The 67,701-nt window shown below is 39.6% G+C and overlaps 1 long non-coding RNA gene across 1 annotated transcript; it reads right to left on the bottom strand.

The window, feature by feature from the left end:
- Window positions 1-7,022: 7,022 nt before the first annotated feature.
- On the bottom strand, window positions 7,023-35,161 carry LOC118557159. The gene is made up of 3 exons (XR_004927660.1): window positions 35,029-35,161; window positions 21,724-21,821; window positions 7,023-7,275 (listed from the first exon to the last, which is right to left on the bottom strand). It is a non-coding gene; the product is annotated as an uncharacterized LOC118557159 (long non-coding RNA).
- Between the last annotated feature and the right edge of the window lie 32,540 nt (window positions 35,162-67,701).

Raw genomic sequence — 67,701 nt, 5'->3', positions numbered from 1 at the left:
GTAGTCAAAGTCACTATAGAAATGAAATGAGATTCTAAATGACTGAAACTCCTCTGCTGCCTCTACAAGGATCAGGGGCCACTGGGCTCATTACCAGAAAGCACCTGTGCTCCACCCACCTGCAGCAGACTGCTAGCAGTTTGTAAAAATGTAAAAAGAGGACAAGAGAAAATCTGAAGCCGATTTTAAGAGCTAGGTTATAATCTGATGGAACTATAAACATCTGGTTGGTAACTATCACATATCGTTGATTACTTATTTATTGCATAGCTTCAATCTGAAGTGTTTCATTTAAATGTTGTGAAATTAGAGCAGGAAGCTGTGATATCTGCCAAATGTTCCTCAGGAAATGTTTTTTTTTTTAGTGCAGCAGTAGAAAAACCTAAAAATAAGCCTAATTGTGCTGATGGAAGCAGAATTATCAGCAACTCAAGGCCAATTTCTTAAATTCTCCCAAAAGTCCAAGCAATTCGGAATTATGTGTTTGTTTGGCACTGATCATTAAAGATCGAGACTCGTTTTTTGTGGACCAAGTTTTCTCTCATTAAAATAAAACCAGAGTTTACCTAAGTGTGGGTGTTTCTCCTGATCAATCTCCTAAATGCAGTAATTGATTAAATGTTGTGCCTAATTATCCCAGGGAAATTGTGCTGCTGCTCATTAAAAAATAGAAACCAAGGAATCAGAGTTTGCTCTCGATGTTATAGCAACGTTGTTAGGTATTCTGAATGTATCACAGGATATTTGCAATTTTCTTTAGGTTTGACTCACATTTTTAAAGAAAGATGGAACATGTGAGTAGCTGCATGTCGTCTCACGTGGGTAGCATTGTTGCTTTGCAGCAAAAGGATCCTCACTTTAATCCTGGTCTATAGTCTTTCAGCATGGAGTTTGTCGGTTCTACCTGTGCAAAGTGGTGTCTCTCCTGGTCCCAGCCTCCTCCTCACAGTTAAAAACATGAGCCTACCTAAGCTCATCAAGAACAGGATGAAGGAGGGTCTGAATAAGAGTTCTCCAATACAATGCAGTAATCAGTCTCTGAGCACTGGTCTTTGTTCCAAGCTACTAGAATGTGGTTCTCTCTGCTTCCTGGATCCTCTTCACCTCACTTCCTTGTTCCCTGCTGCTTCTTCTCCAACTCCTTCCTAGAATAATGCTCACCTGGGCACTTATCCTTCATGAAACTACTCACCTGCACTCAGCTAATTACCCCAACATACAGAGAGGACCGGAAAGATAAACTAAGTAGCCTCACAGCTCCGATCCCAATCTTACAACTGGAGCCTTTCCAGTCCCTGTTAGCTCCTCCTGTGGTAGAAGTCAAATCATTTATGTTCAACATGAAACTGCTTTTTTAGTCTCTGTTTCTGCCCCAGACTTGATGGATGTGGCTTCTCTTAAATGTCCCAGTTAACCGACAATACACATTCATAGTGAGATAAACATTTTGATCTTAATGGACTGAATGCCAAAATGCATTCTTATGATTTTAAATGTTTCAGTCATTAATAATATGTGGAAAAGTTTGGCCTCAGCGAGTTATTTAACCTCTCCCTCTAAGGCTTCAGTTTCTTACTGTGCACAAGAAAAAAAAAACGTCTGTCATCCGCCTGCATAACTATTTATGTAGTATTTGCTCTGATCACTATAATCATGCACTGCTTTGACAGGATAATTAGTGTCTACAAAGGATGTTATTACTATAGCCTGTCAATAAGCACCACTTCACCAAACACCGGGCTGCTTGTGGATTCAATAGATGTCTTCAGTACCATAATCCACCACCAAACACTAAATCCCAAAACCTTTTTAATAGATTATGAGTTTCCTCAGACAGATCAACGAATGTCAGAACCAGACGTTTGACATGATCAGTCACAGTTCTGGATAAAGGGCTGGGGTGGCAACCCTGCACCTTTTACCCTAATCAGCCAGCTCTTTGTCTTCACCCACAAACTGAAGGCAGCTGCTTCTGCTGTTTGCACAGATGTGCACAGAGCACAGACACCTTAAGTGTTTTACTAAACCAAGAAATATATTGATCACCAGAATGTTCTGCAGATAAAAAGATGCTCAGGATGGTGCACAACCCCTGTACATGTATTTAATGCACTGAACACATTTTAATGTCCTGCATAAAGCGGAGCTCAGCACTGGTGGCAGTTTCCCCTCGGGGGATTTCCTTCAAAGCCTCGGATGCAGTGCTCTGAGGGGCTCAAATCAAAGAAAAGTTGATATGTGTCCACAAAAAGCGAGACAGAGAAGAAGCTGGCGGGGTGTCAATAACTGGAGGCTTTGACATAAGCTTAAAGACATATTGTGACGTCAAAAAAATATATCTTTGGAAGGATAGGTTATGACTGCATGAGGGAAACAAGAATAGGTTTTCTCATCACAAATTACTACTGCTACAGTCATTTTGATCCTTTTTATAGTTTAGTTTTTCTACCACATCAAATGAGTTAATACTTACTTGTAGTGAACATTTCTTAAATGCACTAGCTTTGGTAAGTGTTTCCAGATGCTGATATCTCTGTCAAAATCAGAAAGCTTTTGTTGTTACACAAGAGCTCCTGGAGTGTTTGGACAGTCTTTGCATGTATGAAAAATCAAAAAAGGTAATAAAGGAGAAAACAAATACTGCTAGCTTGATTTTGTGACTCATGTAGAATGTAATTGAGGCAAGAGAGGAAAACCCTTTCTCTTTAAAACTTAAGCGCTGACACATCACACCTTTTTCTGCATTTGGTAATTGCCTCTATAAACGCTAATGAGGCTTAAAATAATCAACAGGAAACAAACGGTCACTAGCAGCTGACTAAGTATTGGGATTCATCCGGGGTGTACTTGCAATTATTCCTGCAATTAACTCTATGTTCTCTTTTTTATTTTTATAGAAAGTGTTTTCTTTCCTCAACAGCGATAAACCTACATATGATGAAAACAGAAAAGTATTTGCAATTCCTACTTTCTGTCTAGTTTAGACACAGAGGCACTGAGGAAGAGACAGGAGGCTGGAAGTGGCAGGGATAAAGACATAGAGGTTGTCTTTGAGAGTGATGAGGATGGATGGGATCAGGAATGAGTTAAAGGAGCTATTTACTGTAGAATCAACCTAAATCATTCTACGTTTTCACCCGGGATGGAGTGGAGAGAAAGAAGTAATTTTCCACTTGTGAAAGTTAATCTGTTGGGCTCTCTTTTGCAGTAAGACAGCAACTCTTAATGCTACAGTGCCACACAGGGCACGTTTAAAAAAAAAAGAAAAAATAATTTGCATTGAAATTGATTGTGTGTTCTATCCAAAGCTGATTATGTGGTTAAAATGTAAAAGGTTGCAACAGACTGCTGACCTTTCATGGGTTTTCATTCAGCGGATAAGCAGATATGGATATTGGTTGGACGGCCGTCGAGAAAGATGATTGATTTGAACAAAATGGGACTGGGTTAGATTTTATACAGTTTATTTGTCTTATGAAGTGCCTTGAGCTTCCATTTGTTATCAATTGCTGCTATGTACATAACTGAACTAGGTTATGTTGTGGGGATCAGGTTGTGGATTTGGTGCTCTGTAAAAACTTGATGTAAAATAATTCTCTACACAGAAGCCAAATCTTAACTGAATCCTTTCAGGGTTGTGGACCAACATGTCGCAGGTGACTGAGAACAGGAGATGGAAAAGAAGCATTGTGTGAGAATAAGCAGCTGAGAGAGATGAGACAGGCGTTGTAGTAGCTTACCTTAGCGGTATCTAGTCAAAAGTGTGATCAGAGAGATGAAGTGTCAGAATACAAGCCTGGCGAGGTCCCCGTCATTTCACATGTCAGGCTCAGTAGGGGAACGTTGCACAGCTTGATCTGTTGCTGGAAACATCACATCAGCTCCACCCAGTCACAAATCCAACTGGGTTCAACTCTGAAGGTGACACTTAAAATGTCAACGGAGGAGAATTTATCTCTTTATATGGCTAATACAAATGTTTTTATCCAGTAAACAGATTCTTAAAACAGATTCTGTGCCCATAATTAATCTGGAAACATAGATATAGCAAATCTTTTGGGAAAGCATGCAAGGAGATGATTAGGTATGACGCCGCTGTGAGATACCATCTTCAATATTAGCTGTTTAAACAACAGTTCAAATAAAAAGGAAAACAATCTTAGAAAACTCATGTCTACTAATCATGATGTTAATGGAAGTTTGTGCTGGAATGACACAAAGAATAGATGCGTTACAAAACCAACAATCGCTCTCACAGGTAAATTAGAATATCGTCAAATAAATACATTTATTCTGGTACTTCAGTTTAAATGTAAAGCTCATTCCAGAGGTTGATCACAAACATGGTTTCATGGATGGTCTTTGGGACTTAGGTCGAGTCAGATTGCTGTCCATTGAAGTAAAGTGATGCTGTGGTCACTAAAGGAGGTGTTGAAACTTTGGTAATGTGGGCAGCTGCCTGACCTTTTCCTGCAAGCCGAATTCTCACAGTATTTGTACATTGACACGACAATCTATTTTGTAACACTACTGCTTCAACCGTTAGTGACCAAACCAAAAACGGATTAGGCCAATCACATTGCAGTATTGTGGTTTAAGGCGGGACCTACAGCTGTTAAGAAAACAAGAGCAGCTGAGCCCACAGTGGACCCAACATAAACCTGGCAGTGCAGGAGGATCCAGAGCTGCTGTTGTCACACCTGTTCTGTAAGAATCCACAATTTCATCTTTGAAAGAAGAACAGCAAGAAGTGCCAGGACCAGGGTTACCTGCTGTGGTTTCTCACTCATACACTGATTGGTTAAAACCAACCTTCGGTAGGCGGGCACTAAGAGTTGCTTCTTCCAATCAGCTCGGAGAGTTCTGCTGCATGTCCCTCCTTTCCCCAGAACAGTTTTGATGGGAGAAGTCCCAGATCGATAATGTGCAGAAGGGAGAGAGGCACACATTATCGATCTGGCTGGCCAGGTTAGCAGCTGCCAAGACCTGCTGGAAATGAAATCAGTGTCTCATTAAAACTTGTCAGCAGAGGAGAGCCAGAAGTGAGCTGACGATTCCCGATAGACGAACGCTCAGACTTTGATAAAACACTATGGACCAACATTAGTGGCTTTTTATTTTATCGCTGACTGTGGAAACATCCCACTGGACCTCCAGCTACCTCCATTCTGTGCCTCTCTTTCTCCAGACTCTGGGACCTTGATTGATTTCTAAATGAAGAGTAAAATTCACTTTTACCTGAAAAGAAGACTGTAGCATCCTTTTTTGTTGCTCAGTGAGATGCTGCTGATATTCTCTTAGTTAAGGAGGGCTTAAAACAAGTAATTTGGGAGTTGTAGTCAACAACCTGGGTATGTCTGCATGTAGCTGCTCTTGAAGCACTGACTCCATCTGCAGTCCATGACTTATTCATTTCTCCAAAACTCTTGAATTGGCCTTGTCTCACCACTGTTGCTTGTGCACCTATTTCTATTAAATTCCATCCTTCTACTGAACTTACAATTAATGCGGTTAGATTGCTTAGATGATTGTGTTAGCCCTAACATCACCATAACCTATTTTTTCTGTAATAGAAATCCTTCTTTGACTGGTGAGCTAAAAGCCATATTAATCAAAATTAACTGAAATAATTCTTAGAATTTAACACTATTTCTGTAATAAATATGTTTTTTTAGATTTAACTAGTGGAATAAATGTATTTTTAATGATAATAATGCTCTTTTATTTTCTAATACAAAAGATTTAGCAAAGAAAGGTTATCTGAGACTAGAGATGGGGAAAAATAAAGCTTGAAACCATATGAAAATTAGCATTGCTTATATAAGTGTTATATTTTTTTCTTCCTTAAAAGCTACGTTGTAAGATTTCTTCCCATCTGGCACAGAGCTGGAAGGTTTCCAGAGATTTTTATTTTTTGATAGAAGCTCAGATAGAAGTGATTCCTCCAATGACTGGCTGTACAGAATATTTAACAGTACCTTTGTGTTACAGAAATAAAGATTTTCTCCCTTTTCCATCATGAATAAAACTCTATAGAGACAATCTGAACCCGTTGTGTCCCTACAGAAAAAGTTTCACTTTTCCCCTTAGTTCAGACTGGATGTATTTCTTATGTTGATGTGTAACAGATGTTCACAAGTTATATTTAAGTCCAACCCAAGTCTTGCGTCTTTTAGGAGCAGCAGAAACTCAATTCTCAAGTCTCTCTGAAACAAATATCATTTTCTTTCCTTTCAAGTCTCAAGTTTTTTAGATGCAAGTTTAAGTCAAGTCTCAAATCATTTCGGACCACTTTCTAGTAAGGCTTCAGTCTGTAACTATTAAAAAAAGATAAAAATGGATGGAATATTATAGAAAAGAATGCAACTTTATTGTTGTTGCACATCACAAGTACAAGCAACTAAATGCAGTTTATGTCCATCCAGAAGTGCTTCAGTAGTGCACAATAATAATGTTATAATTGTGCTATAATTGTAAATAAAAATGAGTATAAGCGTAGTATTCTATGGCTGTAAGTATAAATATATACAGGCTATGAACAGGTTATGAATTTGAAAGATTATAAACAGACTATAGAGAATAATAAGTACATGAAGAGTATTTACAAACAGGGGTAGCTTACCAACACAGAGCAGATTATATATCCAGTATTTACGGTAGTAGTGAGCTAACAGGTAGAAGTACAGGCAGGTAGTTGTGAGTGGTGATTGAACTCATGTGTTATTCTTCTGTATGAGAATACAGTTCGTCATTGTTTGTTCAGATGTCAGGGGCAGAGTTCAGGAGTGTGATAGCTGTAGGGACCTGGTTGTCTTGGTCCGAAGGCTCCTGTAGCGCCTCCCAGAGGGCAGGAGAGTGAATGGTCTGTGTTCAGGGTGACTCCTGATTTTCACAGCCATTTCCAGACAACTCTTCCTGTAGATGTCCACTATGGCAGGAAGTGCTGTTCCGGTGATGCGTTTGCCGGTTTTCACCATCCTCCACAACGGCTTCTGGTCCGATGCAGTCTGTGATGCAGTTGGTCAGGATGCTTTTGATGGTGCAGTGGTAGAAGTTCACCAGGATATCTGAGGACAGGCGTTTTTTTCCCCAAAGTCCTCTGGTGAGCCTTCTTGACCAGCTTGGAGCAGCCGGTCGTTGAGGTGAGGTCCTCAGAGATGTGGACTCCCAGGAACTTGAAGCTGTTCTCACGCTCCACCGTCACTGCTTTGATGTAGATGGGTGGGTGTGGGTCAGAGGCCACTTGTTCTGTGTATAACGCTGCATTGCTTTAGGCTAGAGAGAGACATTATTTCACTCTTAGGACTCTCTTAAAACATAATATTTAACAAGTACATTTCATCCATTTAACATTTAATTTAACAACAAAAACTGTTGGTTTAAAAAAAAATTACTCAACATACAAAAATATGCAGCAATATATTTACTGCATTGAAATAGAAATTAATATAATAAATACAACTTTAAATGAATAAAAGTGATTGACGCCGGTGATGTTTAAGTTTTGAATGAATAAAATAAAATGCTTTTTATGTTTTATGTGTAATGATTCAGTACTCGTTAATCATTGCGTATCACATATTGCACTATGTATGCTTTGGAAGGATTTCCTCTCCTCCGTCAGAAGATTTTAGGGATTATTAGAAAAACATTTTCCAAACTTATCAAACTTGTGATTGGACATGATTTAGATTGCCGTGTTTAGGCTAGAAAAGCAGAAATGTCTCACACATATGTGGAACTCCAGTCACACAGTTCAGTTTAGTGGTAGTTTTCTACCACTCAGTTTAAGTGGTAGAACATGGCGATTCCTCCATAAATTGTCCTAACAATGCAGTCCCACCTCCATGGCTCCCCCGGTATTCGCAGTCTTTCCAAATAGCACCAGAGTACGCAAATATGTGTCTGCTCCTGATGTGCTCGGCTCTCTGTAGCCGTCACTGATCTTCAGTGATGTGTATTTATTGGGCACGATTTCTGCAGCTGAGCGTCTCATGAAGCATGAATAGACAGAGCTGGAAAAAACTATTTTTGTATTCTTCCCACCCCGACTCTCTGTTCTCATGGAGGATGTAACAAGTTTAAGTCAAGTCTCAAGTTTTGTGACTTCAGTGCAATTTAAGCCAAAACTGAAATTCAAGTCATATGCAATTGAAAACTAAACATCACATTCTGGAGAGAAGAGAACCACAGCTCCACATACCAAGCTCTCATCCATTGGTTGCTCTGGATTTATTGAGCAGATTGTAAGCTGGTAGTAAACCAGGTGAGGGCACATTTGCCAAGTCATGCAAGAACACCTGCTGCAGTATCAGCTTCATTACTGAGATCAGGGTGGTATCAAATGGAATCAGGAACAGCAGCAGTCTACAGTGTGTGTGTGTGTGTGTGTGTGTGTGTGTGTTACCTGAATTAAATGCTAGAGACCAGCACAAGCACTCTGCTGCTGCCATAAAAGTGAACAGTGATGATTTGTTGTAAAAATGTGTTTTGCAAAAGAAGAGACCTGCTTGCAAAAAAAAGGGTAACGGAGGAAGAAATGTGAACGTTTCCACTATAATGTGAATTACAAGAAAACTACATTCTCCAAATAACACAGACTAATTTTGACCTCAGGCAATTTTTTTTTAAGATCCTTACAGTATTCAATTTATTAATTTATTTTATCTTTATTTTATCTAGAAGGGGCATTGTGGGAAAATGCCTTTTTACATCTTAAAGTGACACACAGGAAGCTATAGACACTGATAGTAAACTGAAAATTGATTGGCGAGTTAACAATATACCAATGCCACAGTCATGTAAAGGCCAGTTGGCCGGAGAAGGGAAATTAAGGAAAATTTTGTCTATATCCTGTGATGAATCTTGGTGCTGAAGTGTCTATAATCTGAAGAGCTGACAGGAGTTTTCATATTTCAAATAAAAGCTTTTTTTTAAAAGGAAAAACTTTGTTCCAATATTTTTATTTTTATACTTAAAATGATTATAGGACTTGGAAATACTAAGACGTTTATCACTAGTTTAATACCAAATGCAGAACCAGCGGGACACGGAACAGATCTGACTGAATTATGTAACCTGCAGATGTTCCAGAGAACACCAGAGAAGCCGTGTTTGCATGAAAACAAAATAATCGTGTCATCAACACAAACATAGAAGAATGCACCAGGAGCATCCTGACCCACATGAAATAAATCCATAAAATTACCTGGAAAAAAATTCCCAGGACAAAGTCTTAATGAGGCCTGGTGCCTGGTGCATTTCTCGGACCAGAATCATGGGTTCTGTGGCTAAATTAGGCCGTTTTCATCAAGTTTGATGAAGGGCTTAAACTAACACTTGGTGTGTGTGTGTGTGTGTGTGTGTGTGTGTGTGTGCGTGTATTTTTGGGCCCTTGAAAATCACCAAACAGGTTACCCAATAGAGAAAAGAGTTTTGTTGCATAGCTCTTTTTGGTCACTCGAACCAAATAGTGCCAAGAAACCCAACATTTGTTTCTAAGAGTAGAAAATATTAAATAATATTTGGTGAAGTTAAAGTAGCATGGTAAAGACACACAATAGATGAGGAGCTAGGTGGAGTGAGTAGTTAATGCTGTGATAAAGGAGACAGAGCTGTGCTTTGGGCTCAGTCTTAAGGTCTGGAGTTACCTGAACATTTCAATAAACTGTCATCCACCCAAATCCCAGATGTGATTATTGCAATATTAACAAACCCGCTCACAGGAAGCAGGACCAAAGGCACATTTTAATAATGCATCTAGTGACTGTTTAACCATTTTATTATGCAAGAGGACCTCCAGCGATTTAACGTGCACTGAAAACATAATCAGCCTGTTCCTGTTTTTGATTCAGAACACTCCTGGATGTCAGCTTTTCCAGGTCAATGCCTCATTTTCTGAGATATGATGAGGTCTTGCTGCAACTGATTCAAAGTCACACACTGATAAACACAAAGGACCTTCACTTCTTTTTGGTTTCGAAATGACCTTCTCTCCTGGAAAAATCACTTGCCACCTCACCCGCATGCACCCAGGCACACAAACAATACCTGCAGGCTTCCTGAGGACCACATGCTGATCACACAAACAAGCTCTGGTTGTTCCAGTGGGCCTTTGGAATGTGTACGACCATTAAGTTAAAAACATGCTGTGGCCATAAGAGGCAGCATGCCTCACTACGGATGTGGTTCATTCATCAGAGAGATCCTGTGAAAATGGTTCTAAAATGTGTAGGTTGAGGTGTTTTTATTTATCTGCATGTCTGAAGGTGTGAAGGAGGCGATGTATCTTTGAGGTATGATTAATTTATGCAGTCTCTGTCAGGGGAGTAAACATAGCCTATTTTTCAGCCTGAGAACTAAGCTGAAGGTTTAATGTGTCGGGTAAAGCTCAGCAGCGCTCAGAGGCCTTCAGGGTTGTGCAGAAGAAAAAAAAGCACAAACGTGTGCGGACAAACATGAACACTATAACAAATTACATATTTGCATAAGGTATTTTGTGTTTGCTCTTCGTCTATGCTTATTTTGCTTTTATTCGATGAAGACTGCGGTGCTCCTTTGACATATTTGTGTGTTGCAGATTTGGGGAGTGTTGGCCTAGTGGTTAGAGCAGTGTGCTTGTGCTCTGAGAAGGATGCAAGTACATGGTTTGATCCCCACTGCCTGCACTCTGGGTCCCTGAGCAAGACCCTTAACCCCCAATTGCTCCCTGGGCGCCGCACATGGCAGCCCACTGCTCCCCAAGGGTCATGGGTTAAATGCAGAAGTGAATTTCTCCATTGTGAGATCAATAAAGTTCAATTATTATTGTTATTTATCAGAGTGCTTTACATCCTTTTTAAGACTCAAAGGACCAATAAGTAATAATGACACCTAGCGCTGCATATCAGAACAACACACACACACACACACACACACACACACACACCCAACTGCATTTTTACTTCCACAGGACAGATATGATGTTGTACTCTGTTCTATTTCTGGTTCGCTTCTCGTACCCCACACTGACTATGGTGCGGGTTATGGTCCTGATCCAGCTCTGGTTTGTCGCAAACCCCGACTCACACTACTCCTAGGGAAACTGCGGCCAGCAGCGAAAATGGCACAGGTGAAAACAGAAGTCCATGTGGTGCTTTCTGTTGCAATTCCTCATAAATGATTAAAATCAGCCATGGTTTATTTTTTTAGGACAAAACCTGTCCTAAAACTTTAACCGTGTGCTTTAATTTAATATTTCATCCTACAAAAGCCTCCCTGTTTCCTCCTGTTTCTGTGTTGATGTTTTGTTTACATTAAAAAAGCTAGCTTATGTAGGTGTGGTGATTTTATCATGAAATTCACTGTAACTTTATCCTTTCTAGCGCCTGACATTTCCTGTTGGGCTCATGAAATTCAGGAGCTTAATTCGGGGACTTCAGAGGTGTCCAGTCAAACTTCCTTCTTGCTGAATGTTTTGCAGCTCACCCACAGTCTCACGTGGCTGATGTGAGCGGACACATTCATCTTTACATTTTTTGGGTTCCTTGCAGTGCTACAACCATATCTTCATCATATTCAGTGTGAGACCTCCTTTATGCATCTAGGATGCAGCAGTCAAGTAGGTGGCTGGAGTAGCTCTGTGTGAGAGTGCGTGCTTTCTGGATTTATTTATTCCTTTACTTTTACAGGCTGCTGGTCTTTTGCCACGGTAAAATACCAAATGCTGTGCTCTGTTTTGGGAACTCTGGGAACTCTCATATGATTGGTTGAGGAACCAGGAAGTAAACACGGGCTACACTGAACCGAAGTAGTTCTGGACCGTACCTCTAGGCATGAAAGGAGAAAAACTTGACAAATACGTTGTTGATGGAGAGGACTGCTTGTTTGTAGGCAATGTTACTTCATTCCTGGGTGACAAGTAAGAATTCCTTTGAATAATTTTGGAGTAAATTTCTTACTTATTGCTCCTTTAAAAAATAGATTTAATAACATTTTATTTTCTTCCCAACACACTCAAATAGAAATTGATGCTACCGAGTTTTTTATTTCACAACATAACGTCTAATTTAACTTTTTTTTCTTTGACCTATTTCAGTTTGAACCCTCCAGCAGAAGTGATTGGATCATCTGCTCAGCTGTTGGCTCGGCCAAGAAGTCTCCTTATTTAAATACTGACTTCCTCAAAGAAAAGGCATGGCTGTGTCTCGTTGTCAAGTCATGGGAGGCTTTATAGAAATAAATGAAAACTTTAAACAAGAACTAATGTTCTGTAGACCATCTGCTGATTTGACATTCCTAATTTTTTAAAAGGTGAAAAACAGGTAAACTGTGTCTTTAAGGATAAACCTTCTGCGGCATGTAGCAAAGATTGTAATAGTCATTTATATTGACTGTGGAAACTTATTTTTCCATACAAATCACTTTTATCCCAACTTGACTCTGATAACACAGGGAAACAAAAATGATCAAGACTTGAGTTCTAGACCTCGAGTCTGAGTTGAGTCTAGACTCTATAGAGTAAAAGTTTAAGTGCCAAGTCGTTGATGTTTGAAAGCTAAGTGTGAATCGAGTCTAAATCAAATTTACCATCTCTGTTTACCTGTAAACAAGTTTCTAAAATATATTTTGCAAATAAAGCTTAAAATACATAAACATGACCAAAATGAAACATATTTTAGCAGTGCTAATTTCATACGGTGACTCATCTCAATCCCCCATTGTACTTGCTGCTAAAAAAAGAACATTTCACAATTTAGGATGCAATTTTTTTTAACAATTGATGGTGGTAAGAGCCATTAGTCTCACTCCATTCAAACAGCTGTTGAATAATCTGTAGTGTTTCAGCGCGTGCATTAGAGCATTTTTATGACACATTTCCCAAAGTGAAACTTTTCTAAAGCGTGGATTCACTGGTGACCGTTCAAAGCCACTGACTGCCTGCAACACTTCCCTCATAAGGTCACAGACGTGAGGCTTTTCTCCAGCGTTGATGCGTTGATGACATTTCAAGAGCCCTGAAAGCTTGAAGCTCCACTCAAACTGGTCACAGTTGTGAAGCTCTCCACTGGGGTGGAAATGGTGATAACATTTCAAATCCCCAGAAATAAATCTCGACACTCTGGATTTATGGCCACAGGTGTAAAGCCTTTGTAGATACGCTGATGACATTTCAAATTCCCAAAATACTTGGGACATTTCTCAGAATGGGTACAAGGTTTGTTCAGCGTGGACGAGTTTGATTCTCAAAATGCTCCCAAACTCCTCACAGCAGTGCGGTGATAACAGTAAAAATAGCAGCATAAAAAGGAAGAACAATGAGAAATGTAAGCGTTGCTACATGATTACAATAAAGAATCTTGATTCTTGAAAAGCGTCAATATTACACAAGAAGCAGGTTGAAGTTCAAATAGGAGGATTGAGAAAGGTGTTTGGTTTCCTGTCAGCAGAGCTGGTCGATGACTCAGATCCAATATCTGTTACAAAACATTATTCACTGTTAAGATTTCAGTCCAATCCATCCACACTGGGATTAACTTTCAACAGCCTTCTGTTAAAAAAAACCATGTAATTATGAGTGAGTGTTACACCAATGTAGCAATCAGTGGCACCATTTTAATGATAAAAGATGACAGAGAAAAGGGGCCTAGTCACGTTCTGACAAAAAAACACATATATTCTTCTTTAAATAAAACAGCATGCATCAAGCGTTTCTCCTGATAGTCTTAACTTGACTATCAGGATAGTCTGATAAGAACTTTTCACCGGACGTGATCAGCGAACATAAGCATTGCTGTGCCATCTGAGGGCAGAACCACGGAGCTATCAGAAAGCAAGATGGCATCTATACTACTGTTTGAGCCAGCAGACCGTCCTGCAATACTGTGAAGGATAATGAATATCCAGGATATGACTGCCTTTGTTTTGCCTCACAGCAAGGCTGCTGTCAGGTAGTAGTGAGAGTCAAGAACGAAGGCCGTCAGAATCAGGGCAGACGAAGGCTGCAGTGGGACCCAGGGATGTAATTACTTCCATCTATGTAATCTCTGCTCTGTTTCTCAATAAAGTGCTGGAACTTGACCACTTCACCGTTTCCTTATTCAATAAGTCTGGGAAGTCAGTTATTGTTTCATTTTCCTAACACACCGCTCATCTTGATCCAAGACCAACTTGATCTACAGGGTTCTGGTTCCTTATCCTCTTTCTTTTCACTCCTCCGCTGGGCATGGCCGACTCACTTGGCTCCGTTGCTTCTCCTTGTTCACCCAATTGCCCTGCATGCACAATATCGTACCTGTGAAGTAATTTCTGTACGTTGATTTTAACTAATAGATGTAGTAAAGTTAAAAGTTAAACTATGTAAGGTATAGTTTGTGAAATTTTGCATCCATTACTTATTTTTGATCTTAATGGGAAAAATCATAAAATGTTAACGGAGCTACGAGTAAGCCAAGGCAAGGGAAATCTATTTGTTTAGGACATTTCAGTACAAAGACAACACAAAGTGCTTTACATGATTAAAATATAGGAAAATAAAAACAGAATAATAGCAAGTTGGAATAAAATGTAGAAACAAAATAAAACATGGGAAAATGGAAACTCAGAGGCAAATATTAAAAACAGTTGGACTACAAACATGAACTAATTATGTTTCAGTTTAAATAGAACAGTAAAAGGTTATCCTAAACAAATGTGTTTTTAATCTTGATTTAAAAGAACTCAGGCTTTCAGCACTTTTACAGTTTTCTGGACGTTTGTTCCAGATAAGTGGAGCATAGGAACTAAATGCTGCTTCTCCCTGTTTAGTCCTGGTTCTAGGTATGCAGAGAAGGCTGGAGCCAGAAGACCTGAGTGGTCTGGAGGGTTGATACACTGATAACAAGTCTGTGATGTATTTAGTTGTGTTGTGCCATTATGCACTGTTTTAAGTTATTTAATGTTTAATAAATAACTCTCTGTCTGTTAGGTACTGTCTGGCAAATATCAGCCCAAACAGCTGATATTAGGACTATAGTTGAAAGGAATGATTTGAGCAATGGCAATCTTTTAACAGCAAACTCTGCACACATATAGAATAAATGAGTGACAACTTATCTTCAATAATTTATTAACAGAAATAAAGAAATCCAGAGAACATCACTACAGAATGCTGTTTGACTGAATTAACACTATATTTAAATCCCCAAATCCTCTCTATTTGTTCATTTTACTGAGATTCACAGTATTTAGTTTAGCTGTTATATTGTTGCATTTCGTAAATTTAAATAATTTCTGACAAAATGAATATTTGATTGTTTGGAGGTGCTTAAAGTTTTTTTTTTTTTACCTGCAATTGGCCAACTGTAAAACAAATACTTTTCCTGACACTAATAAAGAAATGTAACAAAAATAAGATATCCATTTGGTCTCTAAATGGAATCCAGTTGTAGAATTTAGATGCATTCATCCTTTTCAAGAGTGGAAGCTGCAGAAATAAAGAAGGGACATGACAGTACCGCCAGCTATGTGGTCTTGTTATGTTAAGTATACACAGAAGCACCTTTACTAAAAAATGGAGCAGAAACAACCTACAGGGCATGATCATTTAATTGGAAATCCTGTATATGCAACCAGAGTGAGCTACTGCCATGGACATTAGTACAGCCATAGTTTGTGAATAGTTCCATTTAATAACTAGGTGGTCAATGCAATAGGTAGTTTTGTGGACAGAACCATATATTGCCCATCTTTTTATAGTGAAATGTGCACATTACATTTTCAGCAGTGCAAAATAAAAGGGATGTTAGTGTGCTATATTAATCTGGAGAAATTAAATTTGCTCTGTTTATTTTCTTTGGAGATCCACCTACCCTCTGAACTGGAGGATTTTGCCGTTGCAAAATGGCAGCTGTCTAATTTAGGCAATGTTTGATAAATGATTTGTTTTTAACACTACAATGTCATTGGTAAGACAGATACATTTTTAGTTTGTGCACAAAGTAGAATTCTGTAGTTATTGATGATTCTTAAAGATAAATTGGAATCAGCAAGTTGGATCTTTCACCTGAGAGTTTGCAGCAATGCTGTCGAGTTCCAGTTATTCAAATTCAATTTAAATACAAATGGTTGGTCCAAAAGGGAAGTTTTATAACGTGAATGAGACAATAAGTTTGGTTTGTGGTTGACCTGCATGAGACAGATGGACTCTTGTCTTGGTGCTAAGTTGTAGAACGATTTCCATTTATTCCCTTTGGCCGGACTTCCTCTGCTTAAAAAGCTGCCAGCAAACAGGATCTCTGCGTCCTCATGGTCTGGTCAGCACTGGCAGATTTTATTTTCGCTTTAAAATTTTCCAAACAGTAAAAAGGCGATAAGTACAGCTCAAAATAGAGTAAAAACAGGAAAGTTTCAACTGCACATTATGTGTAAAATAACAGAAGAAATTGGTTTTCTGAACTTTCATCTCTGTAAAAACCTAATAGAGTTGAGAATGCAATCCAGTTGAGATTTTTTAAAGATTTTAAAAAATTACTAATGGTTTAGAAACTCTTGGCAGAGTCTTTTTTCTTATGAAATTCTACAGTTTTGTATGATTTAGACACAGTGTTGTGTTTTAGTAACAATATGTAGGAAAAAATGATAACAGACCAGACAGGAGGCAGACGTTCAAGAAAATCAATTGGAGCTCCTGCTGGGTAGATGACAAAAGAGAGAAGCCTCACCAGCATAGAACGTTTTTTTCCTAGTGATAAACTCAAGAAGTACATTACATTCCTATTTTTCAAGACAGACACCCAACATGTTCCTGGATTCTGCGTTTGTATCCCCTTCTAACACACAGGACATGATAAGCAATGCATCAGGATTACTTCCTGTACTTCCCCAGTCACAGAAAATTGACCACCATTTTAAAACTGTGCCATAGGTAAACCTTCTGGTAGGAAATATGGGTAAAGACCTAAAATAAACTTTAGCCTTTGTATATTTGCTTTTATTTTTTAGTTCCAGATGGAACACCTTGTGAGTGTATTAATGCTCTAATGAATGAGTTTCAGTCTATGGATCATTAAAGATGGCTTACCTGATGCTTCTGTGTTTAACTGTGTCTCGTTTCTGGAAGAGTCTGTTGTTGTTGCTCTCCTCTTCTTTCCCACAGGAACGCCCAGAGCTTCTTTGCTCTCCTTTGAACCCCCAGCCTGTCACATTAGGTACCTGCTTATATTAAGAAAGGGTCTGCTGGAGGTTTATTCCTTTTGATGAGATAGTGTTTGTTTATTTTTTACCGTGACAACATGTTTGCTCTGGATGAGGAACTTCAGCAAAGGTAATGACTACTATAGATATTTTTTCTTGACATAGATTATTTTATTCTAGTGGAGAGTATGATCTCTTCTGCCATTCTCTCCAGGGGTAGCAGCTCAAAAAAGCTCAGAAGCTACTAAAGAAGGCTAGCTCTGGTCTGAGGATAATCGTGCAAATAAGGATTCTTCATAAGATGAAGAACATGACAGACAACTCTGATAATTTTTTTCATAAGGCTATCGTACAACAGCACTGTCTCCACTCAGAAGCTTCATTAGCACTCTGTAAAACAGACCACTACTGGAGATTCTTCCTCCCTACAGCTATCAGCATCTACAACTCTTTGAAGAAACCTACATAATGAGTTACAACAACAATTGGTTTCTCTTTGGCATTATTACAAAAATTTTGCATTATTACAAAATTTTTAACAGAATTTTGACCAACTGCTATTACATCAGTAACAGTGTTTGTATGAAAAGTTGACAATGTAACATTTGGACTGAACAGGACTGAATGATTTTGGATCAGACAATTTGATTGTATTGTACTGTAAAGTTCAGTGATTTAAACTGAATTTTGACTGAACTGGATAATCTGTAACATGCTTTGAATTCTACGCCTCGCAAACTAATCTGAACTCTAATTGAAACTGAATCGTCGTGGTTTGTACGTGTTGACTTGTGTCAGCGATAGCAAAAGCATGTAAGCAATTTTAGGTTCCACATCTATCCTTTGAATAAAATGAATGCAAATCTGAAGGGAAAATGCAGAGAGAGAATCACGAGAGTGTAATGAACTCGTTTGTCTGCACAGAAAAGATGGGTCAAGCACATGAGATCCAGTCCAGAGATGATTAGACTGGGAATAACGGAGACCTGTTTTGTGCACTGGAGAGAAACTGTCAGGCACACATTAAAGAAAAAACTGAAAGGGAACTCTAAAGTCCTAATAACTCACACACCTTCAATGAAATGTATAGCACAACCTTAATGCACTCTCTGATACATGCATGCAGACACATGAAACACTGGGTTCCTATTTTCTCTGAATCGATGATGAGGATGTGTACAGTCGTACCACACCTGCTGCAGAGAGAAATATCTTGGATTGTCTTTTTGCCTTCGACTCACAGGAGCTCCAAAAAATAATACAGCAGAGAAAATAGGCAACAAACCTGATCTGAAAATAATGAGGAGGGCATTTATCAGAAATGATTTTGCTTTTGTAATACGTATCTGTTACTACAACCAAATGAAAAGGGCGTGATGAATGAAAATTGCTTTTGCAGATGAATGTAATCTTCTTTTTTAATAAATTACTGACCCACTGGGCCAAAGCAACATGCTCACAGGGTGATGATGCATGTACTTACTACACGCAGTGATTAGAAGCTGCTCGATAAAAAGCCAATGTGTTTCGGAAAATAAATAAACAGGCAGGTAATAAGTCATTTCCGGGACACAGCAAAGACAATGCGTAATGAAAACTCAACCAAGTAAAAACAGCTTCACTGGATTCCATTCACAAATATGAAGCCATCTTAGAGTAACCAGGCATTTTTTATGTGTTTTTTTCTATCTTTTCTATCTTTTAACAAGTGAAGGAGTTCAAGTATCTTGGGGTCTTGTTCATGAATGAGGGGAAAATGGAGCGGGAGATCCACAGCATGTTTTAACTTCGTAGGTTTTACCCGACAAAGATCATATTTAATGGAAAAAATATTAAGAAATACTGTGAAGATCAAAAATCCATTTGGCCACATCATGTTTAGAAGAGCCAGAAAAGGGTAGAGTGCCTTCTCCAGGTCGGAGAGGATGTTCTGCTCCAAGTGGAAGAGTTTAAGTACCTTGAGTCTTGTTTGTGAATGAGGGGAAGATGGAGCGGGAGATCGACAGGCGGATTGATGCGGCGTCTGCTGTGAAGCGGGCGCTGTACCGGTCCGTTGTGGTGAAGAGAGAGCTGAGCCAAAAGGCGAAGCTCTCGATTTACCGGTCGATCTACGTTCCTACCCTCATCTATGGTCATGAACTTTGGGTCGTGACTGAAAGAACAAGATGTACGTCCTGAAAGGAATTTCACCACAGTAGCCGGTAGTGACAATAAAGAATCTTGAACGGTTGTCAGTATCAAAGTTTTGAAAATTATGTGGTAATAAACCCACTTAGACTGTATCTCGTATTGTGCCTTTGGTTTTAAAATATTTGAATGGGTTGCTAGAGAAAGTCACCAGAATTGTATCCAGGAATGAAGAGCATGGCTGCCCTTCCCCTACTTGTTACTGCTCACTGCTAGTAGGCTGGCTGAAAGAAAGCTCCTACCCTTTTCTCCATCTTACAGAAATACACATTAAGCTGTTTGGCGATGTTTCTGTTAATTAAACCAAAGGAGCCCAGTATCAACTCATCATCCTAACATGCTGAAATGTCAAAAGGAACTTATATGCATACATTTATTCCAATGAGTTATGGGTCTTTCCCCAGAGCGACATGCCCAGGATGCATCATGATCAGATTCTGAACCACAAATGATTAATTTCACTGCAGAGGAACACCAGCTCTACTCTGCCATTTCTCTTCCCCTATTTCTAAGTTCAAGTTCAGAAATCACAAGAAGTAACTCATATTCAGCTGCTTGTATCTGGCACCTTGTTTTTGTTTGGTCCTGGTCCGTATCAAGAAGTAAATGAAGACTCATCTTTCTTCACTACAAGAAAATGTCACTACAGTAGATGAAGCAACCATCCATCTATCCAGCTCTTTCTTCATCCCACCTTCGCTTGTGAACAAGACAAGAAGGTAGTTCAACTCCTTATCTTCAGGCAACAGCTGGACCTTTTTAATGATTGAGAACCGCAACCTAAAACTGAGTGGAGTTGACTCTAAACACCTCTTGTGTTTATCAAACCAACGGGACCACAACATCTGCCAAGGTTTCCAAACCAGACACACCCATCCTATGATAATAACTTGACATCCTGTCTACGAACACCACAAACAGGACTGCAGATGGGGGCAGTACTGGTAAGGTACAAACTTATTTGGGACCAAGTTAAATATACCAACAACATGGACCCAGCTATGCAAGGTGGACAGTCTTAGAAGCATCCCCTCATCCCGTACTACTACCACAGAATAGACCACCGTACACTATTGTAAGCCTTCTCCAGCTCCACAAATCTAATGTGGACTGGACAACCAAACTCCCATGACCTCCTCATCATCTTAGTTTGAGTTTATAACTGGTTCATATCTCCATGGCTAGGAAAAAAGCCAAGACCAACAGACAGACTTGTATAGTCATTCACACATACACAAGATGGTCAACAAATGAAATGTAGGCACATTAGAGATAAAATATTAATGAATATATGACTACAGCCAGGATTAACTCTAATTGTATGGACCAAATTAACCAAAAAATAAACATAAAAACTGAAATATAACAACACTAGAGTATACATGTATAAAGGGGAGTGGTGGCCTAGTGGCTAGAGCATTTGAGTTTCTAAGTTCAGCTCCCACAGCCTGCCACTCTGGGTCCCTGAGCAAGACCTTTACCCCCTGAGCATGACCCCCAGACTGCTCCCCAGGCACCGCACAGTGGCAGCCCACTGCTCCCCAAGGGGATGGGTTAAGATGCAGAAGTGAATCTTTCCATTGTGAGATCACCAAAGTTCAGTTATATATGAGAAAATGTTACTCCACGGTGTATGTAAAACACAAATAATTATTACACGTATTTGTATTGAGCAGACTAACAAAAAACACAGCATATGAGTATGTGTTTGTGTTCAGTTGACCAGAGGTTTTCATTAGGAGGGCAGCTATTGACAGGTCAAAAGTCTGGGGGAAGAAAGTGTTGCAGAGCACGGTGGTTTCCCACTGGGTGCTGCGTAACCCAGAGCCCAGCAGACTCAACCGTTAAAGGTGAAGGTTTTGCCTACCTTGGATTGGTAGCAGCTCAATCAGTGTGTCCCTTCATCCCTCAGAGTGCAACTTTTTCTGTTTCCTGAGAAGATAAAGCTGCTTCATGGCTGTAATATCATAATGATGTAAATTTCATCGCAGTCAGAGCACAAGTGGTCGACAGGTTCCTGAACACTTTTTTTTTTGGCTCTGACAACAGGATAAATACAACAATTCTGGTCATAAGAACACAAAATGATGATACAAAGAAACAGTGGAATCTGATAATCATTGAGCTGATATGAGAAACTGAAGAAAATTAAATGAAAGGTAGATAAGGGAAGATAAAGATCCAATAAAACCCCAATGGCCAGGAACACTAGGTCAGAGATAAATGAGGCAGTGGAAGGCTAAAAGCCTAGTGAAGCGCAGAGTTCAGTGAAAGTGTTGGCTGAACTGATAATACTTGGGAACCAGCACAGGAGTAAGACGGTTTTGTGAGGAGAACACAACCCGCATGAAGATTATGTGAGGAAGTGCATTCCCATTTCCATACCTGCTGAATCCTCTGAGCAGATGTAGAGTGACACACCTGCAGAGTGATGCAGCTGTTCTCATGGAGACCGGAGACAGCATCCGGCTGAGCGCATCCACCTAGACATGGGAGTCCAGATAAGATGTGGGTAAATACGGCTTCAGAAAGTAAAAACTCAGCCTAGTTCTCCTTCATGCTCACTTAACCAGGTGATAAGTACGACTAAATACATAAGATTTAAACCATTCCAGAGCTGTACGGCTAATGTCCTCTTAATAGTCGAGGTGGGATAGCTTAATTTAGAGAACCTGTAGGCTCTGAATGAATAAACACCTCCTGTAGAGACGACAGAGTCACAGGTTTAAATCTTAAAATACAGCAGAGCAGACTAAGGGGGTCATGAGCAGAAGATGAGATCTGTGCAGCCAGGCCAGACAGACCAACTTTTGCCTCTCTTCTATACAGCTGAAGTTAGTCTGGATCTGCTCCCATAGAGGACTTTTTATGCGGTGGGGTTAACAGGCGCAAAGTAAACCAATCAGAGAGACAGTGGACGTGGCATAAAAAAGGCACAATCAGACTTCCGCTGTCAACATTCAACAATATAACTCAACATGGCGAGCCGCGTGTGAGAGACTACGGTGAATGATTCTTGTCATTTTTTTGCCACAAAAACTTAAGGATACATGGTGGTATTTCTGACTTGGTGCCGTCTTGTTTGTTTTGGCTGAGTGATTCTCAGGCGCTGCACATCTCTCAACATATAAAGTCTGCCCACGCCTGTGATTGGTCGGTATAAGGAAAGAGGCTCTATGGGAGCAGTTCCTGACTCAGTTCACTGTTTAGCAAAGCGAAAGAAAAACTGAGTCTGGCTGGCCTGGCTAAGATCTGGGCCCTGATGGAAGTGACTTTCTCAACAAAAAAGTGCCGGAGATTTTCACATGCACCAGATGAGGGTTCAATACAGTCTGTGTGTGGTATTCAGAAGAAAATTAAATGTTCCAAATAAAACAGTAGGATTGTGACTGTTGGAGACAATTTGATTAGACGGGTGTTTTCTTTGGGCATCTATCACAGTTCTTTGGTAGTTGAACCAGCGATCCTTTAATATTTGAAACAACACCTGTAATTTGTCTGTTTTCCATCTGCGCTCAGGTTTCTGACAGTCTCTCCTCGCAGTCCGAGGACCAGGGCTTAGAATTGTTCTAGGATGCCTGAACTTTAGTGGGGTCACAGAATCCAAAGTGGCTGTGCTGGTGGAGTGAATCCATTTGCTGAGATCCTCAGTTTTATTGCTCACAGTCTCTGTGATGGTACAGTTCTGGTGAAAAGCGAATGATGACCAGCAGTGGAAAAACACGGCCGTGTTAAAACCATGTCAGAGTCTAGCTGCAGCGTGGGGCATAGCTTTGGCAAAAAAAGCTGGATTGCTGAGTAACTTTTTTGGTAAACCGTATGCAAGTCAAATGAAATATTTAAAGCATCCCAAGCAATAACATTGGAATAAAGACACATGTGAAAGCTGAATCTGGGAGGATTGATTTATTACTTAATGTATCATATTTACATTTATGTATTACCTATTACAAGTAAAAATCTGTTTTTGATCATATAAAAACAAAAACACAAATATATAAAAAAATATATAAAAAAAGGAGATCCAAGATTATCTGGACAAGACGACGCATTTATCCAAAAAACATTTAAAAATGAGTTAGGAAACCACCTGGACCATCCATGCTTAAAAAATTCCCAATATTAGCTTAAAAACTTTAGTCATATATTTTTAAATAAGATACAAAAGTAAATGTGAAAACACGAGTTCTAACTAAGTGTGTCAAGCCACAGCAATAATCATTCCTTCACATAGAAAGAGCAGAGTTAGCAGAGAAAGCAGACTAGAGGGAGCGGCACTAACTGAGTTTCTTCGTTATTGGCTTTACAGCTGTGACGAATCCTCCATGTAATAACATCCCAACGTTCCTCAGTATCCAATTAAAACATCCAGACTTCAGAGGATGAGGACTGGTGCTCAAAGGTCAACTGTCACTAACAGAGACCACAGACGAGAACCACAAGTCAAACAATATCTAAGCTGCTAATTTGAAGTACAGAGCCCTGCTCCACAGCTTTTACACCTTTACGAGACGTTTACACGTAACTAGGAGGAAACAGTAGAGAACCTAATCCTTCAAGCCTGGAGGGAACTGGCTTCTGCAAAAAAACATTTCAAAAAGATTCTGTTAAAGCTACCACTGGAATGTAATGAAAACTACAATTTTAGCAAAGAGTAAGTTGGCGACGGAGAAAGCCCAACAGAGGACATCAGTCTGCCTGGCAAGGATCCTTTGGTCAAACCTCTCAAAAGCAGCAGCAAGAGTAAGAAGAGCAGAAAGCTGCTCAGCATCACTGCCTCTGCGTCACGCAGCAACAAGACAAAGACGTTTATTTCTGATCTGTCAGTTTCAAATTATGATTGAAACTGACAGATGTTTCCGTCTATCTACTCAAACTTTGTGCCTTGTGAAAGCATTCATATGGCGTTAACCTTTTGACACGTTTTGCCATGTTACAACAGTGTGTTTATGTGTATTATTAGGATGTTATGTCATCTATGGGAGTGGTGGAGCCAGGCACCAAAGGTTGCTGGTTCCACAGATAGATTGAGAGCACAGATTGTTCCCCAGGCGAAACTCAGTGTGGCAGCACACTGCTCCCTAAGGGATGAGTTAAATGCAGAGAGTAATTTCCCATCTGTGGGACTATAAAGGCAAAATATTTTTTTATTGAAATTAACATAAAGTGGTGCACGATTGTGAAGCAGATGGATTGATTCAAAGTTTTCTGTTTTTTAATAGAAAGCCAAGAAAAAATTGGCATGTATTTCTTCTCCTCACCTTAAGTCAGACCAACTTTTATCTGCATGGTAGGGATACTGAATATTATTGTAACAAGTACTACAAAAAGTATTACAACCCTTTCCAAAGCAGATATAAAAAATATAAAATAAACAGCGAAGAAAAAGAAAAGAAAATAGCTTTACAAAAGCACAAGAAGGATAAAACCATTCATCTGTTTATCATGCAGGGTCGTGAGGGTCTGAGGTTTATCTCCAGGGGTCAAAGGGCAGGAGGCGGGGTTTACCTTGGACAGAGACAGAGAAAACAGAGACAAACATTACAAATAACCATGGAAAACAAGGTTTAGGTCTGGACTTTGAATTGGCCTTATCAACACATGAACATGCTTTGATCTAAACCATTCTGTTGTAGCTAAAGATGGATCTTTTATGTAAAGATTTATATCAATCTGTTTCTAAGTTGTTTTTTTTTATTTTTAACACAAATGTAACTCAGTTTCCTTTCTTAGATAGGCTTCAGATTTATCGTGTTCCCCCCTTGGCAACAGCAGCGAAACAAAAATAGTGTCGTCATCTTAGGGATGCACGGACAAATAAGACAAAGCCTAAAAGCAAAGTGTGTTAAATATTGGATGGCTGATGAACTGAGATAATGTTAGAAATGTTGCACCAGATTCTAGGACGTTTCATGCTTGCAGCTGACCTGCTGTTTGATGCAATGTCTTTTAAGCTGGTTTAAAATATTAAGGAGCATCATTCACTGTTGCAGCATCCACATTTCTCCATTAAAAACAACAAAGAAAGCCACAAACCCTGAAGTGTTTGACGTAGTAGGACAAATAATAGGTTGTTTTCAGCAAATCTATTGGTATATCTGCGACCATAACTCAGTGTTGAAGCCTCATTTCTCCTGGTCACGCTAAAATCAAATAGAGAAGTTAACTTTATAACAATACAGATCTGTACCTCTCGGGGAGAGAAGGATAGATAAAAATGGACTGAACCTTTAGAAGTTAACGGAGCTGTTTCCCACTGCTATCTGCTTACTGGGGTTTACCAAGATAACAGCGAAATAATCTGAACCAGGGGAAGAGAAGCATCACAAAGTAACACAGAGAAAGATTGTGTTTTTCTCTAAAGCATAAATTCTGCTAAAACAAATTGCTGCTGTCTGTGATTTTTAGATCTAGAGAATTGGAGGCTTGAGTAAAAAACCCTAAAAGTAACTTAATTCTTTTCTTAAAATTTGAAAAATTATATATATTTACAATGTCGCTTGGAGAATAGTCTACAGAGAAGCCGTGTTTATGAAGGCTGAAAAATATTAAAACTAAATTAATCTTTTATTGCAGTTGTATATTCATGCAATGAAAAAGTTACATTTCTGTTGTTAGAAAAATATGTTTTTAAAAGATCTGTTTTTTTTTTGTGAAATCTGTGAGCTAATATGATCGTCATCCCTGCTCTTAATAAGCTGCACGTCCCTTTTTTGCTGTTAATTGATCAGTCAGTAATTGGTCCTCTCCTATGGCTTTTCACAAGGTTGGACAATGAAGACAAATCATTCCTCTCCACACAGTCTCTTTAGACCTTTGGAAAGACCCAGAGAAAAACCTGTTTTCAGTCCACCAGATTTTTCAATCAAAATGTTCTGGTATTTAAACTTCTGCTGTTAAAAGTTTGTGATACCATTAACTCTAAAGCCGCATAGCAACTGTTACGACAGAATTCAGTCATGAAGAACCTTTGGCTTTAATGGGTTTGCTTGAGGCACTGAGGCCTAATTTAAGATGGTTCCACAGATGAAACCAATTCAAAAAAGAGTGTTTGCTAATACAACTTTACACAGTTTTACTATAAGTGTTATTTTAGAGCTGTTTTTAATGAGTCTGTCAAACTAAATGCTTCGTTTGCATTGTAAGCGATCCTGCTCTCAGACTCTAGCTTACAGCTCTCGCTGTTTGGGGGAGCGCCACGCACCCCCCGCCCTGTGCATGGACGGCTAAAAAAGAGGGATGTAAAAGACCAGGCCCCACAAAAAGTGCATGCATCTCTGTCGCTAGACGCCTTTGGAGAGGACAGAAATGGCAAGTAAACACCAGGGATAACAAGGTTCTCAGAGCTTCCAGAAGACGGATAACTCCTCTGTACTTAACAGTGGCCATGATGGATGATAATCCTTTTTGACCCGGAGCACATGCCTTTTAACAAACTTAGCCTCGGTAACCTCAAGATGCCTTTCTCTGCTGCAGTTCTCTAAAAGTTAGCCTTGGAGCTTCAGTTTCTTTATGTTTTTCTCCCCTGCTATCATCTTCACTGCTTACTTGTAACAGTTTAGTTGTCTGTAAGTAAGAGAAAAAGACCTTGGTGTCATATTTGCTGTTCAAGAAAAATTAAATATTGATTTTTGAGTTAAAGTTTACGTTTGACAATCTTTTCAAATGTTTGCATTAGGTTTGTTAATAAGGAGAGTTTGGGCACTGTTCCCATCAAAATTGCAGGAATAAAATATGTCTGAGTTTTGATTATCAAAATTTTAATATTTCAGTGTCAAGGAATGCTTCACAATGTTATCTTATTCCAATTGCAAACTCATTACACTGTCGTCAGCTGTATGCAACGGAATGTCGTTTTGTATACACTCTGTGCATACAAAACGACAATGAAGTTTGTCTAAGTCTAAGACAAAGGAGTGTGGCTATACCTTCTACCAATTTTAGCTTCCACATGACTTCATGCTGCTCTCTCATTGGTTACTTCAAGATTCTCCTTGGGGCAGCCGTAGCCAATCAGTGCTTTCATTCATCATCCAATCCAATTAATTCATGATACCTGTCAATCAAACTTACTTTGTGAAAATAATAATTTCACAAAGTTTTTGCAGAAAGAAAAACAGTGTAAAAAAACAAACTTTGACTGGACTGATGAGACTTAAAAATCCAGCAGCAAGCAAGTCACCATGGACAGATTTATGTACAGTAAATTGGACCTCTTGTGCCTCCCCCACAAAATGTATCACCAGCTGCCATTAGTTTTAACATAGCTTTACGAAGAAGGCCAATAAGGGACGCATAAGTAGATCATCCAATTGTGAAGCTTTGTTTATATGATGGAATAACCAACAAATGGCAGTGACAGACTCTAACAGTACCGTGCCACTAAATGGGATGAATGGAGGGCAGCTTAAATAAAGGGTAAGGTAGGAGTAAAATACTTTAGCATGCAACTCTGAGATGGAGTGAAGGGAGAGGAGAAAACGTTCTACACGAAGACTGAATGAGGCTGGACAAAAGAGGAGGGAGAGACTCGTGAGATTAATGTATTGGTACAGCATCTGGCCGGGTTGGTGGACAGGGACATTTAAGCATTGCTGCTAAAAATAAGCTTGTCAGCTGCTTAGACAGAGAGCTAAAAGCGGCTCAAATAAATCTTTGTTTTAGCTTTTTGCGATGTTTTATTTTGCTAATCTCTTAGCCGAGAATCTAAATGAGCCAAGGTGACATATACAATTATGTGGAAAAGACTGCAGATCACTGACTGGTCAGAGAGAATCATCATTTCCAGCTACAGCCTACATCTGCAGGGTGGCAAGTCATTAATCAGAAGGAAAGTTAGCACATTTGTATAGTAGCTGAATGGGCCAACAACAGCACGACCAAAATAATGATCTATTGTGCACCATTATCATAGATCATTGCTGGGACATAAGAAATGTAAAAACATCTAGATTGAGTTTAAGCAGTGTTCTTCTAGTCTAGTTGTGAAAAAGCATGTTTGAAATGCACATGAGGCTGAAGGAGTTTTCTAAGCCTGATATATGAGCAAGAGAGGTCATTGGAAAAAGGGGTAAAATAATCTTTTCATTGATTGCACATAATAAATGACTCTGTACTTTTGTTCCCAGCTTTGCAAATTTACTGCTAGTTTCCCACTCTGAGACATCATTAGCATCAGGAGAAAAAAAGACTAGTGACAAATCAGCCATTTAGAGGAAAGGCTCTAGCTGCTTTTTTGCAAAGTTATTGATTCACATGTGCAGTTTGTGTTTCAACTATAGAGGTCTACAAACCCATCGTATCACCTAGCTTTCCACGTAAAGCTCCATGAATCGTCTCATTGCTGAAACGTTCCATACAAATAAGCTCTCCATTGACTATTTCAAGATGCACGCAGTCATAAAGAATATCAAGAGGAGGGTGGACGCTGTGTTTTTTGTTTTCTTTTATTGCTTTTCCTTAAATGTCACAACAGAAAATTAGAGGATTAAGCTCTGCTCATCAGATTAATGGGGCTGCAGTAATATATCCAGCCCATGAGGCGAGACAAAGCACAATATTGGGTTCATGGAAAAAGATGAGATGAGATAACATTCTGAGGGAATCTGAAAACGCCTGAAATTAGTTTTCACACAAAGAATTGGCAGCTACTGTATGTTTGTAACACAAAGAATCCATATTCAGTGTCAAATAATGCTATCAAGGTTTTTCTAGTTCATATATTGAGTTCATTTTGTAGTTTTCTAATTCTAAGGAGGTTCTACCACCCAATAAACTTTGGAATCAACATTTGCATGTTTTCACAAAATGAGCAAAGCGTTCATATATTTAACTGTTTAAAGAGTTTGTTCAGTGTAGAGGTAACCTGAGATTTTAAGCTAAACTGATAGCTTAGACATAGGGAAAAACTGAAAAAACCCTGCAATTTATCACCCTATAGGAAGCTCCAAAGGAATAATTAATACTAGCGCATTGTCATATTCTTAGTTCCTTAAATGTTGCTTGATAAATGGACAAACGTTTTGATGGAGTAGAAAAACTGAAAAAAACTGACACCAAACGTTCGTCTTGGCACCATTAAGAGCAGGCACAGCGACACGAGGGCTGGAAGTTTTCACGTTGGCAAATGAAGCTGAACAGTTTGAAAGTTGGATTGAAATGTCATGGATCTGGGCGGTTTGTTCTCTGTGTGGTTTCCTGATTTTTCCAGAAGCTGCAGATCTCCTGAGGGTGGAGATGAGCAGCACTACAGCACCCCTGCTGCCAGTCTATCTCAGTGGTTGGAGCTGCTGTAGATCATTCTTCTTATTCTGTTTATGGCTCTTGCTTATGCCTAGATGTCCTTTAATGTTCCTCCTCAGAATCCTAGCTTACTGGATAACCCTAAGACCTACGTTACTTTCTATAACCACCTTGATTCTTCTGACCATGATCCACCAAGCCCCTTAGACCATCAGTGCTTCCAAACTGACCAGTCAACCCTCCAATTTTCCCCTCTGCGTGCTACGCAGCCGTTTTTCCCCAGGCTCTGCCTACTGGTCCCTAGAGATCCCACCCAGTAGGACCACTTTTCTTCCCATGATTCCAATATTGTTCTGGTTAGCTGCTCAGCCCACATTTTCTCCTTTCTTGATTTCCAGTTATTGCTGCCTGTTTCTTGCAAACTCTCCAGACGAGCCGCCAAGGCTTATTTCAACAAACCATTCTAACTTGGATCTTCACCTCCTGTGATTAAGTTTGGATTTGGGTGAGCAACCTGCCAACAAATATGACAAGAAAAAAAGCCCAAAGAACTGAGCTTCACAGCACGTTTTGACTTCGTAAGTTTTACCCGACAAAGATCCAATTTGATGGAAAATATGCTAATAAATACTGTGAAGATCAAAAATCCATTTGGCCACATCATGTTTAGAAGAGCCAGAAAAGGGTAGAGTGCCTTCTTCGGGTCGAGGAGGATGTCCTGTTCCAAGTGGAGGAGTTTAAGTATCTCAAGGTCTTGTTCGTGAATGAGGAAAAGACGGATTGGGAGATCGATAGATGGATCGGTTTTGTGTCTGCAGAGAAGCAGGCGCTGTACCGGTCCGTTGTGGCTGCCCCCACGACCCGACCCGAAGAAGATGGACGGATGTTTAGAAGGAAAGCGAACAGAGCTGGTTTGGAGAGACAAATTAATAACATCAGCTATGCAGCGCCAATGAGATCATAACCTCTGAGAAACCAAGAGGTTGAGAGAGAGTAATCAGATTAGACTTGTAAAGAATAATAATAAACCAGTTCTATGAAAAATGTGGACCTTTTTAACAAGCTACATAATATGCAGGGTCAATGGGGTCAAATGAAAAGGAGAATGTGTTTTTTCCATAACTCTTCTTCCACAGGTCCGTATCCCCGTGTCCATTCTATAAATTAATATTGTTTAGATGATCTATAGCTAAAAGGTGATTATGAGACTAATCCTGATTCCATATAAAACCATAAGGGACACAGAAATGTCCAAGGAGGACAAAAAATGAATGAGGAGGAGTGACTTGCAGTGCGCCTCAGCAAACAGCGCACTAGAAATCTACAGTTTTATTGGCAGAGCTGCCGGGGTGACAGCTCACCCCTGAGGTACCTCTGGAAAATATTGACTCCACGCTTCATGACAAGTTTCTTCAAGATCCTTACTCAGAATATGTTTAGAGTGCTCTTTTATTTCTCAGTGACCTGTGCTGCTGACCACATCCCACACGATGATGCTTGCCCGAGGCGAGCAACAGAAGGTGTGCTAGCCGTTTTCCCGTGACCGTTTCACCCTCTACTACAAAACCCAAAACGACTTTCACAAATTCAGTAAATGAGTCACATCTATTAGGAGGTTGGTGTGGGAAAACAATATTGAGAACTGAAAAGTATGATCAAAAACCAACAGCATAGCAACTTCTATTTTTCAACAAGACACATTGTAGTTTATATAAGTTCATGTTTAAATAATAGACTTCATTTTAACTTGACTTGTTCCTTATTAGGCTGCTGCCTTTTTCTCATCAAGCTTTTGAACTTGCTGGGTGGTAAAGAATGTCCTGCTGTTGCAGCTGCCTGCAGCGCTTTCTAACATTATGTGAACTGGAAGCTTCAGTGTGAGGAATGGATACCTCGTACGGAGCCCAGGCAGTGATAATCACCGTAGAATATACTGCCCGTTGTTCACCTGTCCACAAACACTCAAAGACACAAAACAGGCCTCTCCATCAGAAGCAGCCTTTATCCCACTTTCTAGTGTGGGCTTACAAACCCAACAGAAATGAATCTGTGTCAGAATAAAGCAGAACTAAAACCTTGGAGTTTCCAACACTTAAATCAGTTAATATCTCTCACTCAGTAGACATAAGATAATCTGAAAGCAGAAATAAAGCTGAGTTTGTGATGAAAGGACATATGCAGGCCACATACACATTTTGTCAAATTCCAACCACAAATATAAATGTATTTTATCAGGTTTTTTTTTTTTTTTTACACACAAATTAGGCCAAAACTAATTGCTGAATAGGTGTAAAGGAAAATGTAATGCATAGTTTTTAAATTTGCATTACATTTAAACATATTTTAATAAATATACTGCACATTTGTATTTGGCCAACCCTAGTTAAAAGTTTGGGCGATCACACCGTTTGTACGTTTTTTTTTTAGTCATATTTTTATCAGTTTGGTGAATTTTAACTCCAAACTGTCTTTCTTATTATTCTTTACAAAACAGATCAAGGTCAGTCCAGCTGGATGACAAAGATTGTTATGCTGTTTTACACGGAGCCTTTAGCAGGCTATGCTAAAGCCAGTTAGCGCTAGCCTAGCCCTCTAAGGATAATACAAAATGTGAAAGTAAAGGAGTATCTTTGTGAATATTCTCTGTTTCATAAATAAATTAACCAATGATTTATAAACAAATAAACAATTTTTTAAGAAATTTGTCTGGCAGTTCACATACCTCTGAAATGATGAGTTTTCCCCCTTAAGACGAAAAATTTGGAGATCCTGGACCCAGCCAAAGCTGCTTTGTCCTTGAACATTTCTGAACTATTTGCTGGTATGAGAACTAACTCTAATGACATGATAGAAACTGGCCAGTCATGTAAATCCTCTGTCCATTTATCATGCTTTTATGGATCAATCCCATGGATACTGGAGATTATATCATGATAGCAAACCTGTGGAATGTGGTCTAGCTTGTCAAAGTACAGTCTATCGCTTATCTCTTTAGTACAGTTCATTTTTAACCACTTTGCGTCTATCTCTCACAGCATAGCACCCAAATCAGCAATTTAAACAAAAGCCAGGTTGCCCTGGAAAATGACGGCCAATTAGTTTAGGTAAACTAACAGATTCATCACCTGGAAAATTGTAAGTTTGCAGCTGTGGCAGACACTTTTTTTCAGACAGTGGATGGAACAGAGCTCTGTGAGATGATAAAGTTGGACATTGTTTTATAACCTAACACAGTTTTAAACTTTTCCACAACTTCCTCCCTGACCTGTCTGCTATGATCATTGGTCTTCATCACTCCTTGGTTGACTCCTTGGTGCTGTTATGGACTTAATCCGGCATACTAAAGGCACAAGTCCTGGGCCTGATAATCACTTGCTCCTGTCTTTTTTCCATGTATTTAAGCTTTCTATAATTCAACTGATAGTTCTGGAAGCAGCGGGTAGTAGTTCCAGTTCCCAAACACTACCACCCCCAATGATTTTAACGATTTAAGACCCGTGGCCCTGATCTCTCTTCAGTTATGAAATGTTTTGAGAAACTGTTAAAAGAAGTGCTTTCAAAGAAAACCGAAAATCTTGTGAATCTCTTTCAGTTTGCCTACAGGGCAAAACGAGAGGTGGAAGACGCCACAGCTACCCTGTTTAATCTTCTCTTGAGGGCAGCAACACACATGCTAGGATTTTCTGCTATTATAAGCCTTCTGCGGAGAGATTAAAACGATCATGGTCCTCGTTTAAATGATTATATATCTTGGTATCATCTGTCTTTTCATTTTACAGCTGAATGTGTCTAAGACTAAGGACATAATTATGGATTTTAGACACCACCCCACGGCTCCTAAGACATCATCTATCATGGGGCAGGAGGTCTAGATTGTTGAAACTTACAACTATCTGAGCACTGTGATCGACCACAAGCTGAAGTCTGACGCAAACACAGAAATACTTTGCAACTAACGTCTTTTGTATCTGTAAAAAATGACGAAACATAGACAGGACTCTGATGTGTTTATTTTAGAAGTCTTATATTAATCCAAGCTGACTTTTTCTTTGATTTGCAGGTATGGAAACCTCAGTAAACAAAAAAATGTGAATGTCTGCAGCAAAATCCTGGTTTCTCAGCAAAACAGGCTGAATGACCTATACAACCACTGTACTCTGAAAAACGCTAACTCCATTCTGACTGTTAGAGATCAGCCTCTTACCCTCCGGATCAAGAATCAAGCATTTTCATTATGTTACCATGATAACATTTTGGTGAGATGCTGACTGAATTCACACAGATTCTCACAGATAACACACAGACACAAGACATGTTGCACCAACAACAGTTCCTGAGAAGCTAAAAGTATGAAAACTGTCCTTAGCATCTGATGTGATTTAAATGTTTGAGACAGAAAAACACTCCCTCAGAACTTAAATCGTGAGCAAATAGTCACTTAACTTACAGGATGATGTAAAATACTGTGTAATCAGTGTTTTAGACAAACATTCCCAGAGAACTTAAGTGCACAAATACACATTAGCATAGGCGAGATAATGTAAATAAGTGGAAAACCATGTATTATTTTTCTTCAACTTTTTTGAGTTGATTTGTCACATAATATCTGAGTTATATACATTAAAGTTCAAACATGCAGCAGATTAAAAATGCAGCAGGTAAACTTAAATATTTAAATACCCAGTAAGGTCAGATAATGAATAAGTAAAACAAAGGTTTCTCTTTTTACATCAATCAAACCGAACCAAAGATTTATTGTTCGAGCCAACAATAAAGGCTTTACATTCGCCTGTCAGCTACTGCCTTGTGCAGTTTGGCTTTAGGCCAATAGCTCAATATACTGATGGATAATAAATTACATTTGTAGTCTGAGCAGGAGAGATGAGACTTCTAGTTGTCCAATCAATTCAAACAAAGACAAATTTGGTGAATGATTACTTGTTCTACTCAGTCACACAAGAGCGTGTAATTGTTAAAAATGTTCTTTTCAATTGTTAATCATTCATTGTCACAAAAAGAGCTTTGGATGGGTGGATATGTCTGGGAAACTGACAAAAAATAAACATGTGCAAAAAGCCTTAAAATAATGAATAATGGATCTTTTATTGTTGCTGTGAGTTCTCAAAATGAAGTTCGCCGCCGACACAGGGATTGTAAAACCCTGTTTTACCATCAGGACAGTTCTTGGTCTTCTCTTACCGTTTGTGACAAAGTGGTTCAGTTTGTGTTCACCATTTGTCCCTTATTCTTATTTATGATTCATTTATTTTCTGTAGCTGGCCATATTGCTTAAAATTTAAACATTAGTTTGCAGCTCTGCTCCACATACTATCCCGGGATTGTTTGTGTTAGCATTAGTTGCAGTTTCCATCTATATGTTTAGGTTAAAGTTACTCCTGGATTATTTGGTTTCAAAGTATATTCATATTTGTTTTCCTTTTTACTCACCATTGTTTGTCCCTTGTAGATCTGCAGCAGGGCAGGAGTATGGGAGGGGCCGGCCCAGTACTTCCTGCTTAAATGTCTGAATGATGTCACTGATTGTCTGGCTGGGTTCTACTAATTAGAGGGTTTCTTTAGGAGTATTCCTTTGTTTTTCTTTAAAGTAACTTTTTAACTTGTCTTGTATTACATTGTTTATTTTGCAGACCATTTTATTATATAGAAGAGTTTGTAAATAAGATTAATAATTTTATTTTGGTTTTTCTGTTTAGTTTTGATGTGTTTTCCTTTTCCCTGTTTAATTGTGGTTTGCTCCACTCAAGTACAGGTGTATTTCCACTTGTTTATAAAACAGAGCTCTTGGAAGCTCAAAGGGAGAAAAGAGAAGTGTTCAGAATATTTTTGCAAATAAAAGTCATCAGAAGCTGGAACCGTTGACTAAGGCTGTTTCTTCGGTTCACCTTGCTGACCCTTGACCTCACAACCAGTGGCGGCTAGGCCATAGGGGGCGCTCGTGCGCTGTCCTCCCTAGATGTGGAAGGGAAAAGTCAAAATATATTTAGATTTCAAAAGTATTATTAATGTCAGTTTTTAAACAATAGTATGTGGCTACATGTAATATGAATTATTAAAACACTTCTACTAATTGTCCGTCCGTCCGTCTTCTTCCGCTTATCCGGGGTTGGGTTGCGGGGGTAGCAGCTTCAGTAGGGAGGCCCAGACGTCCCTCTCCCCAGCCACTTGGGCCAGCTCCTCAGGAGGAATCCCAAGGCGTTCCCAGGCCAGCCGGGAGACATAGTCCCTCCAGCGTGTCCTGGGTCTTCCCCTGGGCCTCCTCCCGGTGGGACGTGCCAGGAACACCTCACCAGGGAGGCGTCCAGGAGGCATCCTGACCAGATGCCCGAGCCACCTCAACTGGCTCCTCTCGACGTGGAGGAGCAGCGGCTCTACTCTGAGTCCTCCCCGGATGACTGAGCTCCTCACCCTATCTCTAAGGGAGAGCCCAGAGACACTACGGAGAAAACTCATTTCAGCCGCTTGTATCCGGGATCTCGTTCTTTCGGTCACGACCCAAAGCTCGTGACCATAGATGAGGGTAGGAACGTAGATCGACCGGTAAATCGAGAGCTTTGCCTTTTGGCTCAGCTCTCTCTTCACCACAACGGATCGGTACAGCGCCCGCTTCACAGCAGACGCTGCACCAATCCGCCTGTCGATCTCTCGCTCCATCTTCCCCTCATTCGTGAACAAGACCCCAAGATACTTAAACTCCTCCACTAGGGGCAGCACATCCTCCCCAACCCGGAGAAGGCACTCTACCCTTTTCCGGTTCAAGACCATGGTCTCGGATTCGGAGGCACTGATTTTCATCCCGGCCGCTTCACACTCGAGAGCTGTAGATCACGCCCTGATGAAGCCAATAGGACCACGTCATCCGAGACGCAATCCTAAGGCCACCAAAACGGATCCCCTCAACACCTTGGCTGCGCCTAGAAATTCTGTCCATAAAAGTTATGAACAGAATCGGTGACAAAGGGCAACCTTGGCGGAGTCCAACTCTCACCGGAAACGAGTCCGACTTACAGCCGGCAATGCGGACCAGACACTGACACCGGTCGTACAGAGACCTGACAGCCCTTATTAAAGGGTCCGGTACTCCATACTCCCGGAGTACCCCCCACAGGATCCCTCGGGGGACACGGTCGAATGCCTTCTCCAGGTATGGAGGTATGGTCCACTATCCGGCGTCTCAGGAGGGGGAAGCAGTGCAGTACCGACACTGTTTACAGTGCGGGTGGTGTGCTGCTGACCTCGACTCGGGACGTCGTGTTTCGGTGGGCGGAATACTTCGAAGACCTCCTTAATCCCACCAACACATCTTCCATTGAGGAAGCAGAGCCTGATGACTCTGGGTTGGGTTCTCCCATCTCTGGTGCTGAGGTTGCCGAGGTTGTTAAAAAGCTCCTCGGTGGCAAGGCCCCGGGGGTGGATGAGATTCGCCCTGAGTACCTTGAGGCTCTGGATGTTGTGGGGCTGTGTTGGTTAATGCGGCTCTGCAACATTGCGTGGACATCGGGGGCAGTTCCTCTGGATTGGCGGACTGGGGTGGTGGTCCCCCTATTTAAAAAGGGGGACCGGAGGGTGTGTTCCAACTACAGAGGAATCACACTCTTAAGCCTCCCTGGTAAGGTCTGTTCAGGGGTTCTGGAAAGGAGGGTCCGTCGGATAGTCGAATCTCGATTCAGGAAGAGCAGTGTGGTTTTCGTCCTGGCCAAGGAATACTGGACCAGCTCTACTTCTACTAATTGACTCTACCAATTGACTCTCATTTAACAGTGCATTTCCACCGACAGAATGTAGCATTTCTACCGTAGGGCTGTCACTGATAGAGCCCCGCAAGTGTAGCGAAATAACCAATCGTATAATGTTGCTAGGAGAAATGTATAAATATTTGGCCAATCAGCATCGCTAAAATGAATGGCTTTGGGGGTACTGGAATCTTAGCCCTTGCTGCACAGTGATATAGGTATATGGCAAGCCGTTTTAACATAAAGTAATGTAGCTAGCAGTCAGGCAGTGACGTAGAGATTACGGCGACGAACACAGAGAGAGACACACATTTTGTCATGTGGTAAGTGAGTTTGAATATTGGGCTACATGTTGAAAGGATTTTAGAAGGTGCTGTGAACATTGTATCAGGTACATCATTTTGTCAGCTGATAATTTATTTTTTATATATTTTGAAATTATGTTGTGTTTCCGTTGTGTTGTGAATTTCATTGTGTCATTGTGAAACTGTTCGGCTGAAGATAATGACAGTACAGTATGGTGTATGCCTACTTTGGTGACAAATAGTGAATTTTAGTGTTGTATTTAATACTGTTCCTTTCCAAAATAAGACCCTAATATAGCTGTAAATGGTTGAATGTATCTGTAAGCTGCTGATTCTGAGAAGGGAATTAAATGCTTATTGTGGAATCCTAGTAACTTTCCGACTTTTAATTTGATGGCATGTACTGGGTTAGGCAGGGAAATCTATTGGCCAGCCCCACCAACATTTTCCGTTTATCATAGTCGGAGCTTCTTTCACCATTTCTATGCGCTATTTCTATTGATCATCCAGAGTATAGAGCACTGGCAGCTTGCCAATAGGGGGCGCTAGGGCACCACACCCATACAGATTGCAGTAAAAAAGTATAGCGACAGTGAACATGAATTATGAAATAAAAAGTCTTTATTATATATGTTCTCTCGTAACGTGTCACACTTTTGAATCTTCAGCATTTCCATTGCGTTTCAAGTTCATTCTTGGTTATCTTTTTGTGTAGGGCGGGAGGTCACATGAGATGAGGATTCAGCAATTTGGTCACAATGACATGAAGTATGACTGGAGGAGTCTTTGTAGGGCATCCATACCTGTGCAGGTTGTTGAGCATCATGGTTTAGATCTGGTTTGCTGCAAGTTGTGCTGGTTGGTTGCACAAATCGTATAAAATAATACGAATGGGCTGTCTTCACATTTTTCATCTTCACCTCAATTCAACAGTTAGACCATAAATTTGGCCACAATTGTTAATTGTTAAGCCCTAGCCCCTACATAAAACTTTTCTTGAAACCCTGGTTTTTTCTGAGGAACCAACCAATTTAAATTAACTGGGTTTTTTTTTGGTTCTTTTTCATGCAGGGTGGTACCTTATTTATGTCTAGTGTTCCAGAGGAGGGATCGACCCTGAACAGCTCATAGGTTAACTGTGAGACCAATTCTGACTTTGTGGACGAGAGAAAATCCACATTCATTTGGAAGTTGTGCAACCCATCCCCAGTTTGAAGATATCTTAAGATGTTTGTTGTAATGTGTTTTATTCCAACATGGAAAATAGCAGCTTAGATAAACTATTCAAAGCCCAGAATCGATATTTCTTTCACGCCGACATTGATATCCTTTGGAAGTCTGAACAGCAGTTTTATGAAAGCACTGAATGTCCCATTTTACCTGAATTCATCCAACCGCATGTCCAAATTTCTTCTTGAGCTTAAATATCTTCTTCTACCCAAACAGTAAAACTTGTTTGCATCAAATTTCCATGTTTTCCATTTTCATAACCATATTATTATATTTTATCAGGAATGCAGCAACTCTGTGCATCATGCAGCCCAAAAAGTATAACTTGATTGAAGACCTAAGGACAAAGTATTACACTTAAGCAATCATTATGCTAAGAAAGCTCCCAGGGAAGCTGTCTAGATTAGGTTAATCTATCTCCAGCTGGCCTTGTGATTAATGTTTCTAACAGTTAAACAAAATCTGATTTCAAGAGCATTTTTTGTGACTGCGAATCAAAATTCTTTACAGAAAACGAGAATGTGCAGACATCCTTATTTAAGTAGAATAAAAGACCTGCACATCGAAAACAACTGGGAAAAATATGAAGGAAGGAAACAGGATAAATAATCAAACAAAGGGTTCAAGCTAAATAAAGACAGACTGCTATAAATACATTATAAAGACAGAAGATGATTGAATCAGAGAATTCAATTAAATATTGCACATTTAGAAAGTTCTGTTTTTAAACTCAGAGGCTGCATGTGTCTCTCCCCCTAACAGGGAGCTGGTTCTGTACGCTGACAGCTCTGCCTCCCGTTTTAGTTCCCATAATACGGGAAAGAGCAATTTGTGCCCGGCGACAGGGAACGATGAGGTCCTTCAGAGAAGATGGAGCTTGGTCATTAAAGACTTTTTCTCTTGATGAGAACAATTTTAAAACCCATTCCTGCTTTCCCAGGATTCCAGTGTGGGGAGGCGAACACGATCCCCTCCGGCGGTACCCGTCAGCGCTCGGCCCGTAGCATTCTGGATCAACTTGAAAGGTTCTCAGAAAATTATGGGGACATCCAGTTAGAATGGCTCTGCAGGGGTGCAGCTTAGATGGGATTTATTCATGAAGCAATCTTTCTCACCTTTGCCTCGGGGAGGGATGCCTCTGATCTTGGTGTTATTACGCCGGTGGAAGAAGGGCACTGAAAACTCCTGTTTATGGGAATTAAAGTGCAAATATGGGTCAGAAAATGACATGAGGGTCCCTGGTAGTTTTACCGGAAACTGTGGGAAGCTGAGGTAGGTCCCAGTATGACTTGGTTAGGTGGTGACCATTGCTTTAGCAGGTTTGACTTAAAGTAATCTAGGCCAATAGGTCCTTTTAATGTGAACAGAAAATATTCACACTGCCAGTGAGCAGGGTTCTGATCCAGAGAAGGATAAGACACACTGAATATCAGGCCAGCTTAGCAGTGCTGGTTGCTAGGAGTGCAGAGCACAGATGTTCACAAGTCAGGTCATGGCTTGGCTCTTTAAGAATTTAAATAACCGTTCTCCCTAATCAGATGAATGTCATCTGTGCCTATAAGACTGCTTTGCTGTGGGTTAGGAATGCTAATCATGTACCGTTTTGTCCCTCAGCCTAATCTCAAACATGAACGTCCTACAATGATCCTGATTGGAACATTTATGTCCTGTAAATTATATTGAAGGTTGATTACAATTACAAATCTAGTTATGCACTGATGTTCAAGGAAGAATCGCAGAAATGGGTTAAACCGTGCTAATATAAAACTTTTGAATACATCAAGCAGGATATTTAATGAGCATTACTCTGATTGCACTGATTTAGTTAATGCTCATAAATCCCTTTGTTCTCATACTCCACTCCTTCAACGTAAAGTGATCCAGATTAGTTTTAGAGGCTTTTCCTCTCCTCCAAGTCGGAGGATTTGCAATATTATCAGGAAACCATGCTCTGAATCTGCTTTTAAAATGGCTGTTGACAAGTGTAAACCAAGTGTTATGCAAATGGTTGTTCTAAGTTACAAAATAGAGAACAACGTCGGAGTAGCAGGAGAATGAGGATGCTTTTAAAATCCAGAATGCGTCCTGGTAGATGATGGCACAAGCTGAACAGGGAAGACTTACATGTCAGAGATCAAAGTAAGTCAAAGTATTCATTCAGTCAAAGAGGCGCGGTCATTTTTTATGACAGCATAAAGCATTAATAGTCTGTGAACCACAAACGCACCAGAGCAACAAATCAAACGCACCTTTTCACAGGAAATAGAAAGCCAAGCAATGAACAATTCACCTGTCATACTGTAGCTGTGGTCTGTGGCTTCCCTGTCAGTGAGATCTTCCTCTTTATAACATGAGATTAAAGATGATTCAGGCGACTTGAGTCCACAAAACCACAAGACTCAGCCAAGACTTATCTGAGTCAAGTCTGAGTTGTGTTGCTTTTATTACTTAAGTGGGAAGCTGGAGTCGTTATCTGTGGTCCAAAAGTAAGTCCTAAGCTTTTCTGTGAGCAGTTTGGAGGTGGCACCTATTTACTGTAATAATAAGGATGTAAAAAAAAATAGTCCAGTGAATGATTAGAAAGCCCTGAAAAGTTTGTATCCGTAAAGCTTTATGTTGTAAAGTGTTTTTGTTGTTGCTGTTCCGCCCTAGAAGTAAAATGTTGCTATTGCTGAGAGGTTGAAAAAGATGTCGACTTTTCTTTGTAATGTTCCTTGAAGAATTGTTCATTTATTTAGTCATTCGTGATTTTTTTTCTGCACTGAAAGGAAATAATTGCCTCTATTGACAGAACAAAAAGTAGTTTTCCATTTTCCTTGCTGGTCTCTCAGGGCTACTGTGAGGAACTACATCATCTAGACTAATAGTAATATAAGGCCCTCTGTTTGCACCCTAACCTAAACCATGACCTATGTTTTAATTTAGAACAGGTGTGCCCAAGTCCGGTCATGGAAAACTACCATACTGCAAAATTTCAAACACTTGTGAATAAACAGAATGTCTCATTATCAGGCCTTTGCTGATGAGGAAATTTAACCATTCGATCCAGGAATGTTGGAGAAGCAATGCATCCAGAATTTGTTGCACAGAAGCTCTTGGTGATAGAGCCCCTGCTTTACTTTAGATCCTTTAGAACAGTGGATCTTAAATGTTTTCTGACTATGAAGAATAAAAAAATGTAACCCCACCCCATCCCAACAAAATGGGTCCAAACAAAGCTTTTATTGTGTTCTCTCTTAATGCATTGAACCTGTTGCTCTTTAAACAAGGACATAGCAGTTTCTAACAACTAGAATTTTTCCAGCATTTCCCCGTTTTATAAACTGTATCATATTAACAACATTATAAAAGGTTTTGGCCTAATGCATCCCTGCATTCAAAGCAAAATATGACACCAAACACAGGACGTTCTCTCCCAGGAGAGACGGTCCATTTTGTTCCTAGCCGTTAACCTCATCAATAAAATACAGATCTAAAGCACACAAGCTGAAAATATGGTGAAAATAATATCATGCCAATTAATAATGAAGACAAACTACATTACATGTAATAGTCTTCCAGGAGTTTATTAATAACCGTTGTCCACATCCACAGCTACGGTACCTCAGCACAGTAAAGGCGTAGCTCTCAGGTTCCCAGAGAATTCCCTCCTACTCAGTTAAAGTAAAACTAAACAAAAAGGGTTTGGTTTCAGAACGTCGGTGGGATCCAGATATGGCTGCTGCACAAGCAACCAGAGGCTGTGGACATTGTACACAGGTGTTGTGGTAGAGCGCCGCCCCGTTGTTATGTCTTTTTAATATGGCAGCACAGCGTAAAAAGGAACAGTATGTCCCACTCTGCCTTTGTGAGACATATAAAGAAGAAAGTGGAGCTCCATCACTTCCTTTGTGCATTGAGCCTCACGTCCCTTGACTAAGAGTATGCAACTTTAGTTTGTCATGAAACTAGTCATCTGTATTATACTTCTTCCAAATGTATTTCACTACATTTCTGCATGCAAATTATGTTTATAGGTCTTTCTGTAATTGTTTTCTCCATTAGCAGTAAACCATAATAATCAAGACCAACAGAAATACGTATTTCCATTACATCAGTCCATGTAGAATGAATACATGTGTTTCTGAATTACTGGAATAAATTAACTTTTGGATGATAATCAGATTATTCCGACTTCCAGCCGCTGTGCAAATTGTTTATATGCAGAGGGGATTTTAACCGTCCAGGTCATGTTTATAAAGAAGAATTAGTTCCTGAACCGTCTAACAATGGCGGGAAAATAAAGCATACAGAGCTGGAGGATGCAACCTGTGGGGAGATGGGTATTATTTTAGAGGCATCATCCTGTGAATTGATATCTGGTGTTGTTGTTGTTTTTTTTTATATAGAAATGGGTTCCAAAAATGATAAACTCACTGTAATCAGCCAAAGCCCTTTTGGATCCACTGTCACGAACTGCAAGCGTTAGCAGGTGTTGTAATGGTCTAATTCTTGCTTTAGGACTGAATTTACAGCTAGCTGATGGTTAGACTAACACCTGGCCATTTTTATTTCCAGCTCTTTTAAAGTTGATTGCTACTCCTCTGGGCAATGCTTTTGATTTCATTGGGTGTGTTGTGGTGTGCTTCAGAGTCATCCCATGAGTGGATTTGGCACTCCACATCACAAAAGCTTGCACCTGTTCTATAGTACATGGAAGAGCGTCAGATTGCCCACACCGCAGATGAGCTGGGCTCCACAGAGACGCAGCCCACTTTTTACTATTAAAAAGGGGAAAAGGGACAATAAAACAATGGCACTCTGCAGATGGTTTATCAAATAACTAATCTATATAAACCTGTCAAAATAAGCCCAGAAAGCAACTGAAAAATGGGAGTCTCAGCAGTGCTGTGGTACCTATTATATTCTGAAACACCCGTATCCAAGGAGTCATAGAAGAGTCATAATTATACTGCTTGTATGGAATTATGAGAAAACATTTTATCTCAACTATAAAGAATCTAGAAGTTTGAGTTAATTAATTGCTTATCAGACAGTTGGAAAGTTGAGTGAAAAGAGAAAAGTGCCATTTCTGTTCACGGGAACCTGATGCAGATGACTTTCCTGATTTTTTCCAGCCTGCTTCCTGACTGCTCATCATGAAGCTTAATCCACTTAATGAGGTTTATTGGATAAGGGTGTTAAGATGCTGATGATGGTGAGCGACTGGTTGGGGAATGCCCAGGAGGAGTGAGAATGATTGAAAGGCTCAGGGAGGTTGCTGCTTGATGCACTGGTAACTATAAGAGTCATACTTGAGCCGAGAGTTTTCCCAGAAACACAAAATCGCTGTTTGCTAAGGATCCTGAACTGACTAAATCAGATGGATGAAAGACTTATCTGATTTCCAGTAGGTGTTTGTAGGTGAGGGCAGACCGACAGCTGAATGTTAACCTGTTAAGTTGGGCCAATAGTGAACTTCTGTAGCTGGAGCCAGGATTTCCAGGTGAGTAATGTGGGCGTGGTCAGAAACAGGAATGCCAGATTTTACTTTTAGGTGAATTATGTTTTTTTAATCGAGTGTGAGCTTGTATTTTGAAGCAGTACCAATTTACCCAAGAGTACAAACAGAGTAACCCAGAATAAGGTGTATTTGTATGCCTCTGTTTTTCAACTGATTGTACTTGTCTATTAAGGGAAGACCTGTAGGTAATGCAGTATGTTTAGTGGAGTTTCTGTAAAAAAAGTGTGTCTGTCAGGAAGTGTAAGTTGTATTTTGACCACACACAGCACCGTTATACACTTCCTGTGTATTTTCTCCCTGGTCTATTATTTCTCGAGAAGAAAATATCACATCTCAGCCCTTTAACTGCACATGTCAGTCAACCGGTCTCTCATTTACCTCAATTCTGCTCTCAGTCATAGTGAAAAGCAAGCATTAGTCACCCAGCTCTCTGAAGACAGACAGGCAGTATTTGACCGAGTGAAAGGTCATTAATCAATCATTTACTTCTTTCTCTTTTTCGCCTGTAGGTTTTCAACAAGCCGTGGGTTTTTTTTTCAGTCTTGTGGTCTGGGCACTCAAGTGTGGAAAGAGTTCAGTAATGAATATTGAGAGCAGAGATAATCACACTTTGGGTCACACCAAAATCACATTAGAGCTTGCAGTGCTTGACGTGTTCAGCTGCGTTAAATGTCCCAATTATTTCAGTTAATCGTCTCTATGCCTGTTTATCCAGCCGATGGTTGCAAGGGTGGTGAAATGTATTAAATATATTAAAAACCCAGTAAAAATGTGATGACACAGATACCTGTAAAGGGCAGGTTGTGGATTAATTTGGCTAACGATGGGATTTCAAATCGAGGAGGAGGATATTTGTAAATTGTGAAGGAAGGACTATCATCCTGAACACTTCCTGAGCTCAAATTCAGCTGATCCATCACAGATGAAATAAATATTTAATAAGCACTGGGATTTGGTGCTAAAACTAAGACTCTTTAATGGGATTAACAGTAATTTATATTAAATTAATCAATCCCATAATTCATGAAAAATTAATCTACGGATGATTTCTTGACCTTACCATTGAGTGATCTTTAATGTAAGTTAAAGAAGAATATGGATATACATCAATTTTGGGGATTAAAATTAACAACAACAAAAAAATTAGACTGGAGAGATTGCAGAGAATAAAACACTGATTAAATCACAAAACAAACGCATCATTAATGCACCAATGTCTGTTGCCCTCTGTTCAAGTCATTACAAATAAACAACCAACAAATCACTATTAATACTAATTCATCTACATAAAATATGATCCAACTGATTAGCAACAATTATCAGAAGCTTTTGGGATTTTCACAACGCTGAAGGAATGTTTTTCAGTCTAATTCTGATTCTAATATACAACTTTAATCATGTGGAATCAACTACTTTCCAGCACCAAAGGCAGTTTCACAATGAAATAAGTCTAAACAAATATGGCGCCTTACTTTTGGTCTAGTTTGGCTCCTCTGGATGAATTGCAGATGTGGGGGAAAGAACTGGTGTCAGGACAGAGCTATTTAAATCAGCCTGGGTGTTTTTCCACACATACAATGTACTGTTGTCATTAACACAGCTATAAGATGACAAAGAGAGTCTAGTCTTTAGGTCACACATTATTAGTATGACCTAAACAGGAGAGTAAATCCTCATTGACTTAAGATGGATGAGTCTTCTTAGTTAAGATGAAAAAACATTTGTTTAGGAACTTTGGACAAAAACAAACATGTATGCTCAGTATGAGGGATTGCTGCAAAGCCATCAACAATGCAGACGACTGTCCACTGTGGCTCTACACTCTTTCAGGAGGAGTGAATGCTGCTTGGAGAGACTTGATGCAACCTGCTGGGTTTCCTTAGAGAGGAAACTTTCTGACCAACCTGGAGGATCTGATGGCATTTAGCTTTGGAAAGAGCCTTGAGATGACATGTGTTGTAATTTATATAAATAAACTGATTTGATTTGAAATAGTAGAGTGAGAGTTGGTCCCAGTGAAGGCCTATTCCTAACTGAACAAGCTCAGTATTGGGGAACATGAGTCCTGATCAGCACAACCCACATTAAGATAATATTTAGCTGTGCTTGTACCTTCAGAGTCAGTAGGCTCTGTTTTTGACTAAATAATCTACAACTTTAATCATTTTAAATATCTTTTTAAAATTTTCTGTTTCGAAAAAGACCTATAATTCTATTGAAAACAACCATAAAGCTGTTCATATTTTCTTCTGTGCCTTTCATTGCTAATTTTATTGCCTTTATTTTGTCAACCTTGTATGTTCTAAAGTTCACCTGTGCAGCATTTGATTGCATTTCGGTTTGTATGAATAAACAGATGATTAATAATAATGCACATCCAGAGTCCATCTTGCCAACTTCTTGAAGTTGTGGTGATCAGGACAGATCTCTCTGGAGCGATACGAAATTGAGGCAAAATTGCCACAAAAACTTTAAGCATTTCTCCCCAATATGGGAAGAAATGTTACTGTTCAAGGTCTTAGCTAAAAAGTCTGAGGTATCTGAGAAGTGTGGAAAAAAAGCAGCTCTAATAACAAGATTACACCTTCTGTTGCTCATGTGGCGTGTCAGATCCCCATAAACGGATCACGCCTTTGATTCGTGCCTCCAGATCCCGTTAACAGCCCAATCCATATTTCAAACAGTCTTGCCTGATGGTTGCTGCACCCGATGTCAGAATGAGTTACATTGTCGCATGTTGAGAGGAGACATCTCCACAAGATACCCCTGATTTACTTCTCTGATCCAGGCAATTGAACACCTGCCACATGAATGCTAATGAAGCCCTAAATGAGTTACATGGCAACTCAGTGTCATCTTTATGTGTGTGACAATGTTTCTATCAATTCTGCTGGTGTGATAAGATGTCTAAATTATGGCTATTTAAAACCCGAATGAGACATAATTTCAGCTCCAGCTGAATGATTTCTCCACACAATAGAAATGTATAATACTGCATTTATTTCTCTTAAAACATACAGTAAGTATAGAGAATATATTTCAGCCCACGATCAAATTAGATCATAGAAACCTCAAAGATGTTAATCCATTCTGTGACTTTGTTTGAGAGTTGAAAAAGTTCATATATGGTCTATTTCCTTCTTCCTGCAATGTAATATCCATAGGAATAGGTTTGTGTTTACACAACACTTCTGTACTGAGCCTCAGTTTTGGCCGTCATCCACTGAAAGTAACCCCGAAGAGATGTTTTCCAATCTGAGAGTGTTTCAACCAATAAAAGCACTGAATAAATAGCAATAAAACCAGTCTCACCTCTACCTCAAAATCAGCCCTTTTTGCAAAGCCATCAAAAATAACACTTCAGCTTTTGATCGGTCTCATATCTCAGAAATCGACAGTAAATGTTCCATTCATTCATGGTCATTTCAAGGCTTTTGCTCTCAATTGCATATTTACAAAGACACCCATGAAAATGAAAGTTTGGCCAAATAAGACTCCATGACAACAGCGCAGGCAACTCTGTGGAGTCGATACTCGACTGATGCAGGATCAAAAGCCCAGACACTAAAGGACCAATGAGACTGATTATTATGCTCATCCTCAGATGCATCATAATGATGATAATGAGAATGATGATCATCCTCATTATCATCATCATCCTCCTCAACTTTATTTATAAAGAGCTTTGCCAGCAGCTAGAACTGACACAAAGTGCTGAACATTAAAAACAATAAAATGATTTTAAGGGATGAAATGGAAACACTAAGCACACATTAATCAATTAAGAAACCTGCTACAAAACCCAATAAAACACTACAAATACAGACGAAACCATAACAGTAAAGATTAAGTAAAAGTCAAATCTCAGTTGCTTTGAAGGCCAGTGAGTAAAAGTAGGTTCTTAAAGGAGTTTTAAAAATGAACAATGAGGGGGAGGGGCCTGTCCTATGTGGACAGGTAGAGCGTTCCAAAGCTTCAGGCCCCGTCTCCTCTAAGCTTCCGCTTTGAGCTCAGAACCACCAGGAGCGACTGGTCAGCGGCCCCAAGAGACCGACTGTAGCGGTGGAGGAGCTCTACCAAGTAGGGCAAGTTATTTCAAGATGATAAAAACAAACAGCAGGATTTTAAAATTATCACTAAAATCTACTGGGAGCCAATGAAGGGAAGCCAGGACTGGAGTAATTTGCTCCCTTTTACATGTTCCTGATAAAAGACCTGCAGCAGCATTTTGCACCAGCTGCAGACGAGCAAGTGAGTACTGGCTGATGCCGAGATAAAGGGAGTTACAGGAAACCAACCTGGATGAAATAAAATCGTGGATTACTGTTTCCAACTGTTTCCTTGAAAGGATAACTTTTGTTTTTGCTATTTATCTGAAATGATAAAAACTACACTTCACTGGGGCCCTTATTTGACTGTCAAGTTTAAAATTTGTTGCATAACAAACTTTGCCAGGCATGCAAACAGAGAACAAATCCAAACAGACTCAAATATCTACAATGATAGATTCTCTCACATCAAAATGGAGCAACTGGTTTAATACGTTAGAGAATAAACAAATTAAAAATATTCTGCTGTTTGCTTTATTTCCACCTACTCACAACTGCATTTATCAAATTATGTAACAACTGGTAGCTATGAAAAGCTGGTCTTGCTGTTGCTGGCAGCCCAAGATAAAACTGATTTGTTGATCCTATTGGTTTATATCAGATCAGACTAAATGGAATGCAGCCCTACTATGGCAACAGCAGCATCCCTACTGCAAGCCTGCACAACGGTAGAACATGTGACGCTGAAAACCTTGGAAATATTAATAAATGAAAGGTTGTCTACATTCCCTGAATGAAGATTATGAAACGTTTATGCGTACTTCTAGCTAGAAATGTCACCAAAATGCATATAAATGCGGATTCCTTCTTTAAATGATGAGTTTTCTGCATAAAGTACAAGGAATGGCGGCCGTTCTCTTTTTTTATGCTTGGGGTAAATTGATTGTCACCTGCTTGAATGCCAATGTAAATAAATAGGAAAAATAAAACATTAATGAGCCAAATTGTGACAATACTATGTTTCCCCCTGTGAATGTGGATATTGCACGTTTTTCAATGAGACTGATTGGATTAAAGACCAGCAAGTCACATGCAGTGATGTACTCTGCATTTTTATAGTTGGTATAGTATAGGTATAGTTGCTTAGAGGGAAAAGTACAGTGGTTAGTACAAAGTAATCGACAATTTATTTAGATTTTTAAGGATATTGAACAATGCAAAATATCTCTGATGCTTATATTTGAAAGGATTGACAACAAGCCTTGCAGAACAGTTGGCTTTGTATTAAAAATATGCTGCAGAATATATTCAAGCAGTATATGCAAAACATGTCCTGGTATCAAGTAGTAAGTAGCTACATCAGTATTAATTATTAAAAGAATAGGTTGAACCAACTTAGTGTGTTGATAACGTGTTCCAAAATATATTTGTTCTCAGGCTCCTTAGGTTTCATTAACTTTCTCTTTTGTTTTAAACAGCTGTGATTTCTTAGCCATGCTGTTACATACTTCCTAGGCTCAAAAAGATGAACAGGAGGCAGATTTGCACTGATCACCATGAGAATACTTACATTTGGCAACAACCGAGAAGATCTCTTATCTGGATATAAAGTGTTTATTAAGCTAAACCCTCATCCAAACTCAGCTGTGCTTTTTTGAAGCCACTCATCACTGAAGTCTGCAGTGTCCAAACAGTTCAGCTCTTTCTATATGTTCTGCTTTTTGGCTCTCCAGCTCCAGAAACACAAATTCAGAAATGGCTTCATCTATACTTACCTTAAGTGGAAACTAGTGTCTGTGTTGACACCATTTGTTTTCTTGAAGTTCAGTGCGATCATGATGATCAGTAAAAGATCTATATTCATCTTGCAGATAAAGTATATTGTAAAAACAGCGTCTGTCTCAGCCAGCACAGCTCCCACCATACTCCCAAGCAAATCCTGACCTTTTGTGTAAGTTCCAGGGTTATTTGATGAGCCCTGGACATCTCATGCCACCGCAGCTTGTTGAAGACAGAGCTTCTCTGTTCTCATTTTACTACTCAGATATGGAGACCCTCTTCTCTGTCAGGACACCTGCAAACATCCTGCAAGTCCATAAAAATATCAATGTAAACAGAATTTTACAGTTTTCCTAATACCCGTATTACTGATAGCATCTACTGCTAAGCCTAACCATACATCCACAATTACATTCATTAATAACTGCTTCACTAAACCTTTTAAATATCTCTGATTATCACTATTTACAAATCATTGAGCCTTATTATATTATATTCGTAATTATATAATTTTTACCACAATTATTATGACTACAGATAAATGCTACTCTAATCTGCACACATTTATTTGATGAACTAAACTTTTTATACACACCTGTTCCCATGTTTCCATCTACCTATCTAACTTTCTGTTCTCCAGTCTAACCAAGGAAGTCTGTTTTTAATTCCCCAGCCTGTCTCTCGCTCCACACGGCTGGCCTGCAGCTCACATTTAAAAAGAAACAAGAAGTTTTCCAACAGAGTACAAAGGAAAGTGTTTTGTTGATTATTGGCACAATGGCATTATGCATCTTTATCCTGAAAATTAGTGCAATCTACTGTGATTCTTAGAGTGATTTCTAGAGTGACTTTTCAAGCTGTATGCAAGCTTTATGCAAACGAAATTTTGTTCTGTACGCACTTTGTGCATACAAAATGACAATAAAACTATCTATCTATCTATCTATCTATCTATCTATCTATCTATCTATCTATCTATCTATCTATCTATCTATCTATCTATCTATCTATCTATCTATCTATCTATCTATCTATCTATCTATCTATCTAGCTATTAAAAGTACCATCCTATGAAAACAGCTGGACTGTGTGACGACACACATTTGCTGCTTGAGCTAGCTTCAGCTAACTTGTATGCTAGCTACTGCAGGCAACGCTGACATCGGCCGCATTATCGCTGCTTTCGGACGTTTAACTGGCAGGTTCTTTGAAAGTTGCCTATGTAGCTTCATGTGCAGCTTCAGTCTGTATTGAAAATCATCTAGCTGCTCTCCTCAATCTTAAAGAAAAGGCTGAATAACAAACAGGTCAAGCAATGGCTGTGAGTGAAATAGGAGGCAACTAGAAGGGTGTGTGCTGGTCCTTATAAGCAAATTTAATACACACTTAAATCAAAATTGGGCATTGTTAAGTGTTTATACAAAAATTCTCAGTGTATAGTGGTTATATGGGTCTAGCTCTACATCACGTTGACTACACCACTGGTCACATGGACGACAAAAGTTTGAAAGGATACATCCACACTCATCCAGCTGGTGTCCCTTTGCACTAAAACATTAGAATTAGGCCCACAGAAAAAAATTTACCCCAAATAAACCCAAAATGGAATGGGAAGGCTACAAAAGCCAGACACAATGTATCAGAGAACAGATATAATAATTACTTGTAATAGCGAAAGTTGTATCTTTTCCTGCAATCTTGATGGGAATGGCACCATAGCGCCCCCTATTGACAATCCACCACTGATACTGATGGAGCTAAATACAGAGCAGTAAATCCTGTTCGAGGCAGCAGAGGACTTATGACTGGTGCAGGAGTTGGTTTGACTGAAAGAGAAAACATTATGACACCGTCAGCATTTTGTGAACTATTCTCTTTCCTTAATGGGTTTATGTATGGGATGGATTCTTCTTGCTCTGTGCATTACGCTGCTCATTAAGCCAGTGATACATGGTTCATTATCTAGATTCATGCATTCAAAGAACTGAGTTAATAACTTCCAAAGTACAAAGCAAAGACATAAATACTTGTAACTATGTAATAAGGATTATGAGTCTAACACATTATGGGTCTGGCTTTGTTTTTTTGTCCAGGGAATGTGTGTTTAGTGCATAATGAAAACAGGCTGAAATAATAAACTGACCCTGAAACAGGTTCAAGCGGAGTGGCTCCTCCTCGGACACCACTTTGTGTGTCATAAACACAAATCATGTAAACGGAGGCAGCTGCCAGCGTGAACTATTACCATGCCTGCCGTAGCCTCCCTCTTGATCTTTTATCAGCATTCAATTAACAAAATGGTGATGGACAGTTTGACATGAAATGGTGTAAAAGAAAAACAACATTCTTTCCAATAGGTTTTTTTTTTAAACAAAAACACATTGAAACCTCAGCTGTGTTATGTGTTGGGAAAATAGTGCAATTACATTTGGCATGCAGAACAAATAACGCCGTTTCCAACCCATTAGTCACGTCAACGAAGAGTAGTGTGAGGATGGTGTAAAAGCTATTCTGGTAAATGTGAAGCCCTTTTTTACCAGCCTTATGTGCTTACAATAGGTAAAGACCAAACTTATTAAAACCTTATAATGCAGTTTATATCAGGTGTAAAAGAGCAGCTAAGACACATATAAGAGAGAAGAAGAGAAAAGAAAAGGAAAGAAAAGTTACCAGTGCAATAACCGCAATAACTTATTTTCTTTGTAAACAAGCTTTTTTATTAACAATACACACATAATGCAGAGTATGCTTCTTAAGCAAAAGTTGAACATTTGTATAAAAATATGTATTTCCATCAGACCCAGATAATTATAATGGCTTTGCCAGTTTTAAGCTCTCAATGATAATGTCTAAAGTACACTCAAGAACATCTTTTGGTTGAAACATTTCCTTTTTTTAATATTCAGTAAACCACAGTATTATATTTTGTCTTTTTGACCTGATGAAGACTTCTGCCGCTGCAGTGAAGAGTTACTCAAACAGCCCAAAGTAAACAGACTTACTGACTTTACTGATTTTTCTCTTCCAATTTTCTTATTTATCCACAATGGTTCCCATTGTTCTGCTGTTCTGAATATGCATTGATAAAAAGGTCTGAGTCAAGGCTACGCTCACTAAACATGAAGCTGCCCTTCAGTTAGTGGAGAATCTGGCTCATGAAAACCTGAGGCAATTAACAAAACTTATCCATATTTTTTCACTTTACCTACAAAGATTTAGGCCGGGTACTGCGTAAACATTAAAATGTCTGAAGTTCCATGCATTTCATCACTGTGGGAGGTGCACAGTTTGGTGTAGCAGTATGTCATTATGCTGGGTATATCTATGCTGTAAAGGAGTGCAGAGTGTAACAGTTCCTACTGTGCAGCCCAGCTGGAATATCAACATTTCAAATTTGTGTAAATTCTTTGCATTTATTTCCTTTTAGTTTTCATCTTGTCAACCTTCAACTTCTTTTATCCACTTTTCTCCCTTCAGACAGACTTTCCTTCCCTTCATTTTGCCCACAGCCTGTTCTGTTTGAGACTAATCAATAGTTTTATTTGTATGTTGTCTAATGGAGAGAGACCAAGAATTTGTTTAATGTGTTGCTGCGATAAAAAAGCATTTCTTTATCCCGTATTAAACAAGTTTCCAGGGCTTCCTTTTTTCACCTCCAAAATATTGCCAAAATAAGAAATATTCTGTTCAGGAGTGAGGTTAGAAAACTAGTCCTTGTTACTTCAATGCTGGACTATTGTAATTCTTTACTATCAGGAAGTCCACAAAATGCAGCTGATCCAAAATGCTACAGCAAGAGTTCTGATGAAAATCAATAAGAGGGATCATATTTCTCCAATTTTAGCTTCCCTTCATTGGTTTACTATTAAATCAAGAATATAATTTAAAATTCTCCTTCTAACGTATAAAGCCCTTAATAATCAAGCTCCATCATATATCAGAGCTCTGATTACCCCGTATGTTCCTAACAGAGCACTTCGCTCTCAGACTGCAGGTCTGCTGGTGGTTCCTAGAGTCTCTAAAAGTAGAATGGGAGGCAGATCCTTTAGCTATCAGGCTCCTCTCCTGTGGAACCAACTCCCAGTTTTGGTCCGTGAGGCAGACACCCTGTCTACTCTTAAGACCAGGCTTAAAACTTTCCTTTTTGACAAAGCTTATAGTTAGAGTGGCTCATGTTACCCTGAGCTACCTCTATAGTTGTGCTGTGATAGGCTTAGGCTGCTGGGGGACATCAGGGCCTATTTCTCTCACTCTGCTGTGTTCTACTGTTCTTCAATTTGCATTGCTGTTATTTCAGCCTTCAGGCATTCTGTTAGCTATGACATCATCAGGGGAGGCAGATCATCCTCTATTACCATCTAACATAGAAAGTACTCCTGGGTCAATGTGAGCTTCTGTGCTTTCTGTGTCTCTGCTCTGTCTTCTCTAAGCCCCAGTGGGTCGAGGCAGATGAGCGTTCACACTGAGCCTGCAGGTTCTGGTTCTGCTGGAGGTTCTCCTCCCTGTTAAAGGGGAGTTTTCCTCTCCACTGTCACTTCATGCATGCTCAGTATGAGGGATTGCTGCAAAGCCATCAACAATGCAGACGACTGTCCACTGTGGCTCTACGCTCTTTCAGGAGGAGTGAATGCTGCTTGGAGAGACTTGATGCAACCTGCTGGGTTTCCTTAGAGATGAAACTTTCTGACCAATCTGGAGGATCTGATTGAATTTAACTTTGGAAAGTGCCTTGAAATTACATGTGTTCTGAATTTGTACCAAATAAATAAAATTAAATTCAATTGAACTGCTGTTCAGTGTTGGGAGATTGATAACCCTCTGGGACTCTAACTACAGGCTGTTAGGATTCTGGTGTGTTTGGTTCCTTGTATGAGTGAGTTCCTGTTTCAGAGAAGATCTCTGCTGGAGAGTCCCGTCAGCTCTGGATCCAGCACACATAGAGCAAATCCCCTGATTAGGTTAACTGGTGCTTAAAAGGAGCTGCAGGATCATCACTCTACGCTGGATGATTATCTCTGATGGAATTCCCAGCCAGTTCTCAACAGTGCTCAACAAAAATTTGTCTTCCATTTTGAATGAAAAAGGCTTTATCTCCGCTGCTGTGCTCCTTCACCTTGTGTCATGACCAGATTCAGTCACTGGTTAACACAACGCAAATTGACAGAAAAGTTCGGATTATTGACCTTGAGCAAAATGTTGCTTTGCTTTTGTTGCATGTCCACCACATCTATTCACTGTGCTCTATTCGCACTATTGAAGACAACGGCTAAGGATGTACATCAATAACATACCACACAGACTTAACATTTAGAGTTTTTTAATAATAAACATTAAAGTGTGCAAATATAGTCTTAAGATCTGATATCCAAGTCCAAGAAGGCTGATTTCAGTCCATTTGTGAATGATGTGACTTACTATGATACTGCATGAATTACTCCCTCAGCGCTCCTTCAATGATGTACTCATGCCTGCACTAATATTTATGCACTAGTCGTTATTTACAGAAATGTGCAATTTGACATAGATGAGAGTGTGCAAATATGCATTACCATTATGATTGTAACATCTGACAGACCACAAGTTGCTCAGTAGGGGGCGATAGCACCTTACAGCTTTTGGAAGGAAGCTGTTTCTGAGTGTATTTTGGTTTTGATGCTTATGAAGCGTTAACCTGATGGAAGTGGGTCAAACAGTGTGGGTGGGATTAGTGGCAAAGCGTCTCAAAATTTGCATCGCTTGAAATGCATTGTTCGCATCGCCGGCCGTTAACTTGCTGCTGATCATGCCTTCACATAGGAATAACATCTAAATCACTCGCTCTATTCGCCATGTGTGCATTCAGCATGAACACACCTTAAAGGAGCATAGCGCAAGTTCCAGGGTCTTTTGCACAAGTTTGCCCCCTGTGGCGGCAAGTTGAAGTGACACCAGTGTTGGGCACATGCATGTGCCTGGGAGAAGAGCAAAAGCATCTGCTGCTGCAACAGCACAGGTCTTTTATTTAGAGGCATAATCTCTTCTGATGTATGAAAGTTATGAATTTTAAAGTTAGCCCATGTTCTCTTGCTAATGCATCGACCTGCAGACACCTGCGGCTCGTTATGTTTGCAAATTCTTCTGCGCTGTTTTTTTTCTCTCAACGTCTATGATTATAGTGGTGCAGAAGAGAGAAGCTGACAGCTCATGATGCTTTAGAAGGAGTTATGAGGCAAAAGGACATAATTCAGCTCATTTTCTCTTCATTTTATTGATATCATGTTTTGCACAATGGTACATTTTGATGAAACACAGGGTAAACCTTATGACCAAGGTTTTGTGTTATGCAAAAGATTTTTTTTAAAATACAAATAAGCACTTTAATTTGAACAGATTCCCTTTTATGAGGTGAAAAACACACTTGGCACAGTTGTGGCATATTTGGAAAAATTGTGCCGAAACCATACGTCCACCTGGCAAACTGTCAACTAAAACATGCTTCAGTTGATTCAGTCCAGATTTGCTGCAGTTTAGACAGTAAGAGACCAAACCCTAAATAAAACAATTAACTGAAATTAAAGTAGATCACAGTCAAGGTGGCCAAAAGTCTCAGTTTTTAAGATTACAAACTGCAGTGATGTATTCTTCTGTGTACTTAAAAAGGCCATGGCTTGTAACAAAAAAAAAACATTTCTTTAATAAACAGGGTTTGTTTTGAATTCATTTTCAAATGACCCTTAAACAAATTAGTCCAGCTCAGAGTTCAGACAGACCTCCTGTGGTAGATTAAAGCTGATTAAGGTCTTTTTTACTGATGTGGGAAGGCCATTCGGCTCGGAGGGAGCCAAGGATTTATATTAGTTAGGAGAAAATTCACTAATTTGATAAAGATTTTTACAGAATAACGAACTCAAAGTGTGCCAAGCTGTCGTCGAGGCTCTGGCCACTCATCCTGACCAATGCTAGCTCTTAAAAGAATGGATAAGTCAGGGAGGTGAAGGGTAATCAGTCACTCAATTTACTCTGATGAGAACAAGTTCCACTACAGCGAGCCCCAAGAAGTGAGGGGGAAGGAGAAGGGAGGAGAGAATGTGGCCAGAGAATGCAGGTAGATTAAATAAAGGGTAACAGGGTGGAAAAGACAAAGGCTATGTTTGATCAGAGTCAGAAAGGCAGCAAGCACTGAGCAAAAGCCAGCAGTAAAAAATAAAGATGTGGCTAGAAAAAAAAGACGCTGAAGATCCATTCTCCTTTATGTTTCCTTCCAAACACAAGCTGTAGCAGATGGGTTAGTGCGTCAGTGTCACGAGAAGGCTTTTATTTGCCCACAGTTTGATTATACTTTACACTTGCCGCAGCCATAAAGGAAACAATCTCTGCCCCGCAGTTTTTCATCCCCTGTGAGATGGTGGGGGCATTATCGCATTGCAATTACGACGTATTCATGAAATAGTTACACATGTGTAATAAATCTACAGACTGGTCTGTATTTATAGTCGTTCATCGCTCAGTAGGGCCACACACACAGTGCCTTAAAGTAGGTGAAGTTACGTTTATTTTGAGTCTGCCATATGCATCTACCCACCAGATCAGCTCTGACTCATCAGAGTGCTTTAGCTCAGCCAAGAATGGAGTTAAATTTTAGATTTTGCATCTACTGTGCGGGAGCATCGCAGGCGGTATGTTTTTGTGCTTTTTAGGAATGTGTTTATAAAGGATTCCAGAGGAGTCACATTCAGCTGATCTGTGAAATCAGCTGATGAGGCAGACTGATCGATCATATGTCCGCTCTGCTTCGAGGATTTATTCACTTTGCAAAACACTGACAGTGATAGGACATGTTTTAACTGCAGAAAAGAAAATTATTACCAATATTAACATCAGTAGAAATTCACGTTAAAATATCCCAGCTATGACTGTGCAAAAATCAAATTAAGGTTCTCAATGGATAACATTTTCTGTTGTTGCAAAGAAGGATTCATATTAGAGACGTTGCAATTAACTTGAATTTAAGAAACGTTTCACAATAGCATATTTCACACAATTAATATTCCTTGGTTTAAATATGATTTTATTGAATATAAATGTGATCCTTCTCACCTGTTTTATTTATTTAGTTAAGTTTTTGCTGAACAAAAAAACTTTTATCTAACTAATTTTTACTCTCCTCCAGCATAGAAATAAACGGGGGAAAGATATTTTGTAAACTTGTGTTTTTATTAGTTTTTGGATGCGATGGAGGCCATGACTAACAGAGCACATCATATCATGAAAACTGAAGTGCAAAAAGCCATACTTTTAAGTTAAATTTAATGTCATGACTAATTCTGCATGACCTGAGCATTTGGAGATGGATGTCTGCATATTTGTCATCAGTGTGCAGGTCTGAGCGTTGACATGAGCTTGAATTATTGTGGGAAACATAATTTCCCTTTGCCTTCGGTCATGTATTATGTATTATGGACCTTTCAAATGCATTGACATGCTTTGCAATGTAGTAAATTAAACATGTAACTGATTATACAGTTAATAAACAGGCGGCAAAGCATCAGTTTGTTGGGCATTTCATTCTCTCGTTTTCTACAAGCATCCTAGAAGCAGTTTGGATGTGGAACAGAGCTCAGGTGGATGTTGCATTTTGTACCGTATCATCAGAATTTGGCCTACGGTCAACCATGTCATACTGCGCTCCAGGCAGAAGACCTACACCCTTACCTGGTGTTCAGTGATGGACACGCTGTGGATTAGGAGACATTCTGGGTCTACTATGTTTGCAGCTACTGGCTTGCTGACCTTTACCAGACACTGGACTAATTTCTCTTTGACATGAGGGATCTTTTTTCTGGATACTCACCCTCTTGGCGTCCAGCTAATACCCTGACCAAGTGTTGACCATAGCCAGGTTAAAAGCATGTGTGATCATTCACAAGTTCCACTTTTTTTCACCACATTTCTGTGCGGTTCAGACTGAGGTGGTCTAGCAGGTCAACACCACACATTGCTTCATTTATAGCTTGTTGATGTGACACCTTCAAAGCCCGGGCCTGCTTTTTGTCCTGCACTTACACTTCATTTATTCTGCCAACAACAACAAACTTGGAGGCCATGGCGACTGGTCAGTTGTCAAAACATTACACCGTTGCCACGTCACCATCAGACCTTACACATTCATCACAGCTTCCTCACGTTTTTCAGCAAACTGTCAGATTGTAGAGGAGGCCTAGCAAAGCCACAGACCCTTGCTGTATTCTCTCAACCAGCAGCACCGCAAGATTATATGTGTTCAAACAGTTGTCAAATAAACCCTGCTTTGATAATATTCCTAGCCTTAGTTTTGACAAATAATCTATTTTTTTTTTCATATCGCAAAAAAATAAATAAAAAAATTGAATAATGGTTCCAGACCAAGTTTAAACTGTCTGTAAATATGTTTTCCTGTTTGTCTCAGTTAAAAGTGCTTCAAGGATGTTTTTTTTTTTTTTTTTTTTTTTTTTTTTTTTTACATAAATTTTTCTGAAATGTTAAACTGTGTTTTAAGGATTTGTACCCTTTTGAACAACCCTGTTCATGTTTGAGCCATCTAATTAGCTTGAGTTGTTGAGCTCCAAATCATCAAATGTTGTCTAAGTCCCTAAAAACAGGGAAGTAGCCATTTAGTCCGGTGCAGAGGTGGAACCTCCAATCAGATGCCAGCATCAGCATCCTCTCTCGACTATGGTGCACTGTTGTTTTATCTTACACCGTTTTCATGGTGCATCCTGCAGGGCACTCACCATCCAGCAGCTGGGAAATAAAAGTAATAACAAACGATTTAAGGTGCAACAGACAGATACATGTTTTTCCAAGTTGTTGAGACAGCCCCAAGGCAGGGAGCTGTATTAACCATAATAAAAATGTACATTTATTAGCTTACACAGAAAATTGTTCAGTGCAGCACAGCAGCAGAGTGTGTACCAGAACAATAGGATCCTGTATGTAATTCATGTATTCAGATTTTACCAGGGAGCAAGGCAATTTATCACAGTTAAATGTATTTGTTAGTAATAAAAGCAAAATATTAAATATTTCATTATATTTGGACAGCTAGACTTTCTGCTTCATCCATACTATACCCTCAAAGGAGAATTTTGCACATCAAAGTACTCGATTATCAGCACCTTCCACTTGAGCTCCATGCAGTCAGAAATACCAAATTATCCCCCTGCTTCATTTTTGTAGTTCCTTCTTTCTGTTCAAAATGTTTTAATTCCAGTCTTTTTCAACATTGTTTAATACAGCATGACACACAAAAACCTAACTGTGTTTTTTATGCATAAAACATGTCCTCCATATGGCTTGCTGAAGGTAGTCCTGTTTAGATGTTTTGCTTTTGACGAGGTCAGCACCATCTGTTCTGTCAAAAATCAGTTGTTGGAAAATTTGAAAAAATGAGTCCTTCAAAGGAAAAACTTTTTAAACAATTTTTTTTTCTCAGTTTTGAGAGGATCCCATCATGGTCGTGAGGAAAGTAGATTAACAATTAAAGCTGCGGAGTGAAACTTTTCTAATAACGGCAGCTGTTTGAAAACAGTGAGGCAGCATCTGGGGGAAGGCTGTCATAATAAATTAGGACGAGCACGCTTTATTTTTCTGGTAAATGCTGTACCTCCTAAAGTGCTTGTTTCACCTGCATGAAAATGTGCCAGATTTGCACTTTTATGTAAAATATTTATAGCATACATAAATTAATTCACTCAAGGAACTTTGAAACTTTAAAAAGCCGTCAAGATCGGATGAAAGAAAACATTATGATCTGATGAAAGGGCTTTTGAGTCTTTATGCACACTAGAACTAGTTCAAACGTGTGAGGCTTAGAAAAAAAACCATTCTCTTTACACCGCCCCAACATATACGGCAAAGGATATTTTGTATATCCAGTCAGACGTGTGGATTATTTTACAGCTACATAGTTCCATATCGGTCATTGTCAGATCAAAAGTGTGAGAAGCAGCTCTGACCTTTAAGCTGCTCAGTGGGTGGATGAGCAGTGGATCACACCAAACATAAATCTCCCCATGCTGCAGCTGAGTGAAACTTTGCTGGCAACCATTACTTACTGTTCAGGAAAAGAAAATATTAGGTAAATCTCCAGTGATAAATCAGACTGTTAACACATTTGCTTGGAGACACTGACTTCAGTAGATAACTTTACATCAGAAACCATCCTGGGTCCCCTCTTCTTCAATATCTACATGCTCCCCCTTGCTCAGATAATAAAAAACATCAACATCAGCTACCATAACTATGCAGATGACACACAGCTCTACATCACCGTGTCACCAGGTGACTATGGACCAGTTCAAGCACTGAGTAAATGCCTAGAAGAAATCAATGCCTGGATGTGTCAAAACTTTCTTCAATTGAAAAAAAAAAAAAAAAAAAAAACAGAAGTAATAATCTTTGGACCAATAGAGGAGAGATCAAAAGTTAGCTCACAGCTTCAGTCGCTTCAACTAAAAACCACTAATCAGGCTCAAAACCTGGGAGTAGTGATGGACTCAGACCTGAACCTCCAAAAGCATCTAAAGACAATTACAAGGTCAGCTTTCTATTACCTGAAGAACATTTCTAGGATTAAAGGACTGATGTCTCAGCAGGATCTAGAAAAACTAATCCATGCGTTTATATTTAGTAGAATTGATTACTGCAACGGTGTTTTCACAGGTCTGCCTAAAAAGTGGATCAGACAGCTGCAGCTGATCCAGAACGCTGCTGCCCGCGTCCTCACTAAGACTAAGAAAGTAGAGAACATCAGCCCAGTTCTAAAGTCCCTTCACTGGCTCCCTGTATCTCAGAGAATGTTAGTCTATAAATCCCTAAATGGCTTAGCTCCTAAATACATCACAGACTTGTTATCAGTGTATCAACCCTCCAGACCACTCAGGTCTTCTGGCTCCAGCCTGCTCTGCAGAACCAGAACCAGAACCAGAATCAGAACGAGACATGGAGAAGCATCATTTAGTTCCTATGCTCCACTTATCTGGAACAAACTTCCAGAAAACTGTAAAAGTGCGGAAAGCCTGAGTTCCTTTAAATCAAGATTACAAACACATTTGTTTAGGATTGCCTTTGAATGTTAATCTTCTATTAAAACTGCGGTAGTTTACTGAAACAACATTAGATTAAGATTGTAGTCCAACTTCTCATGACATTGTCGCTGTTATTGCACTGCAATGTTCTTTCCTCGGTGTATATTTTTGGTCATATTCTGTTCATGTACAACACTTTGAATCGTCTTATTACTGAATTGTGCTGTACTAATAAACTTACCTCACTGGTAATGAGTTTGGATCAAATTCATGACCCTACAGTATTAAAGATTTAAACAGTTATTCAAGGGATAAACCTTATGCCTTCAGGAACTGAAGACCAAGAACTGGCATTATGACAAGGGACATGCATTGGCACAATTATCCTGTTTTTTTATGTTTCCTGTTAGTGGGTGGGAAATATTAGGTAGGAGAGATTTACATGTATAAATATACGGTCCATTCTGTCCAATCATGAAGACAAATCCAAAGTCAATTACTTTTTCAATCTAAAAATCCCTGTTTTAAATCTTAGAAAACTCCTACAAATGTTGTGTCCGTGAGGGAGACAAGGTCAAGCACAGAAATATATCACCAATATTTATTATTGGTATTATTTATAGAACAAGAACATGACGTTTTTTGCAGCCATTGCTCAGCTGATGGCTCCCTCCAGGAAGGTGATGCTACTAGACAGAACATCAGGCTAGACGTTCTGTTTAGATGAAACAGAAATGTTGCAGATTTTACTCTTGCACCATTTTGCTTATACCCAACAATTGGTTTTGAATGTTTTAGTATATCAGCAGTTTCTGAGATAGTCAGCCCAGCCCATCTGGCAGGAACACCCATGCCATGTTCAGTCAATTAAATCCCCCCTTCTCCTCCACTCTGACACTCGGTTTGAACCTAGCCCATCGTCCTCAACACGCCTCACCAGATGCCTGAATGGTTTGAGTTGATGTCATAATGAGTGTTAACATCCGATTGAACAGATGCACCTAATAAAGTGGTCACTGGGTTCAAATTAAAGTATGTTTCTGAGGAGTTTCTCCTTTTCCTGAAAAAAATAAATAAACAGCTGTTTTCTGTGTAAATAATTTCCATTCATGGCTTTCAATGTAAAAACTCTTTGATAAAAGGGATCTTTATTGAAAACAAATATAAAATTATCTTTTTATACCAGAGAGAATAATGGAATATTGAAACTGGCTTGCTGCCAGAGTGTGTATCGGTATTTTGTTGTTTATCTATCTCCTCTGTACGCTCACTAATGGCCACTCTCTCAGCTTGTTTCCCTGATGGAGCCACTGCTTTTCCACCGAGGGGACAGGATAAACTGTGGACGCTGTGTGGCCACATCTATTTCCATCATCTGTAATTTGGACGCGCATCACGGAGAGCAGAATGGTGTAAATTAAGTCAGAAAAATAAAACATTTAGTTTTGCAGCTGCTGTAAAAGCTCAATAGTTTTAGGTATAATTAGAGATGCTGAGGAAGAGGAAACAGCGAGGTCAGAATTTGCATTTTTGTACACGTATTTCATCAAATATCTGCACATTTTTGTCGATTGGAAATAGAAAACTTCAAACAGGAAAAAGGCAGCACTAAAAGAAAATTGAAATCCTCCAATAATAAAAAAAAACAGCTACATCCCCCAAAGCACTTTGGATAAATTGGACTCAAGGGTTATGGTCACTAAATTGTCCCATGCTAAGGTATGCCTGCACACTCCATTTAACAAGCAGAAAAAAAAACACCACATGATGTGGAAGATTATCCAGTCTTTGTCTTTTAAATGTGTATGATTGTTGAAAATCATCGTTTTCTTCAAGAGGGTTTCACCCCCCCCACTTAGGTAAAACGCACTTCCGTGGCAGCTGAACGAGACAGAAAAGCAAGAATACGGATTGCGTGAGATAATGTTCATGCAAGTTGAAGATAGAATCCCTGGATGTGGTACAATTTGGTGCGCCACCAGCTGCAGCCAAATGATTACTGACTGCGTCTTCTTCCAAAGCACACTCGCACGACGAGAGAGCTCAAGGGGACGGAGGAGGGGAAGAACAGACAGAGCTGTATTCAACATTTCAGCAGCCAGGTAATCCATCTGGAGGTGGAATAAGAAGATTAGCAATATTTCCTGATGAGTATGAATTCCCAAGAAGTGTAGCGGAGGAGTCTTTGCTGAGTTAAGCTTTTTAGCCTGACCTGGACTGCTTCGCGGAGACTTGCACCTCTAATCCGGAAATATTTCACGTTTTGGTTTGCTATGTAGGTATGTCTGAAAAGCACATCAATAAAATATCCTCTTTTGCCCCAAAAACATCAAGTATCATCCAAACAGGTTTCTCAGGAGGGTCTATGAGTGAGACCTTGCCAGCAGACAGGCTGCTAAGGAAGGTAAAAGTTTTCAGCGTGTGTGTGTGTGTGTGTGTGTGTGTGTGTGTGTGTGCTGATTAGCAGAGGGGAGAAAAAACTTGCTGGATGACATGGGAAGCAGTATTAAAGATTCATGGATGGGAAATCATCTGTAAATCACTGTTATGATTCATACATATTTAATGAAGCCTCACAAGCATAAAAAAAAAAATCCAGAGCCTAAGGAACAGCTCCAGTTCCTCCTCTGCTTTATATGGTAATGAACACTCAGGTGATCTCTGCTGCCAGCATCTCATCGACCAGCCCTGCAGGCGCCATCTCTCACACTAGGCTCACAAAGACCCTCACACAGGTGAGAGGGATGCAGCCCTAAATGACAATAAGAGGATGAATAAACCTGTCTCTGCTTGTGAACGCCCAATCCATTAAGCAAAGGATGGGGAGAAGCAAAGTCAGAGAGTTTTAATGAGTTTGAGGAATGCATATCGTGGGTGAGTCCCGTTTTTTAGATACACGACTAAGCAGTTAGAAAATGAATGGATGGATGGATGGATGTCAAATTTCCCCTTTAAAACAAAGTGGAAGCGTCAAAACCTATCTGTAGGCTTTGGCCGAATGCAGTTTTTCATTTATGCCAGCAGGTGGGGGACCCTTGCATGAGAAACATCATAAATGATTTACTAGACCAAAATTAATTCACCACCAAAAATGTTTACTGCATAATTCATCAAAACAACTTTAAAATATTGCCTCTGCAGTATTCTTGAATTAAAACTGCTGAAGAGAACGGGTTCCGAAAATCAAGAGAAGCTAAAGCGTGTGCAAATAGTCCTTAGCATCTGATTAAATTCGACTGTTAGAGTCAAAAGGACAGATAACATGCCATTTACAGTACAAAGTAAATGTGTAACTGCATGACTTTATCAGAGAAAATACTCCCTGAGAAGTGTGCAAGTAGTTATTAGCAAAAATTTGAATGTTCATTTCAATGCTCAAGTCGAAAAAACAGGTAGCAGTCAGTTTCCAGGGAGATGTGAAAATATTGTCGCATTAAGACATTTGTCAAACGTTCTCTGAGAAATTAAAAGTGTGCAAATAGACAACAGCAAAAAATATGTTTTCAATGTGTCTATTGCATTGTTAGTGCGAAAGTGAGCCCAACAGACTTACTTTTACAGGTATTTTTTACAATATTACTCTCATTGATTACTATGAACATAAAGCTCCACAGCGACATCTGGTGGGGCCGGGCCCCGCTGGCCCCCAATGCAGAGACGCCACAGTTCAGCACTTATCTGCAACTATTTCTCTTTAAATTAAAAGTGTTAAAGTAAAGCCTCTGTTTCTTCTGCTTCTGTGGGAAAGAGCTGGGGTCCTTCAAGGCGTCTAATGCCAACAGGGTGAGGTAGCTTTTACAAGCAATAGTAATCTAATGATCCAGATGCTGTGGCTGGTCAGAATAAAGTCACATATTTTAATTATATTGATCATGTCTAAAATGTCACTGTGCAAGAAATTAGGACTTAAATAAATTAGGACACATCAGCTCCCCGTGAGCTCAAGCCCTTTTTCTCCATCCTGAATTCTGTGTTTGCCAAAAAACTCAAGAGATGCTGTTGAATGCTAAATGATGCCTGAGACTGCTACAGATCAATACTTAAATACTCTAAAGTGTGAACCGCTTCAAAATAAATCTGCTATTTTTCACTGACCATGTAGGATCCAGGAAATCCATAATTTTGAAATGATTATCTCCATTGTTTTAGCCTTTTTTTATTGCATGCTTACCCAGACCCCAGATAAAAGTTGTTTTCCAGAAATATATAAAGTATTTCATAGACAGCGCCATCCAGCCAGCTCCTCAGTGTGCCTGGATGGCTCCTGTGTTGCATGTGTGGCTGAAGCCAGGTTGTTGGGGGGGATTTTTAACAAGGGCAGCTGTGGCCCCTCTCCTCTGTTGGGTGCCTCGTGGGTTTAGCAGTGTGGCTGTGCCAGTGCCCACCAGCACCAAACATCACACACAGCATGCCCCAGATTCACACATCATTTCCACTTCACAGGCCCGGCCAACCACATGTGCGTCTGAGAGTGCGTGTGTGAATAACATTACAAAGCTGAGGCAATTAGAGATTTTACAAATAACATTTTTGCATTAAAAAGGGTCAGACACAAACAAAGTCAATGCAGCTTCAATGCGCGAATAATGAGATGTAGTCGCGTCTTTTTGCGGTAAAAATTAGACGTACTGCGAACTATTTCTCATTTTGTGATTTGAACAGATGATACCAACATTAGAACTTAAAACCACTCTGTCACAACGCTTTAACTCTTTTTACAACAATTTATCACATTGAAATAACAAGCTTCACTGAGGGAGTGTTGGCCTAATGGTTAGAGCAGTGTGCACATGTATGTTCTAAGGAGGCAGCAAGAACCCAGGTTGATCCAAACAGACTGTCACCCTGGGCCCCTGAGCAACACCCTTAGCCCTAGATTGCTTCCCCTAGGAAGCATTTATTTATTTTATTGAATTCTTATGCGGCTACACAGTGGCGCAGTGAGTAATAATTTTTTGCCTTGCAGCAAGAAGGTCCTGGGTTTGGACCCCTGGGTTTTTCTGCATGGAGTTTGCATGTTCTCCCTGTGCATGCGTGGGTTCTCTCTGGGTACTCGGGCTTCCTCTCACAGTCCAAAAACATGACTGTTTAAACCACCTAAATTCTCCTTAGGTGTGCATGAATGGTTGTTTGACCCGTTTGTCTCTGTGTTGCCCTGCGACAGACTGGTTACCTGTCCAGGGTGAACCCCGCCTCTCACCCATTGACAGCTGGAGATAGGCACCAGCACCCCTCACGACCCCACGAGGGATAGACGTGTTAGAAAATGGATGGATGGATGAATTCTTATAAGACAGACCAATACAAAGTATTTGAGCATTGTGCAGTGAAAGGGCAACCACACAGTTATATATTTGTTTGCAAACACAAGTCTTAACTGTGTGATATGCAAACTTTTTTTTAAATTTCAGTCTGACGGAAACTCAACTCAACGGGGCTGAACTGATTTAAGTAACTGTT

The sequence above is a fragment of the Fundulus heteroclitus genome, chromosome 22, assembly GCF_011125445.2.
Source record: "Fundulus heteroclitus isolate FHET01 chromosome 22, MU-UCD_Fhet_4.1, whole genome shotgun sequence".
NCBI lineage: Eukaryota > Metazoa > Chordata > Actinopteri > Cyprinodontiformes > Fundulidae > Fundulus > Fundulus heteroclitus.
This window is presented reverse-complemented; position numbering and strand designations above follow the sequence as displayed.